The sequence below is a fragment of the Apium graveolens genome, chromosome 8, assembly GCF_009905375.1.
Source record: "Apium graveolens cultivar Ventura chromosome 8, ASM990537v1, whole genome shotgun sequence".
NCBI lineage: Eukaryota > Viridiplantae > Streptophyta > Magnoliopsida > Apiales > Apiaceae > Apium > Apium graveolens.
Genome location: NC_133654.1, coordinates 242,214,424 through 242,286,512, shown reverse-complemented (window position 1 = coordinate 242,286,512; position 72,089 = coordinate 242,214,424). Strand labels below are relative to the sequence as shown.

Genomic DNA, 72,089 nt, shown 5'->3' with positions numbered 1-72,089 from the left:
ACCTGAAGGAGTCTGCAAGTACAATGAAGCTAAGGCAAATGATCTCTATTCATTCTGTGACAAGTTTGACGGCATTCCCTGCAACATGAAAGTGATGAAGAGTTGCTACAAATTGAGAATTGATCTCATAGAATCAAAAGTTGGTTCTATATCTGAAAGGGAAAATGCTCAACAGTCTATGAGTTCCATTTTATCTCAAAATTCTCATTCTACTTCTGCAAAATCAGTTAACAAGAAGAAAGTGCCCAACACAGCTTGGGTAGCTAAACACACTTAATCCTCATTGTATGCAGGACAAAGGGAAGAAGGTCATATAAATCATTGATAGTGGATGTTCCAGGCATATGACAGGTGATAAGGCCCTGCTATCACAATTTGAAGAGATGGATGGCCCTTTGGTGACCTTTGGAGACAACAACAAAGGATTCACAATGGGATATAGCAAGATTATTTCTGGAAATGTTGTCATTGAAGATGTAGCACTAGTTGTTGGATTAGAAGTAAATCTCCTAAGTGTTAGTCAATTTGCAGACAGAGGTTTTCAAGTTGTTTTCAACAAAGAAGATTGTGCTTTTATTAGCAAAAAGCCTGGTGAAATTGCTCTTAAGGGAGCAAGAAAGGGAAGCTTATTTATTGCAGACTTAGACTCAACAAATAAGGAAGGAGTGTGTTGTTTCTACACCAAGGCATCAGAAGAGCAAAGCAAACTGTGGCATAAAAAGCTATCTCACTTGAATTTCAAAGCAAACAACACCTTAGTCAAGAAGGAGCTTGTGAGAGACATGCCCAGTCTGGAATTTACTCAACTGGAAGTTTGTGAAGTTTGTCAGAAAGGAAAGATGAAAAGATCCAGTCACAAGTCAAAATCTGTGAATTCCATAAGTGCACCTCTGCAACTTATTCACATGGACTTGTTTGGGCCAGTAAATGTCTTGTCCATTTCAAGGAACAAATATGCCCTTGTCATGGTTGATGATTTTTCAAGATACACTTGGGTTGAGTTCATGTACTCTAAAGATGAAACTCCAAACATTATACTTGAGCACATCAAGAAAATTGAGAAGCAAGCTGAAGGAAAGGTTAGTGTGAAATGATTGAGAAGTGATAATGGAACAGAATTCAGAAACTCAACATTAAGTGAATTCTGCAAAAGCAAAGGCATTGTTCAAGAATTTTCAGCAGCTAGAACACCTCAACGGAATGGAGTAGTTGAGAGGAAAAATAGAACATTGGTTGAAGCTGCTAGAACTTTACTACAAGATGCTCAGTTGTCAACTAGTTTTTGGGAAGAGGCTGTTAATACTGCATGCTACAGTCAAAACAGATATCTCATCAACAAAGCTCATGGAAAATCACCCTACTCAATCATGTCTAACAAGAAACCTACAGTGAAGCATCTACATGTGTTTGGAAGCAAGTGTTACATTCTAAAAGACAACTCTGAATATGTGGGAAAATTTAACTCTAAAGTTTTTGAAGCAATTTTTCTGGGATATTCATTGGAAAGAACAGCCTATAAAGTTTATGTGATTGATCAAAAGAAAATTATGGAAAGCACAGATGTGACTTTTGATGATGATAAGTGTCCAGGCTTGGAATGCCTTGATGAAAATGATGCTGAAGCCCTTGCATTTGGAAATCTAACCATTGATAGTGATTCTGATGAGGAAGATGAAGTTGTGACACAACAAGTGATAAATGAAGAAACCTCTGAACAAAATCATGGAAATGAGCTCTCTTCAGGCACCTGAATTTGATGGCACAAACTCAGGGGGAGAAGGAGAAAATTGAAATGACAGTCATGGTAATACTGAAGAAAATGATGAAGGCACTAGTCAACCGACACACACCAGAAAGTGGGATAGGAGTCATACAGTAGAAGCTATTATTGGTGATCCCTCAGCTGGTGTGAGAACTAGAAGTGTAACTGCTAATGGATGCCTACATGCATGTTTTCTATCTCAAGTAGAGCCCAAGAAAACTGAAGAAGCCCTAATGGATCCTGACTGGATATGTGCCATGCAGGAGGAGCTGGATCGGTTTGAGAGAAATAAAGTTTGGAAATTAGTTCATGCACCAAAGAACAGAAGCATAATTGGAACTAAGTGGGTGTACAGGAACAAAATGGATGAAAATGGAATTGTTACTAGAAACAAAGCAAGGCTGGTTGCTAAAGGCTACTCACAAGAAGAGGGAATTGACTATGATGAGACTTTTTCTCCTGTTGCAAGACTAGAAGCAATAAGAATTTTTTTGGCAATTGCTACACACTCAAATTTCAAAGTGTATCAAATGGATGTCAAGAGTGCTTTTCTCAATGGTGAACTAGAAGAAGAAGTTTATGTGCAACAGCCACCTGGCTTTGAAGATCCAGAATTTCCTAACTTTGTTTACAAATTATTTAAGGCTCTATATGGATTGAAACAGGCACCAAGAGCCTGGTATGACACACTGTCAGAATTTCTACTCAAACATGGTTTTACCACAGGTACTATTGATAAGACTCTCTTCTACAAGAAGCATGGTGAAGATATGATCCTAGTTCAAATCTATGTGGATGATATCATCTTTGGATCTACAAATGAAAAGGTGAAGATATGATCCTAGTTCAAATCTATGTGGATGATATCATCTTTGGATCTACAAATGAAAAGTTTTGTCAAAGATTCTCTAGGCTAATGCAGAGTGAGTATGAAATGAGCATGATGGGAGAATTGAGTTACTTCCTCGACCTTCAAGTTAGTCAAAGAAGTGATGGTATTTTCATCAGCCAAACCAAATATGTGAATGACTTATTGAAGAAATTTGATATGGTGGATAGCTCACCAGCATCTACACCAATGTCTACTGCAACCAAGTTGGATGAAGACAAGAAAGGCAAGAGTGTGGATATTTCAAGCTATAGAGGGATGATTGGATCATTACTGTATTTGACTGCTAGTAGACTAGACATCATATTTGCTACTTGTCTATGTGCCTGATTTCAAGCCAGTCCAAAGGAATCACATTTGATGGTTGTCAAAAGGATTTTCAGATACTTAAAGGGAACTCCAAACTTGGGATTATGGTATCCTAAGGGAACTGGTTTTGAAGCTGTTGGATACACAGATGCAGATTTTGCTGGATGCAGGGTTGATAGGAAAAGTACTAGTGGAAGCTGTCAATTTCTTGGTCAAAGACTTGTGTCCTGGTATAGTAAGAAACAGCAATATGTGTCAACTTCCACAGCTGAGGCTGAATATATAGCTGCTGGAAGTTGTTGTGCTCAGGTGCTTTGGATTAGAAATCAGCTAATGGACTATGGTCTAGTGTTACACAAAATTCCTATTATGTGTGACAATACTAGTGCCATATCTATAGTAGCTAATCCAGTTAATCATTCTAGAATAAAGCACATTGATGTTAGGTACCATTTTATCAGGGAATATGCTGCAAATGGTACCATTGAGCTCATTTTTGTTCCAACAGAGAAATAATTAGCTGATATTTTTACTAAACCTTTGGATGAAGCAACTTTCACTAGACTTGTGAGTGAAATTGGAATGCTCAATTCTTCATCCTAAGGCAAGAACTCAGCTAATGTTTTGCAGCAGATTAATTTCTAATAAATCAACCTAGTTAGATTTAATTGGAAATTAGCTGAAATATGAATTATAAATATTTCAGAATCTCTGTATATTTATTTTTCTTTAAAAACTCAAAAATTAACTTTGAATATTTTAAATTCTAAGTAAACTGCTTAGTTGTTAATTTACATCTTAAATGTGTAAAAATTAGCACAAGGCAGAAAAATAGTACTCAAAGGTATAGAGAACTGAGTTCTCGATAAGTCAAAATGACTTATCGACAAGTCATTTTGGAGTTCTCGAGTGAGTCCTCGATAACTCTATTTACAGACTTCTAGAATGACTTCTCGATAAGCTCTATTATGACTTATCGATAAGACCATGTAGAGTTCTCTAATAGTGTTAATTCACAGAGTTCTCGACAAGGATATTTTGAGAATTATCAATAACTCAGAACTAAAATAATTTAATTCAATGAATTATTTCAGTCAAATACTTTTGAAAAATTTATTCTGATTTCAATTTGATTCAATTCAAATAAATTAGAAGTATTTCAGTCCTTTTTGGACAAACTGGGCATTTATCAGAGTTCTCGATAAGTCACTTGACTTCTCGAATGTACCTTTTTCATATTTAAAATTACTTCTCGATAAGTTTGATATCAAATGTTTATTTGACTTCTCGATAAGTATTTTACCTTTTTCTATAAATACCCAAACTTCTCCATTAATATTAACTTGGAATTTCTCAAAATTCTAAGTAAACTGAATATTTATTACGTTATATCTTCAGTATGTGAACTTAATAAATAACATATCAAAAGAAGCAAAAAGTATGAAAAACTGAACAAATTTAATTCATAAATTCGGTTTATAAAAATACTTTTGACATACTTAGTCTCTAAATTTCTCTGACTTATTGACACATTTACATGCTTATATGATTTCTTGCTTACGTGGAAATATGTTAGTCCAATGTTAGTAGACTAGTACATTATTTGTGTTGCTTTGCGTATGCTAATAGTGATAATTTTATCTGATTGCTTGCTGATAGGGAGAGTTACTTTTTGTGTAGGGAGTACACGCTTATTTGCATGGGGAATAGTCTCTAGTCATTTCTATTTGTCTAGTAGGCTTATGTGATTATTACTCCTATTATCCGGGCAACTCAAGAGTCTCTTGATTTCTATCTTTACTCCCTCTATAAAATAAAACGATTCACTCTTTATCACTCATCACTCTCCTACTCTCAACAAAAACATCAAATTTTAAACTCACCTTCTGTTCATCTCTCTCTCTCTCATTCAAATGGATGCCCCAGTCTTCTACAGACTTGTTAATGGAGCTTATCAACCGGTCCATCATTTGGATGATGATCTAGTGTACTTTGATCCTTTCGGACTTCGTGTCCGCCTCAAGGGGGTTGTTTACAGCCCCTTTGATATTCCACTTGAGGTCTTTTACGAACTCTCGTGGGATGATCAAATTGACATTCTTTTCTTTGAGATGGAAGCCTCCTTCAAGCAGGAGAGACGTGCAAGGGTGGCTGAGCAGCAATGCCTTGCTGCTTTGGAGTTGCAGGAGAGGATCATCTCTCTTGCACACTCCATGTCCAGAGCTTACCAGCACAGGGCAAGGAGGTTGGAGGCTGAGAAGAAGAAGTCTAAATTAGAGTAGTTAGGATTAGGATTCACTTGATGTAATCTGCATCTTAATGAACTCTGTGTTTAATATTAATGAAATTATCTTCTTCTTTATCAATTTGTTTTTGTTGCTTGATTGTTTATGTCATGATTGTCTTGTATTTACAAATTAATTGATTATTAGTTTTCCTGTCATAATGCTTGCAACTACATGTCTCAATGATTATGCCTAATCAATATGCTTGCAACCGCATGTCTCAATGGTTATGCCTATTCAATACAGATAAAGATGTTCAATGCATTACAGGTTCAACAATCCACTCAGACAATAACAGGAGATTCAAGTTTCAATCAACAGGTATTTGTGTTACATTGCAGCTAAAACATTTCAAAACCAAACTATGGTTTACCCAGGCACAGCAACACAAACTCAAACACAATCCCACTCAGGTAACTCTCAAAAGGAACCTGTTTTACAAAAGGACAAAATTCCCAAAATGTTCTTCGGTTGTTCTGATTGTTTGAGAAAAAGAAACTGGTATCACAAACATGGAAATTTATCAGCTTTTCATGGATATCACTAATGCACCTTCATGTGCAAAACAGTCTTAACAGACTGATAGGTTTGAGGGTGGTACTCCTGAGGGGGAGCTATCTAAATCCTCTCCAATTCAATTGGAGGTTCCTCAAGAAGGAACAACTTCCCTCATAACTCTAGCAGAAGCTGTCTTAGCAGTCAAAGCTAGAAGAACAGTTGCCTATGACAATGTCATAAGAAGGGCAATCTTATCACATTTATGTGACAGTGCTCTGCAAGGTGCACAAAGGTTTGAGGCTGGTGTACATGACAGTAACCCAATCAAATCCTCTCCAATTCCATTGGAGGTTCTCACTACAAGTGGAGGACAACACACTGTCACAACCACAGAGTAATCTGTGAGTCAAACTGTGACCCCAGTCATAGATGCTTATGCACTCATTTTTCTGGTGAAATGAGTATGATTAGCCCTACAAGGTCTTCCTCTGATCATATGATCACAGATTACCTCTTCTCAGCCACCTCTTATTTCTGTAGGTCAAACAACATTTGAGCCTTTCATGTGAGGATAAGAGAAAAGATTGAGTAAAAAAAATAAGAGAGGCAGGATCCTTCCTGGAAAAAGGAGAGGTAGATGAATGTATGGATTTAGAAATCCTTGTGAGGGAACTCTGACTCTCAAAAGTCATGAGACTAGTGCAGTGAGAATTGGTGAGACTACTTATTCAAAAGAACAGAGAGCTTAGGACTTTTATCACTAACAGATTTTTCTGCAGATCTAAGTGAAACTTCTATTGTTTAAAGCTTATCACCATGAATCTCAATGAAGCTTGGAGCTGCAGACAGTGTTCCAAATGGACATTGACAGCAGCTTGAACAATGTGCATTTAGCTGGATCTTTCTTCCTAGAGATAATGTCAAAAAGGGGGAGAATATATCTAAATACCAAAACAGCTAATGGATGTTGAATAAATCTAAATGCAACTCAACAAAAGAAGACCTGATGGGAAGACTGGTTTTGGTTTCTGCATTTAGTTAAAGTTTTGACATCATCAATCAGAACTTGTGCATAATTTCATAATGAACAAGTTGGGGGAGATTGTAATATATAATAGATGATGTCAAAGAATTATACCTCAGAAGAATGTCAAAGATTACTGGAGCTAATAATATCATCAACATCTATGATCTGAGTATATCAGAAGATCAGAAGAGTTGAAGGCAGCAGGCAAGAGCAGAATATCAAAGGATGGAAGATTTCTGAATATAAAAGCTGGCTCTTTGTCAAGTTATAGGATAGGGATGTTAGCTAGATATCCTAAGCCAGATTTGCTGAAACTAATAGAGGCTCTAACTGACACCCCCATCCTAGAAGAATTGGAAATACTTGTGCAAATTAAGAACATAATTGAGAAAGAATCAGACAGCTCAGTCTTTACTTAATTATTGTAAATTGTCAAATATTCATTGTACAAGTGTTGTATCAGCTTTTGTATTATTTTATTTTCATTCTTTAACTTGGTGTTAGTCTTGTTAACATGCATGAATTTGTGATAAGCAATCTTCTCGTAAATTTGGGGAGATTGTTGTGCAAGACATGCCTGTATTATAACAAGACTAAGTCATACTGACAACCCTAAGATTAGTTGTATTGTAACCTTAATCTGTAATTCATACTTGTAACACTTAATGTCTATAAAATGTAAATGGAGCAGACTGGAGCATTTTTTCTCTAAACAGTGTCAAGCCTAAGAATTCTATCTGGAAGAAGATCAAGAAGATCATGCCTCGGAAGAATTATGAAGAAGCTTGGAGTTGAATAAATCTGTTTGGTGTAAAACATTCTAAGTCAAGATCTCTACAAGTCACAGAATTAGTGTTATAGAGAAATCATTCGAGAACTCCAGAATGACTTATCGAGAAGTCATTTAAGCTCCAGAGAGTACCGACGGATGAATAACATCTACCCGACGGATGAGCAATATCTACCCGACGGATGAGCAATGTCTACCCAACAGATGAGCAATATCTACTCGACGGATGAGCAATGTCTACCCGACGGATAAGCAACATTCACCGGGTGTAGAGAACTCAGGAATTGCTATTGGAGATATCGATAAGTCAGATACCCATTCGAGAACTCAGAGATATCGACAAGTATACATTCATTAGAGAACTCTGAGTTATCGATAAGCCAAAGTCCATTAGAGAACTCTGAGTTATCGATAAACCAAAATTCACTAGAGAACTCAGAGTTGTCGATAAGTCAAGTTAACAATGAAGTTTCAGAGATATCGACAAGCCAACATGCCTATCGAGATATCGAGTTCTCTACAGCTTAATTGGAGATCTCGAAGTGAAGAAATTTCTCTAAATACAGAATTGCAGAACAGTTCAATATCCAAGGTTGCAAATCAACAAACAATTCACACAGCTGGATTGACAAGTCTACAAAAAGCAGCTTGAGAGATGTGCAAGTTCAATGACAAAGATTAACTGTCAGACGAGATTAAAATAATCACGGGAAGCTAAAGATATGCTAAGCCAGAAATGGAAGATTTGCTTTTCTATAAATAGAAATGACAAGAGACAGTTTAGAAAAGCTAATATCATGTTTAGGATTGATTTACTTAGTAACTATTCAATACATGACAAACTCAAACTTCTATTTAGGATGAGCAGAGTTACCAAAGATGGGAAATTTCTAAATGTCAAAGCTGGCACATTCTCAAGATTTAGGATTGATTTACTTAGTAACTATTCAATACATGACAAACTCAAACTTGTGGAAGCTTTAAGAGGAACACCAATCATTGAGGAACTGGAAATACTTGTAAATATAAAGGACCTCATTAGAGAAGAAACGGGAGATGAGACATTTGTCTGATGTATGTATCTGTTAAACTCAAGAAATCACCTAATGTATAAATGTTTTATTTGTGTCAATTTATATGTATAAGTCAAATTTTCCATTATAACTTGGGGCTAGTCTTGTTAACAGGCATGAATTTGTGATAAGCAATCTTCTCACAAATTGGGGGAGATTGTTGCGCAAGACATGCCTGTATAATAACAAGACCAAGTCAAATTGACAACCCTAAGTAAGTTGTATGGTAATCTAAGTTTACATTTTTTTATTGTAACACTTAAGTCTGTAAAAATGTAAATAGACTACACTGGAGTATTTTTCTGTAAACAGTCTCAATCCTAAGAATAAGCTCTGGAAGAAGATCATGAAGATCATGTCTCAGAGAAAATGTGAAGAAGCTTATAGTTGAATAAATCTGTTTTGTGAAAAAATATTCTAAGTCAAGAAGCCTACAAGTCACAGATTAAGTGTTATAGAGAAGTCATTCGAGAACTTTAGAATGACTTATCGAGAAGTCAAGGAAAGCTACTAGAGAACTCAGACATATCGACAAGCCAAATTGAAGACATGAAGATTGGAGATATCGACAAGCCATTTCTTCACTAGAGATCTCTGAGACATCGATAAGTTGAAATATCACTCGAGATCTCTGAGATATCGAAAAGTCAAAATATCACTAGAGATCTCCAAGATATCGATAAGTCAATTTGTCACTAGAGAACTCAGAGATATCGATAAGCCATAATGAAGACATGAAGATGAGATATCTCGATAAGCCAAATTCTCTTATAGAGAACTTAGAGACTTCGATAAGTCAAACATTTATAGATTAATTAGAGATCTTGATAAGTCATTATACTTATTGTAATAACCCCAATTTTTGGAAATTTTTGTAATCCTTATAAATAGTGATTTAGCTGATTAAGGAAATTTTTTATGCCACACTATGTGGGAGTTCTTTTATTAATATTCTGAGATTTTATTAGTGCTCCATAGAGTATATGAGTGTATGTAAAGATCGTCAGAATTCAATTTCGAACACTTTGATTTGTCCCGAAAATCCACCATGTACCGAAAGAATTGAGTATAAGGTAACATGATTAAAATTATTTAAATTCAAGAATTATATAAGAGGATCATTAAAGGAATATAAAATATTGAGAAAGGTTTAGGGGAACCCAAGTAATAAGATCCCAGATATGATCCCTCAAACGACGAACGAGAATGAAAGTTAAGCAAACCGTATACACATAAGCGGTCATTAGCCAAGTAATTAAACTATAATTAAAGAGGTTAGTGGATGGTGATGTGATCACACCACAAGGAGGAGACATATGTAAAAAGGATGACATAGGCTTGATGATGCAAGCATGGGTAAAAGATATTTAGCTAAGATTGATTTATGGTCAAGTATCGCAACCTTAGTTAATTAAATCAAGGTTTAATTTAACCAAGCAAATAAAACAACACACAAGTCAACCAAGCAAGGATCAAAGAAGCATTTTCACTTCCTTCTTCCTCCAAAAGCTCTCGGCCCCTTTTGTTCTTTAAGGAAGAAATTTTGCAAGTTTAATTTAACCAAGCAAATAAAACAACACACAAGTCAACCAAGCAAGGATCAAAGAAGCATTTTCACTTCCTTCTTCCTCCAAAAGCTCTCGGCCCCTTTTGTTCTTTAAGGAAGAAATTTTGCAACTCCAAGCTCAACTCCATAAACAAATCCAAGGTAATTATGTAAGCTTCACTATGATTAGATGAGTATATCCTAGGAATTTAAGCTTCTAATTCTTTGTAAATCTCTTCTTATAAATCAAGGAAGGAGATGGTGAATAGTACTTTCTTGAAATTAATCTTGTGTTCTTGATTTCTTTGGAAAGATCAAGCTTGTAGGAGGTTAGATCAAGGCTCCCTAAGGCTTCCTAGCAACTTAACACCCACCAAGGAAGGTATAAACTTCAAACCCTAGCCTTTACTTTATTTTTTAGTAAGTTTAATGGTTAGTTTTGTGAAATGAGAAGCATGGATTGTGATTATTAATAGTTTGGTTTGATTTGGAAGTGTTTTTGTAATTGAATCTTGATTATAGTTCATAGGTCTTAATTGTGGTTGTTTGAGTTGAAAAACTTTGAGAATATGGACTGATGTGGTATGGTTTAGATGAGGTTTTGTTGTATTGATGATTAGGGGTTGTTTGGTGGTTAATTGGAGTAGTATAACAATTGGTAATCGCGTAAACATAGTCATCGTAATGCTCATTTTCATTCAACTATTTGTACTTAGTGTTCGGGACAGAAAGCTCACTGACCAATCTGTAACTTTGCCATATTTATCTAGATTGTGTCGTAAGCTTCATTTTGGTATGTGGTTCGCTTAGATCTGATGTACGGTTTAGGAGAAATGACCGTTTTAAGTAACGATGTTTTGCGAGCGAACCATTACCCCTCGCTTTACTTTGAAACCTTGTTTAAGGCCCTTAAAAGACTAATTGAAACACGAGAGAATTATGTCAAGTGAATAAGGAAGTTAGTAAAGTTCTCGCGATAGAGTCGCCTTAAAATTCGTAACGGTTAATTTATTAGAATTAATGGAGCCGAGGGTACGCGAGCGATTAACGCAAATCGTTAAGCGTATAAGCGACCGTAAGCGACCGTTAGGGTATGAGTGAGTTTTGACTAGTTTTTTAAGTGACAGTGGTCTAATTCTGGCTTATGTTGTTGTTCATAGGTTACCAGACCCACTATAAACTTAAGTCTACCCCGGAACACTCAGGCAAGTTTTCTACCCGTTATATTGTTGTTGTGATGTAAATATATTGATGCATTATCTTGAGATAAGTGCATGGTTATTATTAGCAAAGTCTTGCGATAAATTGGAGCATGTTGATATGATATAATATATATATATATATATACAGTTATAAACGTTGAGACAAGGTTAGATATATGAGATCACCTTGCAACGATATTTTTATACAGTTATAAACTGGAACTCTGTGTATATTATGCATGGAAGAGGATTTCAAAGATTTTCAAGAGTATATAAATATATATACTGAATATTTTGTGACTTGGTCGCGTTAAGATATCAACTTGGTTCATTTCTTCTTGACCAAGACTTTCACGAGTACTATGAGAATGCTAATATATTGTAAATTATTATACATGTTATTTTGGTGGGCTTTTTGCTCACCCTTGCCTTCTTCTTTTATCATACAATAACAGACAGACAAGATGAACATGACCAAGCTCCTAATTCGCGAGCGGATAGGAAACGTTCTGCAGTTTCCTGTAGGCGTTGATGCCGCTGTAGATGAGGAAGGAACTACCAATAGGCTAGGTTTTCAACTGTTGATGTACCAGACTTATGTATATTATGAATTGTAATAATGACAAAGAATATGTAAATTTATTCAGAAACCTTTTTAAGGTGTAATGATTTATAATTGTGGAATAAAATGATTTGTGTTATTTTTGTTATTCATCTCTGAGACTATAACTTGTGGTGTGGGTGAAATTTATTCAGAAACCCTTTTGAGGTGTAATGATTTATAATTGTGGAATAAAATGATTTGTGGTATTTTTGTTATTCATCTCTGAGACTATAACTTGTGGTGTGGGTGTATATTGTGGGGTCACAGTACATAGTAGTTGGTTTTTTATTAAGATTATTAAGAGAAATGGAACTCGTGACAACCCGGATCCCCGACCCCGGATTTGGGGGTGTTACACTTATCGAGATGTCAAGTTGTTTATATGACTAACTGGAGATCTCGATGTAAAGCTCAAGTACAGAATGCAGATCAGTTTAATATCCAAGATTATCAATCAACAAACAAATCAATCACTGATTTGAAAAGTCTACAAAAGCAGCTTGAAGAGTACAATATCAAAGGCCAAGATTAACTGGCAAAGTAAAGTCACAGTCAGGCAAGATTAACAAAGATACACTAAGCCAGAAACAGAAAGATTTGGTTATCCAAAAGTATGATTTAGTACATGATGTTGCATGTTGTGTAAAAACCAGTATTAAATTGTTCTATAAAATAAACACTGGATGCTTTGTTTTAAAAGTAACAAATAGATCTGAAAAATCTTGTAACTCTCAAGAGAGAAGCTGAGTTCTTAACATACTAAGAACCCAGAAATTTGTAGCAAAACACTAGCTTTATTTTAATATAAAATTAAGTGAGTTTTGAAAGATAAGTGTGTTCATGTGCATGTTTTAATTAATTCTGTTAAAGCACATTTTCTCTACAATACAGATTACTTTGTTCACCATTCTTAAAATTTTAAAAAGCCATTAAAATTGTCTAAAACACATTCACCCCCTGTGTTGTATTTATTACCCAAAAATATGATCGAGTGAACTCCTTTCAATAATAATTTTAGGTTAGAAAATTCTACCCCTTTAATAGATCTTACAATCTATAATTTTAATGATTGGTGGTTAGATTCTTGAGCTAATAATCATGTTTGTAATGAATGCTCCTGGTTTTTAAATTATCAGGAATCAAGAGGAGGAGATGTAATTATAGGTAATGATTCGATAGCTAAAATGATGGGAAGAGGAAGAATAAACTTGGAATTCATATTCGAAAAAATCTTAGTTCTCAATAATAGTCTTCATGTACCTACAATTAGGAGAAATCTCATTAGTGGTTCAATTCTTCTTAGTGTATGTTATCGCATTGTAATGGAATCAAATAAAGTTGTAATCTCGAAGAATAATGTATTTATTGGAAAAGGTTATGTAAGTGAAGGATTAATAAAGTTAGTATTTCTACCAATATTTTTAATAAAAAAATCTATCCAACTGTCTTAAATATTAAAAATTCATTTTTGTGGCATGAAAGACTTGGACATGTAAATTATGGTACAATATAAAGAATGATTAATAAAGGGTTTACTCCATAATCATAATATTAAAGAAAGATCTAAATGTGAACTATGTGCACAATGCAAATACACTAAAAAGGTTTTCTTCAATATAACTAGAGACTCATCATTATTAGATTTAACATGTAGCGACGTGTGTGATAATGGTAAGGTTCTTACTAGAGGTGGTACAAGGTATGTCATAACTTTTATAGATGATTACTCTAAGTATTGCTATGTTTACTTTCTTAAAATTAAAAACCAAGTTCTAGGCTATTTTACAACTTATAAAGCCGAGGTTGAAAAATAAATCGGAAAATATATTAAAATTGTTAGATCCGATAGAGGTGGAGAATATATGGAGAATGATTTTACTCAGTTTTGTCAAGAGCATGGAATATTTCATGAAATCACTGCCCATTATACTCCACAATCTAATGGAGTTGTCGAGAGAAAAAATAGAACTTTATTAGATATGATAAATTGTATGCTTTTAAGTTCGGGTGCTCCCGAAAATATTTGGGGTGAGGCATTTCCTACTGCCAGTGTTACAGATTTCGGAAATCGGAACTATTCGGTTGAGGTACCGATTTACAATTTATCGGACGATTTTTGAAAAATCGGATGATTAATCGGCGATTTATCGGAAATTGGTCAAATCGGATAAATATTTTTGACCGATTTTTGAGCAATTTATCGGCGATTTTTAAAAAATCGGCCGATTTCTATAACAGTGCCTACTGCTTGTTATGTGCTAAATAGTATTCCTAATAAGACCACTAAAATTACACCTAATGAATATTAGAAAAATAGAAATCTAAAACTTCATTATTTCAAAGTTTAGGGTTGTTTCGCTAAGGTAGGCATTCCCGTACCAAAGAAAAGAAAACTAGGATCTAAAACTGTAGATGCTTTATTTATTGGGTATATTCAAGGTACAACTAATAGGTTTCTTGTTATTCATTTTGATAATCCTGATGTATTCCTGAATACTTTTATTGAGGCTGAAGATGCTACCTACTTTGAGGATATTTTTCCCTATAAGACTAGGTTGCCAAAATAAATTGCTAGCTCTAGTTTCGATTCTAGATCAAATATTCATGGCACATCAACATCATTAGAAAAAACCTAGAAGAAGTAAAAGAGGTTGGGGATAGAGAAAGATTATGAGGATGACTTTCTTGTTTATTTAGCTGAAGATGAACCTTCTTCTTATGAGGAAGCTATGTTTTTACCAGATGTTCCTTTTCGGAAAGAAGCCATAGATAGTGAAAGAAATCTATTTTAGAGAATAATTATTGGTATTTAAATTACGTAACTAAAGGTTTAAAACAGTATGGTGTATATGGATTTTTAATAAAAAATTGAGACCTGATGGTTCTGTAGATAAATACAAAGTTAGGTTAGTTGTTAAAGGATACACGCAAAATAAATGATTTGATTATCTCGATACTTACTCACCCGTCGCTAGAATTACTACTATTAGGACCCTTCCGACTTTAGCTTCAATTCATAAATTACATATTCACCAGATGGACGTTAAAACTGCTTTCTTAAATGGTGACTAAGAAGAGAAAATTTATATGGACTAACCCGAAGGTTTTATAGTTAAAGGACAAGAAAATAAGGTATGTAGGTTAATAAAAACTATATATGGTTTAAGACAAGCCTCTAAGAATTGGTTTAAAAAACTTCATTGTATTATAACTAAATATGGATTTCTATCGAATGAGTTTGATAGATGTTTATATTATAAAGTGATTGGTGATGATTATGTGATTATTTACATATATGTGGATGATATTTTGATTTTTAGTAGATCCATGTCTTACATTATTAATGTTAAAAACTATCTTTCTAAAAAATTTGATATAAAAGAATTGGGAGAAGCAAATATAATTTTAGAAATAAAAATATTTAATAGTGAAAAGGGAATACACATATATATAAGTCATTCAATTGAGAAAATGATTAGTATATATAATATATAGATTGCAAACATGTGTCTATACCTTATGACCCTAGCATAACTCTTAACAAAAATAAAGGCAACCCTTCACAACATATATACTCTCAAATAATTGGTTCCCTTCTCTACATCTCAAGTAAAACGAGGCCTGATATATCTTACGATGTAGGAAGACTTAATAGATATACGAGTAATCCAAATCAAGAAAATTGGACAGCTTTAGAGAGAGTACTTAAGTATCTAAAAGGCACCATAGATTATTTACTTGTATACAATGGTTATCCTGACTTGTTAGAAGGTTATTCTGATGCAAATTGGGTAACGAACTCACATCAAGTTAAATATACTTTAGTTTTTGTATTCATGTTGGGTGGCGGTGCTATATCTTGGGGTTCTATTAAACAAACTATAATTGCTAGAAGTAATTATGATGTTGAATCAGTTGCTCTTGATACTACATGTTTAAAAGTTGAATGGCTTCGTAATTTGTTACTTGACTTAACATTTTTGTTCAAAATTGTTCCACATGTTCATGTTCATTGTGATTCTAGAGTTGTTCTTGACTTATTGGAACAGGAAAATGTTAATATAAAACTAAACATGCATCTGCAGATATGTTATAAGTCGATCAAGTACTTGATGAAAGATTACGTGACTTTTAATTTTGTGAGGTCATAAGTTATCTTATCCTTTGACAAATAATCTATCAAGGAAAATGATCCTAAATTTATTGAGGGAAATGGGGTTAAGCCCATAGTGTTGCATTATCGGCAGTGGCAACCCTACTTGTCTTATAACTTCCAAGGGTACAAACAAACTGGATAGATGATTACGTGAAAGCCTTAAATATTTGGAGTTATTCTCCTTAGAAGATATACATGGATACATTTTTCTTCACCATACCTATGATGATGAAGTGCTCATATATAGGGAATGGTTAGGTTGAGTGTTTATACTTTTAATAATTCTTAAGGAAGAATTTGCAAGGTACTTTTAAGTTCACTAGTACCTTTGAGGACTTACCTACGTGAGAGGAGTTGTGTGACCGCAACTATGAGGTACGGGCTAATCTATAAAACTCTCATGAGTTGCGCATGAGAATAAAGCACAAGCCCTAACAATTGATCTTCTGTATTATGTGTGATAATGTCAATGTTTGGTTAGAAGATCAAGTTTGAGGCATAGTCCCCTTAGTTTCTTCAAAATGTGACAATTGTCACTAGGTGTGGGTTGCAAGTCGGAAGCTACCCCAACTAAATGCATAATAAACTAAGCTTCAATTTTGTATTTGCCATGCTATCTTAGTAATTCTAAAATTTTATTTTGGGGGAAGGGTTGTTAGATATTTATGAAATATTTATTAAAAAATAAAATTTTAAAGAATTTTTATAACCTTATCTTAATAATCAGATATATGTGTACTGAATAATGCCCCATAAATCAAAGAGTTTATTTTTGTACCCGTTATTTTTCGACCGTTGCTTTCCTACCGTTTAGCTGTTACAAATCCGCCGTTGTTTTCCTACCATTTAGCTGTTACAAATCCAGGTCTTGAATTTTAATTATCTCCGCATTAAGTTTACGTATCAGTTATTAATTTTAACTACTATAAATGAAGGCATGTAAACAACTCAGCAATACACAAGTAAAAACAACAATTACTTACATATATGTTTCTTGTCCAAACTAAAACGACCAAGCTTTGGTCCAAATTAATTAAAAACATCGATTACACAATAGTACATAGAATATCAGATACATATTTACTTATATATACATAAATTTTTGGGTTTTATTTGGAGTGTTCGAAGAATCATTATTATTGTCCTTTGTCATCCATGCACGGTGAAGGAAACATCGATTTGGGTGTTGTACCGCTAAGGAGTTGCCCACTAAATCTTGCAGGAGAAGGGGCACGATTTTTTAAGGCAGTGTTTTCACACGCCTCACCAGAATACTCTCTAAACCCTCACATTTCAATTTTTAGACTTTATATTACTCCCTAGTAATGTGTTTGCTAATTTGCTAGTTGCATTTTGTACTGGTTTTAGTTTCTGTGTTAAAAAAAGAACATTTATCCAGCTTATACAATTTTTTTAGTTTCACTATGTTATTGTGTTAAGTTTGTTTTCTCTGATATATGTTATCAATGATACTTTTCTATTATTTCTTTTAATTTATCCACTTGGACACTAAATTAAGTAATACATCAAGACTAGTTTTTCTATTGATGATCATTTATTCGCACGGTAAAGCAAAGAGGTATGACCCATGTCACTTTTATTTATTCTCCATCCATATTATTTAACTGTATACAAATATGATTTTTATAAATTAAACATGTATGGTTTGCACGTATATGAAATTGCATTGTACCGATAGTAGTTGTCTTATTTTTCAAATCCAACAACTAATTTTTGGATAATTTTATTTCTTACTATGAAGATTATAAACTATAAAAGACTTACAAGTAGAAAAATCTTGTTGTACCACCTTATTAACAATTAAAACAGAGTCTAGACGCTGATGTTCCCTCTCACGAGGACGGTATTGTTTAGTATCAAGCACCGTCATTCTGAACCATAGGCGCACAATCCTGCATCAATTTAAAAATAAGTCCAGATGAAAATTACGAACCAAAAGGACAATGCTACCAATTGATTATAATAAAATAATAGCTCAATAACAGATATAGTATCATTCATAATAACATAAAAAAGATATACAATAGCCAAACAAAATTTCATAATGAAAATAGTGTCATACCTCAATATATATTTATGCAACCGCAAATATTCCAAATAAGCAATTGTTGGCAAAAGATGGATGTAGTCAACATTGACATAGTATTAATATAAATCATATTTCGAGTGTTTCATATTAGTTTTCCACCTTCACAGACTGATAGAACTACTAATTGTGAGTAGGAGAATTCCAAATTAATTCTTGAACTTTATTATATAAAATTGGTATTTTGACCCTTAACCTAAATGATTTCATATGTAAAAATAAAACCATTCTATTTGTTGGATAATATTACTTGGTGAATAATATTTTAAATCCTAATATTGTGTAAATGTTATAGTGTTGATGCGTACATGAAGGTAGTTGGTAAAATAATTTATCTGAGGAACAAAGTAAAAATGTAGGAAACAATTAGCCTTCTAATTACTCAGAAATCAATTAACAAACAAGAGTGGAAAATCCAAGTACAACGTTATCATTTTAATGTCATTAAGAGTGGAATGTGATTGTGGTTTAATTTCTACATTTTTATTTGAAAATTAGACATTCTGATCACAAGTAGTGCAAGTATAACCGTTGTCCCTAGTTTTTAATTTTACAGACAACTTCTATTATTTGTAAATGAAGTAAAATATTGTAGTTTTTTTTAACTATTTAGTTAACTTTATTACACATTTACTATATTAAAAATAATTATAAGGTTTAGTCTAGATTAACCATAACATATTGTTCATGAACTATAACCAAAATATTTTAATCAATTCGGTTCAGATTATCAAAATGTTAGTAACGATTCTGCCACTATTTAAATTAGTTTGAATTTTATGAATTCTAGTTTTATGGTTTGTAATATGGCTATAAATTATTTCATTCATAATTTTTTTGTTAGGTACCTAGTGTATAATTTTAATTTTAACTGACTACTCATATGATCATTATGTAAGAACTCAAAAAATTATTCATACAACAAGATCCAATAAAACCAAGAATTAAGCTTGTAATTAAAGAAAAAGTGGCCAAGACATTAAGTCGAGAATTTTTGTCGAGAAGTTATGTTAAAACTATATCGAGAAATTAACAAGTGTTCATGTTGTAAAGTGAAAATTTCAACATGTGTTAACATTGTGTTGCAAAGTTTACATACTGGGACTGCTCATGGGTTTCCAGTCTGCAATAATTGAGTCAACCTTACCCTTAATTAGGCTGATAAAATCGAGCAGACCAAAATTATGATTTAGTTGGGTTGATTTTCGATTGGGCCGATTATATTGGGTTGTGTTAGAATATAGCCCATCACATTTTGTTGTACATCCCCAGTAAGTAAAAACCCTAATTTGTATTCAACTTTAATTGTATGACATTTCTGTTAAGATGTTAATGAGTACATTATTTGTAGCAGATGTCATTGCTTAATACTTTAAGCCAAATTCATAGATATTTTACGACTCTACTGATGGATATTATATATGGCTTTGTATGTGTCCTTTCTTGGTTTAAATGACCATATATTGTCTAAGGAGTAAAACTCGTACGCAATTTAATATGATTTGTCTTAAAGTCTTACAATGTGTGCTTATACCAATGTTAATATGTAAAATGACAATAGATGTCATTTGTCTTCAATACATATACCCATAAATTGCTTTAGTTATATGTTTTTTTTTAAAATATTATTATGCTATATGGATTTTATTTAACACATTATAATTTTGTAAACTTTATAATAACTTGAAAAATACGTGATATAGTACTACATGTTATCATCATTTTTTATATATATTTTATTGGATCCGTAATTATAATTAAATGATAAGTTAGCGACTTCTATGAAGCAGTTTAAGTACGGGCATAGAGAAAACAATATCTCATAGAGAAAATATTATTCTTTTATAAAATCATACTTGATTAAATTTATGTAATTTATCAATAGTCATCACAAAATTTAACTAATTTATTGGAAGTTGCACTAAATTTTGCAAAGAGAATTAGATGATAAGTTAGATTAAAGTATATTTTTCTAAAAACATAACAAGAGTATTACAATATAATATGATCCCGATACACAACACAAATATACATAGATACAATACTGTTTTGATGGAGATCATGAACTATGTCAATTTTCTTTGGCTTGCTAAGCAGGCCTAATGATATTGTCCGCTTTGGGCCGAGCCCGCACGGGTTTGTTTTTGGGTCACTCCCAAAAGGCCTCATTCTAATGGAGTTAACTGGCAGCTTATATTCTAGCAATCTGCCCCTCCCATAAACGATGTGGGAAAACTCCCAACAATCTCCCCCTTCACATATCGGGCTCGACACTTGCAGAATCTGCCACCTGATTGTGTGATGTGGCTCCCCCTTACCATTACTGGAATCCTTCTGGCTTTCTGACTCCCTTTAGGCCCATACAGAAAGGTCCACCTACCTCCTTTTTAATCCCATCCTGGGTAGCCCATCGTTATAACCCGAAACTCTAATACCACTTGTCGGGCTTGCTAAGTTGGCATAACTCTATATTAGTATGATATTGTCAGCTCTGGGTCGAGCCCGCGCGAGTTTATTTCTGAGTAACTCCCAAAAAGCCTCATTCTAATGGAGTTAACTAGTTGTTTATATTATAGCAATCCGCCCCTCTCATAAACGATGTGGGACAACTTCCAACAAATTTAGGTATTTTTACCACTCAATTGTTAGAAAATTTAAAATCATCCTTTAAGTGAAAAAGTTCATATTTTATTCATAAACATTATATGTATGTTAGATTATGAATTCTGTTTTTTTTTCGATTTATAACAATTGCTAAACGTTAATGTGATATATCTCCAATCCAAACATGTTCTAATTTTATAGACAAATTTGTTTCCGTGTATATCTTCGTCGCTCTCACCATTGCAAATATTAGGTTGATGATGCTAACTATTTTAAGATGTGGCAAAATTTTGTGCATTGATATGTATTTTGTGTATATCTTTACCACCTTTATCATTTTTTCTCCATAATGATGTCAAAATTTATATATTTATCATTCATATCTTTATATCAATAATTTTTTCATGTTGTGGATTAAAATATACAAGTTACTATATAATTTACAAATCATTATGTATTTAAATATTTATAATGTATGTAAGAAAAAACTTACTATAAAGATTAATTGTTAAGTTGAAGTTTCTGTATATTAGTAGATATTTGATAAACAAGTTTTACGAAAAATTATTATTGTTGCTTTTACTGAGCACCAAAATTTAATAATTGACATTAAAATAGAATGTATACATTTTACGTTAAATAACTGTGACAATTTGTGTCAAATCTTGAGGCATTTCAAAAAATCGAGTCAAGTATCGATTCCGATAACCAAATAAGACAAAGTACACTATACCAAATGTAGCCAAATGGGATAATCTACGAGCTCACCACGTGCCCCCAAACGATTATGATTTGTTGGTGCACTCAGTATTAATACTTGGTTTTATAAATCAAACTAAAGTACCAAATCTTCTTGATATGGCACCGAGGTGTTACAAATTTCCCCAATTATACTCCTATCATCCTTGTTAGGTGTGAACGAGCCCATAAGTCCAAGGTCGTACCACTTTAACCATTGTGGAAAAATAACGATTTACTTCGTGTTTCCAATCTAACCCAAAAGTGGTATCCAACTCTCGAATTATCAAGTTTTCGAAAGTTATCCGGGTCAAATTTCGAATTTTTGAAAAAAACTAAGTCATGATTCCGGACCCAAATTAGTCAAAGTACATTATTCCAAAATGCAGCCATGTTTAATTCACAAACATATCATAAGTCCCGAAATATCATTATTTTTTATTTTTTTGTGTACAAAGTACCAAATTTAGTCGACATGGAGGTGAGTTAGAATAACTTTGTTTATTGATATATTTAACTTTTTTTTTACATAAATTGATATATATCCACTAAACATATTTTATTTTCTATAATTAAAAATTGATGTGGTAACGATCATTATAGTAGTTTTCACCTAAATAAAAATTTGCTATCGATTTCAATTAGAATTTCCTGTATAAAATTCTAAAGACATCAATGTTAAAAAAAAGGGATAAAATGACAAATATTAAATTCAATAAGACGACTATAAATCAAATTTTCATATGGAAAAATTAATACATATACAATAACGGATTAACACAATTGATGAGTTATTTTTTTTTTTGAATGAAACAATTGATGGGTTGTTAAGGGGAAGAAACTGGTGTGTGTGACTATGTGTGTTTAATTAATTCAGTTTTTTTTATTTTTTTGATAAATATTATTTATAATCTTACAAAAATTATATGTTTTAAGAAATTTTCTGAATAAATAAAAATCGAATTCAGGACGCGGGATGACAGAGATTAAACTCTTAATTTTTAAAAAAAATTAATACATATATTTGTAAACTATATTAATAAATGAAAAAGGGATAATAATAGATTGATAAGATAAGTAGAGGCGTATATAGATAGGTAATCGAGTGTACATGTATAATACAACAGAAAATACAGACGCGGTGAAATACATAGAGAACAGAGAGAGAGAGAGAGAGAGAGAGAGAGAGAGAGAGAGAGGAGAGAAAGTGACTAGAGGAGACATTGAAAATAACACCCAACGAAATGCTTCCCTACGCCACCTTCTTCCAAACGGAATGAACACATTCTTGTTCCTTCACCCCCCAACACTCCCCTCATCCTCCTAGCCTCCTATACTTGCATCAAATCTGTATCTCTTTCTCATACACCTATATATATTCTCCTTCCCCGATTTCTTCTATAACCCAATCTTTATACTTATAATCTCATTTCTTGAAGACCCATCTTGTTGATTTTGTGAAATTTATAGTAAAAAAGTGAGCTTTTTGATCTTTCAAGATTTGGGGTTTATAAGCAAAGAGATGTGGGATGCTTCAAGGCCTGATGGATCTCTTATCACTTTGTTGGAAACCCTTTAGTGGCAGTAATAATAGTAATAATAATAATAACGGTTATAGAGGTGGTGGTGATAATAATATTGTTAATAATCATTTGGATGGTGAGTTTGATAGAGATAGGTTGTTTTGGTATAAAGATACAGGGAAGTATGCAAGTGGAGACTTTTCAATGGCTGTGGTTCAAGCTAATATGGTTCTTGAAGATCAGTGTCAGATTGAATCTGGTCCTTTTGGGACTTTTGTTGGTGTCTATGATGGTCATGGTGGCCCCGAGGCTGCTCGATATGTTTGTGATCATCTGTTCAGGACTTTTCAAGGTTTGTGGATGTTTTATTTTGTTGGTTTTTGATTTGGATTGTTTGTTTGTTGTTTAAAGTTGTGATTTTTGTTGGTGGATTGTGTTTTCGAGAATTCGGGCTGTTTAGGTGGGTTGATGATTGTGGGTTAGGGGGATTAGATTAGAGAAATGTGGTTGTGGGATTGTGATATTGGGTGGATTCTAGTTGGTGAGGTGGATTGGTTCTAGATGTTGAATGCTTGAATTGATTGTTTTGGCTTTTGATTGTTGGTTTAGGGGATTAGATTAGTGGAGTGTTGTAGATGTAGTTGGATTGCGATTGCGTAGTTGGTGAGCCAGGGTTGCATAGTCTCACATGTTCTGTTGCTAATTCTCTCTTTTTTTGTTGATACTTCCTATGTAGTGAAAAAAGTGCTAAGCTGTGTAGGGGGAATAGAATGTGTTTCCCGTGGCCTCGAAAATGGAGTCCTGCACTATATAAGTTCTGCCCTTTGATTAAAATATGAGCGCTTATTAGGCACTTTAATTTTCTGTTGTGTTACAAGTCTTTGTCTTCCTTGTTCGTTTGCCATTTCCCTTTCCTCTTGCATAAAATGCTCATTGAGATGTATGGTTATTAATTAGCTTCTGTTCTTTTTGAGTAAATGTTTTTATGTTGCTGTATAATTAGGTTTGGTGTTTATGCAGCAATGTCAGCTGATGACAATGGTGTTGTTACACCTGATACAGTCAATAGAGCGTTTTTGGCAACAGAAAGAGGTTTTACTGCTCGTGTGGAAGAAATGTGGCCTACTCAACCCAAACTTGCAACTGTTGGAGCCTGTTGTTTAGTCGGAGTGATATATCAGAAAACTCTGTTTGTGGCAAATCTCGGAGATTCCCGTGTTGTTTTGGGGAAGAAAGTTGGTGACACTGGAGTAATAGCTGCTATACAGTTGTCAACAGAGCATAATGCCAATGTTGTGGAAACAAGACGGGACCTTATAGAACTACATCCTAATGATCCTAATATTGTTGTCCTAAAGCATGGAGTTTGGAGAGTAAAAGGCATCATTCAGGTTTTTTCAGATAACAGTTTGCATTGTTGCTTTAATGATATATTGCCACTTCTATGACAGATGATTTTCATATCTTAAAACATTTTTTATTTGTTAAATATATCTTGCAACTATTATAGCTATGTTAAGAGTTAAATTATGAGTTCAAGTTCATCTCAAGTATAATTAGTCAATTTGACTTTTTAAAGTTTAAATGAGCAGTAATGCAGAGTTTCCGGTATTTCAATATTCAGTAGGAAAACTTTGATTTGATATGATGTGAGGAGAGTATATTGAATTGCATATTAAAATATTACACATATCTGTTTGCCGTATTGCAGTTCGCCATAAGCACCTAGCTACTGAGCTATCTCTTACACTTGATGAAGGTTGCTTTGCAGCTGTGTGGATTAGATACCACAAACAGTAATTGAAATCAGTTGTTTTGTTGGCATAGTTTTAAAATAAATTGCTGAAATATGCATACAATAATAACTTAAAATGGATTTAGTACTCTACTAAGTAGAATATTAGGCAATACTTGTAGTTGGGAAAATCTGTTTTCATAAATATATTCGTTGTATTAGCCTCCACCTAGTTTTCCTATCCTGTAAACGTTGATTATTAGACGGTGTGTTTTCAGATACCTGTGTTCCTTTCTCTGCGAGAGGCTGTTCCGTTGTTTTAATGAAAGTTTTCCCTTCTTTTTGACTAGTTTTATGACTTTTATCTAATCATAAAGAACTGTTCCTGATGCAGGTTTCAAGATCTATAGGTGATGTGTATATGAAATACGCACATTTTAACAGGGAACCGATTGCTGAAAAATTCCGGCTTCCTGAACCAATGAACATGCCCATCATGAGTGCAACTCCATCTATACTTACTCATCCTATTCAGCCTAATGACTCTTTCCTTATATTTGCTTCTGATGGTTTATGGGAGCACTTGAGTAATGAAAAAGCTGTGGAGATCGTCCACAGTAATCCTCATGCAGTAAGATCTTGTCTTTATTATCTTTATTGTATTCAGTTATTATATATGCTAATGGCTTTATATGTCAAGGGGAAATTGCTTTACATTTCTTAGAATCCCAAGAAATTTCCAATCTTTACCCTGGAGTTTGAAATTGCTATGTTCCTTAAACTTGTGAATTGAATTTGACAAGCTTATTCCTTATATAATCAATCCGTCTAGTACATTAGTGAAACCCTTCTTTGCGTTTAATTATAAAAGGCCCGATGGTAATGTCCTGACACTGCATAGTTGTGATTATAGCATTGGTGGTTTCTCCTCGGTCATAGTGTTTTGTGAGTGTTGTTTGTTGATGATAATATATCTGTCATGCATCTTGACTGCTTCTCTGCTCAAACTGTCTTGATTCTGATACAGGGAAGTGCCAAGATGCTAGTCAAGGCTGCCCTCCATGAAGCAGCTAGAAAACGAGAGATGCGATATTCTGATCTTAGGAAGATTGAGAAGAGGGTTCGGCGTCATTTCCATGATGATATAACTGTCATCGTTTTGTTCTTTAATCATGACCTAATATCTAGAGGAATGGGACTAAATAGTAGACTCTCAGTAAGAAGCCATCTAGAGCACTGATTGCGTTTTTTGTGTCCGGGCAGATTACTTCTGCATCTAATTTCGTCCAGATACTACTTCAACATATGTACGGCTAGCCAGCGGCATTCAGAAACAATGTTACTCGGTATACTGATAGAGGTTTCAATACTAAAGCTCAAGATATTTAGAATGCTCGAAAATATCTATGGTCCTTGTTAACCAATTGTCCTCGGTTGTTTTGTTGTAATGCTTATTAATGTGCTGTAGTCGTTGATGGATAGTTTTTGTACAACTTTTTTGGTTTTCCGGTCATACTACTTGTATCTTCCATTATGTACTACTAGAGATTTTGCTTTAGAGTTTAGACCTTTACTGTAGTTTCATCCTGGGGAATAGAATAAAAAGAGAATGAGCAAATTATTTTGTTATTTTTATCTGCCTGCGTGCATATTCTTGCATAAATGAAATGTTTGAAAAACAAGTTACGTCGAATTTTGTTGATGTCCTGGAAAACCAAGCTTTTGCTTCTTTCACAGACACCGATTAAGGATTCTTCGGCGGACTTGTAATGATTTCGATGTATAGGCTTGAATTTAGCTCCTATAACTCCGTGCCTAATTATTTTCTGGTATCGAGATTATGGCATTGTGGCTAAATGCCTAAACCATAATCCTCTATCAGTCGTCTTAATGGCTTCAGGGCCTCGGGACTTAGAAAATCTGCTCTATGCAAGTTGTGAAGTACTGTTTCATAATACGCATCACCATTTGGGTTTCCATGCCCCTTTTTCCTCCAAAGGTGACAACGGTTTGAGAGGATAGATGATGAACCTCATCAATTTACTGTTATATAACAAACTTCTTGCTAGGACCTGCCTTGCCTTCTTATATTTTGGCACGGTTCTTAAATTTGGAACATTGTTATTTATGTGAACAGCTGAGACGTTATTTCAGTTTTCGAGTCATGCTACTAAAAAGCAACATCCGGTGTAAATGATGATGACTAGCACCAATTTCTAAACACATGGAAGTTATATTTATTAGTGATCTCTCTTAGAGGAGTGCTACGAGTCCCCAATCCGTTCTCAAAATTTTTTTCATATAATGTGGCGTGATATTTGTCAAGTTTTAATTTATGAGCACATAAGTATGCACACATATACATCTCACATGTAAAAATTTGAAAACGGTTTTGAAAACTCTAGCATTTTTCTTTTAGAATTTCCGAGACTTAACCAACACTGTTTTTTATTAAATTATTAGAGGAGCTATATCATAGCCTTTTTCCCCAAATTAATAAAATATCAACCCAATTTATGTAAAAAAAACAATCCAAAACAAGTATATCTTAATATATTTCACACGTAAAAACTCCATCCGTAGATGAATGTACTAAGAAATTATTTTTCCAATTGAAGGATGAATTGTTTTTACATCAGTATAGTGCAACTTCATATTGGGCCACCAATAACTGGACCAACTCTACATAGCCCTATATAGCATAGTGGCCTAACTCTACATATCTCTGACCAAAACGAAAAACACACAGTCCACGAGCCCACCTAGATACTATATATACACACACTTTCTAAACTGCACAGCCACAAATCACATTTCAGATCTGCTAAATTTCAATTTTCCCGCCAAAAATTAAAAAAATGAGAGATCATACTCGCACTCCACAGCAGCTTCATAAGCTCCCGAATCGCAAGTTGAAATTGAGCTCCGAAGAATCTAGATCGCCTAAAAAAGTACATTTAGTTTTATGTATATTAATATCATGATTGCTTATTTTGTATTGTTTTGGATTAGTTCTAGCTGTTTGATCTGTTGCTTGAATTTGATTTTGTAGATTGTTAAGCAAAATTTGGATTCGGTTATCGCTTCTGTATCGGATGATGTTTCGATCAATTTAGCAAAGGATTTCGATGACATTCAAGTGGATGAATCATTGGAGGTAATTTTATATCTGATTGTCACTTGCAATGTGTCTTCATCCATTTGATTATATCGAAAGGATTTGATACTGATTTCTTTCGTTGTTGTTATTTATCGATACTAACCTGTGGAATCGGTAGAGGTAATTTATGCTTCGGATACTGATGTAGTGTACTTGTTTATCGAATCTAATTATTAGGAAGTATTTTGAACTATTGATGATTGTTTTTTTATAATAATATACTTGCAGAATTGGTAGAGGTAATTTATGTTTCGGATTGTTATTTCACTGTATATATTGATTGATTTGATTTATACTGAGAGCATGTGAAACTATCGATTTCAGATGTATGTTAATACGCAGTTTTAGAATCAGTAGACGTGGTTTATGCTTCAAATTGTAATAAACTATATCCGTAGATTGATTTAGTTGTTTAAAAAGCATTTGAAATTGTTGTTTTCGTAGTTATATCAAACTTGTAGAATAATGATATCATGTCTGATCTGCTGGTGCCTCTAATTATAGTAACATGTGTAAGATCATATGATAAGATGTTGCATTTTGTTTGATTTGCAGTGAGTGTTTTTTGTCTTTAGTGAAGTAAATTTGCATTAAGAATATGTACTATGAGATCTTTCGCGGAATAAATATCTTCTAGAATATTTGGTCTTTAATTTGTTACTTGACTGTTGCCTATCAATTATCCAGATTTCTCTTCTGTCCTTCTCTGTTTTAAGTTGAATGGCTTTGCATTTGGTGCAGAATTTCATAAATTCATCAAGTACAGCTGTTTCGCCATCGATTGCATCAGCAGATTTTGATCTCTCTCCATTGTGCTCCACACTCACTTCCGATGGCTCTCCAATTTCATCTGATCTCCCTCCATTGTGCTCCACACCCACGGGCGATGCATCTCCAGTTTCCTCTAATCTCTCTGAGTTGTCCACATTGACTTCCGACAAGGTCGAGACTAATAATGTCAAAGTCAACCGCCGAACTACAGATTCAAGTGAGCTTGTGACTGGAGACTCCCGGAAGATAGAGCTTTTTGCTAAAAAGTTTAGACAGGTTGGAACCCAAAGGAAGAATTCAGACTATATGATACTTCTTTCAAAGAGTGTGCTCGAGGAGTTATTGAAGATTGCAACTGAGGAATTACATAATCTACCTGAGAAGAGAGACTGGTTCAATGAAATAGCTGAGAAGAAAGTCATGAATGTCCTCAGGAAGGTTTTCCTTGTCACCTTAATGCTGTTCATGCTGTTGATCATTTGCGTGGGAGTTTTCATCTTCAGTTCAGATGACGGAAGCTCTTACAATGGACTTGTGCCAACATGATAATTCCACTTCAAAACTGATTGAAGCCTAAAAGGTAACTTCTTCACTAATGTTTGCTTACTTTCCACAAGCTGTGGCACTGAAAACTGTATCATATGGTTTACTCGTACCTATGTTTAGTACTGATGATGAAAGTCTAAAGTCTCAGTCACAATTGTTGATAAGATGGATTTAATATCACAGTACTCTTGCTTGGATGGATTTCTATACATACTTTTCGATTTCCATTGAATTGAAGGATTGTTCATGCTACTTTCCCCATGTGTAATATATTCACTAGCCTATAAACAAGGACACAAGCCCTGCATATCAACCAAATATCGTTAAAGTTCCACTACATTCAGATAAAATTTTGCTTAAGTAAACAATACTCTCAGTTATGCTTCAGGTCTACATCAGTTTTTCTAGGACACAATCTAGTCTCAGTTGGTGTATGCTACATTTCCGCTCTTGGAATGAACTGGTTTGTATATATGTCTTATTTGTGCATTTAAATTATTCATGGAAGTTCACTGGTTCAGAAGTATACTTGTATTGTTAGAATCAGTTTATCACAATTTGAGTCCAGTTGCTTATTTATACTGTTCTGAGAATTAAAGAAGGTTGATTATTTAAACTGAATTAACTTTAGGAGATAACTCCACACTTTAAAAAGATGTAAAATGCCACTATAGTTGGCTGTAAGTAGTCATCATCTAATTAATGTTGTACAACATATAAAATCAGCTGTTTCGCACTCTAGTAGAGTTAGTTTAACACACATGTAACCGTGATAGCTTATTGAGTATTTCAGTTTAGTTGATTTTGCTATCCCTGGCTTTTAGTTCTAGTTGGAAAATGTAAGCCTGATCATAGCTGCCAACTATTAGGTATAATCTTATAACCTAGCTACAACAAAGCTCTGATATGTCCTAATATGTTACGGTTGTAACCTTGAGACTAGATTTATGAACGTTCAAAAACTACAACCTGTAGGTTGCCGGATGCAATGGGCATTTTCTGTCCTTGTGGCCTAATGGTTCGTCTTCTTAAGTCACTGACCTATTTGGATACCTCTTAAATGTATTGATCACATGCATCAACTTCGTAGAAAATTTAATATTAAGCTCTGTGTTATAAGTCACATACTAGTCAAATGAATTTCTGGTATTGAGGGACATTCTTATTATTTATCTGGTTTATATAACTACCTGGGTTGTGCTCCACTTCCTTGATTACTTACAGTTAAGTCAATGGGTTGTTAACATGCTCATTGATTAGGAAACAGGGTCCTTGTCATATTTTGGAAAGACCAGGAAACTTAGCCATCTTAGTCCTCTGTATACTTGGTTGGAAACCTCTCTTTGGATAATATATTAATAGCATTGAGAAGCTCTAAACAATGACTATGTATGAGCTATTATTATATGAAGAGTACATACCAGGATTTATTCAAGTACAGATGCATCTTTGTATATGTTAATACTCTAAAACAGAAAGCATAATTAAGACTTTGTACTACGGCGATTCTCATTTTTCCCAACTAAACTTTAGTAAATTACTGTGTAATATTGTAACTGCAGGTAAGTTAACTAATCATTTATGGGTTTCTCATAAGTAATAACCATTTGTCCGATCTGTGACTCAGAATAAATTTAGAGGTTAGGCCAATCAGGTATATTGTATGGTGCACATGTTCTTGGCTCATAGGTGATTCGGAGTATGTTATGTTTTATGTACCTCCGCAGCTGTGAACAGAATAGATAAGTACAGTAGAAACTTGATAAAATAATTTTTTGCGAATGCCAACATAATTAAATAGTATATTTGGAGCCCGATAACTTAAGAATCTGGATGATCTAAATTAAAATACCAGTCCGGTATCTATTTATTTATAAAGGTTTTACAGTATGTGTGTGTTTTGTGTCATTGGTCCGATAAGATGTCTTGAATCACTAGATATCTAGATTTCTCTTATATCATTTTAAGTAATATGAGGACGTGACCCATACCAGATTACCATGAAGACAGAATGTTGAAAATAGGAAGAGAACCCCCCCCCCCCACCTGCCAAGAGGTATTTAGCAGCCACATCAGTGCATTGTGCAGACATGAAGGTTCAGAGACCAATCTAAAATCAAAATAGATGTATGTTGTTGGTTGAGCCCACATTTTAATTTAAGAGCTATACTAATAAAACTTGGGAGCAAACTATTGTATGCTAAAAACAACTTTTTGGTGGTGTGTTCTAGTGCCAATGTAAGATTCAAGGAAACAATGAGATAATGGATTCTTATGAATAATTGCAATGAAACAAAGTCTTGTGACTGCCACTTTTGAATTGGTTATTAGAGGAAACTGACAATATCTGATTGATATATGGGATCTTAGTGTTGGTCATTGAGACAATTAGCTAGGTGTTGAGTCGGTCTAACTAATAAACTAAACACAAGTATAATTTATTAATTTATTGTCACTTGTTGCGTAAGGACCCATTATTTTGATTATCGTTAACCTAATGCATAATCCAGCTGTAATAGAAGGGATTGGATATGCAAATGCCAAACACTAGACTATAAGCGTAAAACTATTTGTGGAACAAGTCACAATGGAACCCTCTGATATGGTAGTATCTCTAGAAGTTTATAGTTTACAAGTATATTTTGTCCTTGGCCAACTAGAGTGCTCTACATTTAATTTAATTAGGTGAAGTCTTTTTTAAATTTTTTAGTTCGGCTCAGGACCTAATGTACAGAATGACTCCAAGTTGCTTGAAATTGACATTGGTTTTTCTTTTACTGAAAGCCTATACTTGTCCGTGCCTTATCTTTTACAGTGTACTGTACCGGTTATGGATGGTTTCGTTTTTATAATTAACTATGAAAAGAAAGAGTTTGCTTATAGACTAATCCATGATTACTTAGGAGTATCACTAAGGTTATCTCCAAAACTTCCTTTTCAAGATTGAGATCCTTCTTGCTGTTTATACAAGTCTGTGTAACAAAGTCTACGGTTTGTTGAAGTATTTGGACTTACATTGTCTAGCTAATCTTTTTCAGACAACCTTCACTATAGCAATGGCTAATCAAGAAAACTTTAATAATTCAAAAGACCCAAAAAGGTTGAATAGTTTTTACTTACCAGCTGTATGACCTACTTAGACCATTTTGTCTGGTCAAAATTAAACAGAGTTTATATTTTGTATATCTTTTTCTCTTATGGTAAAACACTTTTCTAATTATTACCATTAACTGTGGACTAAACAGTGGTTCTGAAACTTTTGTTTTGGGAATGTTTTTAATCCTCTATTAGTCTATCTTTAAGTACGATTAGTTTTAGTACCCCTACTTATTACTTGAAGAGTAAATGACCCAGTTTTTCAACATTGAACTTTCGATAATATAATATATCGCTAGCCCATATGCAATAAAATGACCATATCTTCTCCTTTTGTTTAATAAAAATTGATTACTGTTAGATGGTGTCTCACGGTAGGGGGCAATCACTCTGGCACATGAATATGCTCTGTTAGTGTTTTCTGGTTTTGAATTTTTATTAGGCAATTGTGTAAGGTGTTGAAGAGATACACATGGAACCATGATTTTGATGAGAATGTGGATTAGGCTCATGATTATGCAAAATATAATATGAAATGTTGGAACCGCAATCATTAAGCATGTCCAGTTGTCATTTCCCATGTTCTATCATTCTCTTGTTCCAGGAAGCAGCCAAATTTAGACTATTTCTTGATCGTAGACTAAAATGCTAATCCTGATTAATTTAAAATGTGCTAACATGATCTCCCTTTTTAGACAACTCACAGTAGAAAACACACTCACGTTACAAGAGTGGAATTTGCGTTGTTAATTGCTTTTTTGAGCTGTTTCAGAAATGACATGATAGTCTATTAACCCAATTTCCTTGGAGTCTTTCTTATAGAGCATACACTAACAATAGGACTTGGGAGGTGAGATTTACTGTAATATCTAGATCAATTATGTAGTGCATGTTGTGCAGTGATCTAGACATGGTACTTGCAACACTCGGTCCTCAGAACTCATTTCCCAAGTTATATAATTACCCAAACTTGTGTTTCATATTACTAATATAATTATATTCTGAATATTACAGTTCCCCGTAGAAATACTGATCAGAACTATCAGAACTGCTCAGGGTTGATCCTTTAATAAGGAGGAAAGTACACACATGAATGAATGAGTAAAACTTTCACTCTTTTTCGAGTTTCAACTAGGGAGAAAATTAAGTATAAAAGGAAAAAATTACCTTCACTTTCACGGTTTCACTCCAAAGATAAAATGAAGAGGGGAGTGAAGCAAATGAAAGCCTTTAAAAATTATATTATTGTTTTTGAATGATATCCTTTGTTCTTGTTATAAGTCTTTTTTCCTTCACATTTCTTTTACTTTGCCTTGCTGTTATGAAAATTTGAGAGCACACATATGAATGTTATTTCACTTTGCTTTCCTTCAATTCCGTTCCTAACAAAACTCGGGAACAACACGTTAGTAGGAAAGCCGGGGAGGTAGAGAGGTTTGTAAATACTGCAGATAATTGAAGGGAATTGTACATTATAATGCAGGCGTGGAGCTTAAATGGCCAGACCACGCTATAGCATAAGATTCCAAAACCCCCCTAGCAAAATAGACAAAACAAAGCATGAGATAAAAAGGATCCAGATAAACAAAGCACATGCATCTCTTCTGCATATCCTTTTCTTTTGTGCATGATCGCCCCTCAATGATCATTTCATGGAATGAGAAGCAAAAAAAACTTATGGGCCCAAAAACCTGCCAATTAGTGGATTCCAACACCTCATGTCTGTCCAATTCTTTTATTTATTTTTAAAAAAAAAGTATTACAGAAACACAAACTCGGAGGTTAAAATCTTAAAAATAAAAGTATGTCATATATCATAGTCTGTGCATAGTACTGCACTCTGCACTCAATCATAAATAGATTAGTACAATGCTGTAAAAATAGTATGTATACTTCATATGATTTGCTCAATTTTGGGATGCATTTTAACCTAATGACCTGTAGATAAGTATAGTTTGTCATTGTTAGAAAAAAATATCTCTCTTTTTTTTATTAGCGTATTCGAATTATTTGACAAAAGCCCAAGTCAAATAAGAAAATATGTATGATTCACATGTAATTATATCTCTCTTACTAGGAAGGTGAAAGAGATGGTGCCCAAATAATGGGCACATGTTAAAATATTATTAGTCCAACATACTGATCATGTTGAGAGGTCTGTCTTTATGAGAATCCTCAGATTCAGAGTATCTATAATGAAGCCACGACTCTTACTGGGGCTGCATTGTTGTAAATATGTACATATCTGTGTATGTGTATGTGAGGTAGTTGGTTTTGGAGACTTGTACATGATCATATCTTAGTCTCTTTCTACTTGTAATATCCTAACAATTTAATTCTGTTTTCACAAGAGTGACTAGTTATTTGTTAGCGTAGGCATGACAACAAATGAAACAGGCTTGGAAACAAGCTACTAGATCTCAAGAATGCCATTTTAGAGCAACTGTTGGCCTTGGGTTTTGAATGGTAAGAAAGTTTGTGAATAGCTATCCTTGTAAAGAATGTAGACAGATTTGTGACGCATTCAAAAACAGTTGCATATTTTTCATTAGATTCCAACCAATCAATGTTCTGATTTGCTCTAACCAAGCCTGACACTAGTACATTTTGGTCTCTTGTTATGAATACTTCATCAACTTTAACCACTCCATCTCTGAAAACTATGCATTTATTTTATTATCTTGCGAGATTGATAAGATGGCATATATATCTCACCAAAATTTGATCTAACCAACTCAAATGTATTCGAGTATTTTTCCATTACATCAAAATTTAACGATGGTAAGCTATACAGTTAAACACCCAATTTCTCGTGTACATGCACAAAATGGGGTAGTCGAAAACTTCAACTTATTGCAAGATTGTCGTTATTAAAAGCAAAATTATATTTAATGAGGGTAAGTTATACGTAGAGATTAACATATTTATTAGCTATAGAAAATTTGTTTCCGTAGTTTGAGAAACTGAGGAAATGATTATGCAAACCAAGTGCGTAATACAATAGTCACAACTCAAAAACAGTTTTGACCTTACTTTGAAGCTAAGCATTCTTAGGATCAAACAGTAGTTTGTTTGCCATGTGCTAATTTTCTTGCTTTATCTTTTCTAATTCTTTGAACTACTAGACAGCTTTTTTATGTTTTCCTCAAGTAAAACCAAACATGAGTGTATGTATTTTTATATATATCGGAGTTGGATGGAGTAGGGCCTTCTAATTTTCTTTCTTCAACCCTTAGGTCTGTAATGGAATTTGTAGGATGTGGACGTTATTTGTCATCTTAGCAGTAATTATATAAGAGTTTGATGTTCCTAAGTACGTACTCAAATAATTTAATTTTATTCTATTATTAAAATACACTACGTACTATTGTAACTCCTCTAAGTATGTACTTAAGGGCATTTTTCTGAATTTATAAAATACTTCATAATAGCATTATCGTATATAGTATATGAGATATCAGTTTTCGTCATTAAGTTAGACGTGGTGGACGACAAGATAAACAGGGGAGAAGAGGAAAGGAAGTGGTGAGATGTAGGCATGTTACATGTAGCAGGAGGCGCCAAATAAATAAAGAACGCATTAACAGTAGGTGGACATTATAATCAAACAATAATTATCAAAATAAATATAGAAGATAAAGAAAGAGCCATTCATTCAAAGGCCAAAGGCAATTAAGCAAACTCTGTTTGTTATGCCAAAAGCATTTCTTTTAAAGCCTCCCCCACCAACACTGCCCACCTTCCTCTTCCTAAACTTCTTACGACCACTTCTCTCTGTATCAAACTATTTATAAACACCGTACTATTGATACCGGAGTCTGCTACGTGCATCAGATAGATCATTTTCGGTTCTGGAAGGTAATATATATATATATTTTTCTCTAATAATTTATGTGATCATGTGTGTGTTTAATTTTCTTTAATGATTTATGTGATCGCGTTCGGTTAAAAACCGTATTACTTCTCACTTCTCATTTTAATTTTGGTTTCACGGACTTGTACATAAATTTATCATGTACTAATAATTCTTGATCGTTTTTAGATTCTGTTCTGAACATATTCAAATCATTTGCTATGCCTATGTATATCCTCTCTCATTTTTCGATTCTTGTTATTCGTACCTAAATTATTCTCATATGATTGATTTTATAGCTAATTTGATTCGATCCTGTTTCAAAAAGCTTCGGAATCAATGGCATCAACTGTGATTTCGAATCCAGCAACGACCTCATCATCGCGAAAAAAGAAAAAGAAGAGAAGCCTACTCAAAAATCAGTCTCAAATCCCTGAAAACAATCAAATTTCATGGAAATCCGAAACTCAGCAGCAACTTTACTCTTCTAAGCTCATCCAGGCTCTCCGTCAGGTTCGTCTCGACTCGTCTCCTAATTCTATACCAAGCCGTAGTAGAGCTGTTCGCGATACAGCTTACCGAGTCCTGGCTACTACGGCTAAAGGAAAAACCAGGTGGAGCCGAGCAATTCTCACCAACAGGCTGAAGCTCAAGTTTATGAAAAAGTCTAGAAAACATAAAGTGGTAACTGCTGATCGCAGATCAGTAAGAAAGCCGAAAGTTAGTGTGTTGAAGCTGAAATCGAAGAATTTGCCAGCTGTCCAGAGAAAAGCTAAGGTTCTCGGGCGGTTAGTTCCTGGTTGTAGGAAAGAACCGTTCCCGGTTGTTTTAGAAGAAACAGCTGATTACATTGTTGCTTTGGAGATGCAAATACGCGCGATGGCTGCATTAGCTGATCTTCTTTCAGGCGGTGGCTCGAGTTCTGGAGCTGGTTCCAGTACGACGCCTCAGCTTGATCAAGACATGCCTGATTCAAGTTCTTGATGTTATGTTCCTATTCTTACCCTTTTTATTTTTATTTTTTATTTATCTGCTATTATTATCTGAAATTAAAACATTTTACTGTTTACCACACTCTTCTACCTTATCCTTTTTCTGATATCTTGCTTTTTTCTGTGAAATGTGGTACTTATGTGATAAGAAGGGTAATATGTATGAATAGCTTGAGGCTAACTACGATACTTTTATCAGTTAGTGTTAAGAATCTTTAGTTATTTTGGGGATCCCAAGAACAATCCCATGTGTATATGGAAAATTGGTGACCGACTACATTGGAAAGGAGTCTGAATCTGAGTCAATCTATTCTACGCCTTCTCGATTTACGGTGGAAGGGGTTTATTTCCCGCAAGATTTTTATGACGTTAAATCTTTTGTAGGGCAAGGGGTTTATTTCCCGCAATATTTTTTGAGTTAGCGTAAGGTAAGTGTAGGCGTTCCTAATCTCAACCATTTTATTTCACTCCCAAAACCAGAATCTTAACGGCATTGAAATTTTAAGCCTTTTCCAAGACTATCTTCACATGGAAGGTAGTTAGGACTTTAGTGGCGCGTGGGAATTTTGATTATAGAACCCCAAAAAGGAAAATATATATGTTCCTAGTTGTCTATTTCATTTGTTTTGAAGTTCATGTGAGATCAATCAATTTCTTCTTTATATCTGTGAGCAACCATTTGTTAAACAGTGTCTGCTGTGAATTTGGCCTGGTATTGTAAGGCTATATTTTTGGTGCCACCTTGCTTTTGTTAGATAAATGTAAATCACATAGCTGCATGTATTCAATATGTTGATAGTAGTAGTAGAATAGTATGATGTTTACTTTCAGTTTTAACTGAGAAAGTAAGCACTTTATGGCCAATAAACTGTGACAGTGAAGATGACATATCCTGTGGTGGTGGAGAAAAGGTGAGAGTGTATTCAGGGTGTCATTGGTTACAAAGATGGGTTTTCATTAGATTTTTGTCCTGAGTTACAATGGTGGTACCGGGAATCTCATGAATAGCTAGCTAGCTTAATAATGCAACAGAGCTATATTGTATATGTACTATTGCTTGCTCCTATCTAAACTAGAGTTTGTCCAAAACAATTGAATGGACAATGTGCTGTAAATTATGTAAGCTCTGTTTTGGTGTCCCCACATCTATATAAGACCTCTCCTCTCCACATGCATTGGCCTTAGTGTCACACTAAGGTTTTTAGATAACACGAATCTCGGTTTAGGAATAGACTCAGATTCGAGTTATCACGTCCCCGTCCCATTAATTTAATATAAATTTTGTATTGATATTGATATTAAGATTTTAAAGCAATTTATTACTTAACATATGCCTCACTTTTTTTGTGGATGATTATTGCAACATATTCTATCATTTTTATTATCTCAATAACACTTACTTTTCCCCATTCGCATATCGCGTCATGATATTAACAATCGTTTGTTAAAGACATGAATTGTTTGTAGGTATGTGTTTGGGATTATGCATATATGATGCAGCTGTCATTATTAACAACTGAATAATTATTAGTAATATGAATGCCTGGTTGAATGTGGGTGGCATCATGGCATGTGAAATGAAAGTGGGGAAAAATAGTAAACATAGGTGTGCAAATGAGATAAGTTTTTTCTAAATAAGGGAATGTAAGGACAAACCCATCCTTTAAAGTAGCCTCACTCTTACTGACAAAGTGTGAGACCTGTTTGTTTCTCTGTGTTGTACTAATTGTGTTCCCACAAGCATTCAAGAGTTGGTAGCAGGCTAGCAGCTACCTTACTTGTTCACTGTTAAAAAGTAGTACTGGTAGTAATTATTTGAAATCTATGTAGTAAAACTAGAGAGTTGGGGTTGCAGAAATCTATGTAACTATAGAATGGGATTCTGTTTGATAAACGGACGTACTCTCTTATCCCGCTTAAAGCAGAGTCTCGGGGTCTGAACAGGATAAGATGTACTCGGTCTTATTTCAACAAAAGAGAGAGGCTGTCCAAACATATAAGATAAATTAACTTCTTGAGATATTGTTTGATCAAATGGTTAAAAATTTGGATGAGTATTCTTTGCCTGAAAGGTATAGTTAGGAAGACTATGATTGAAGTGGAAGGAATAAGGACCATTTAAATTGGTGCACGTATGTATTTATGAGAAAATGAAGGATTGGGTTTTAAAAAGTTAGCAGAGTGACAACAATGTTTGCATTCGTAGTACTTATCATGCTTGCTATCTTACCAATACCAATAATTCAATCAAGCTTTGTGGATTATTACGATCCTTAAGATTTCACAGTTCACACTCTGTTCTTCAATTAAAATACATTTTTATCTCACTTCGATGTGTTTGTCTAGTTTACATGATACTAGTATTATTTTATCGGATTTTTATCTTTTATTTTCCTTTGTATAATACAATAACAAGTGTCAAGTGATACATTCAATCGACACATACGTGCGAAAATATTTTAGTTTTTTATTAATTTAGAGTAATTTGCGTTGTAGTGCCATAAAAATTATTTTTTTCACTTTATTGATGCTTGTTACAAATTTTATATTTTTGATTACTGCAATTTGTAATATTTAAACAGATAAATGACTTCCGTCAAATTAGACTTAACGGGATTAACAATATCAAATGAAGTTGGGAGGTTGAGGGTGATAAAAGAAGTCAAGTACAGGCCATAGAAAATTAGCAACTCATATTCCGACCGGCGAATTTAAGAACTCCGGCCAATTCCGATATCCCCATAACGCCCTCAAATCATCTCGATTTTCAAGATTTTCGAGCCAAACATGACTGTTAGGTAATGAATACAACACAAAGGGGGTGAATGTATTTTGAATTATTTTAAGCTTTTTGAACTGTTATGGAAGTGGTGAACAAAGTAATCTAACTTGAAGAGAAAGAATGCTTTAACAGAAATAATAAAACATGCACATGAACACACTATCTTCAAAAGTCACTTAATTTTATCTCAATTCCCCCGTCATACGTTTGACGCCCTCAATCTCGGGGTTAGGAAATGAGGATCTACACAACATTAAACCAACAATAAATAAGCATAAATCCCTATTAACTACTAACAGGATCTAACAAGATTAAATTTGAGACAAGATTACAACTATCAACCATAATATATAAATTACAACTACCAACCATAATATATAAATTACACAATCGATTCCGACTTGGAACAGACAGATAACCCAATGTATCATTACAACCATCCACTAAACACTTGCTCACAAACACACCATGTACTATCTGTTCTGGCATCTGGAAGCCTACAACACGGTAGACACCACCAGGTTCGCTCTTACGAGCAGTGCGTCTAAGTCTGGCCATCCTCTTACTTAACTGTCATGGTTAGAACAAAGTAAAATATATGAGTATAAAACTCAGCAAGTAACTATATGACAGTTATACGATACAATAACAATAATATACCATTACTGCTTTTAAGGCATTCTACTTTACTTCTCTAGGTGGCAGGTTTCGGTTTTTTTTTTTGCAAAGGAAAGGTTAAGAAGAAAGGCTTTGGGCTTTCAGGAATCAAAGTTCAAGACTGGGTGAAAGCCGACATTCATCACAAATCAACATTTGGATCTCAAAGGATCTCTCACCAGGAAAGCAAGAATATATTCAACTCTGGAGATCAGTTATATGATTGATAACAATATCAGAATAGAATCAGGGTTCTCAAAGCTGTATACTAAATAATATCTCAATCAACTCATCACAAATCATTTTAAACCATTTCATTTTCAAAGAAGCAATTGTTGAATAAAGGTATTCAATTTCTCTTTATTAAATGATAGGGAACCCTTGATTGGTCTACTTTTACTTTCATAAATAATACGGGTGATCAGCCCGTACCGACCTCCATCTGGTCTTTAAGGTACATATGGCATAATTTCATCCTTAAATTGGACTAGCCCCGCTAGCCTCTTATATGACTGGACTAGTCCCACTAGTCTCTTACGTCTCAATCCAATTCATCAGGAATTCATTTGGAAAACCTTGTGTTGGAAAAGAAAGGTTTTACTAAGTTCATTTTATCATTACCAAGAATATGAAATCATTCGGACTCTTTCAAGTCAAAAATCATTCTTAAGTTCAATTCACGAATTCAAAGAAAGTGATTGTATCAAAGGTAAGCAAATATCAATACCAAGGACCTTGATCAAAAGATAAACGAGGTATACAAGATAGGGAATCAAAACAGTCCTAAGGATCATTACAGAATAAGGTATACAAAAGAAAGATTAACCAACAATACGCATGGGATTTGATAAAGGTTCTTATAAGGATCACGAGCATTCAGGATATCCAAAGGAATCAGTAGGTAATTAGAATATGAATCAACAGGGTTACTACAAGGGTTTGGACAATAAGCATATCAATTCGTTACGAGAATAATAACAGGGTGTTTCAAAGAACCAATAACAGGTATGGTACAAGAATTCAATACCAAGGTTCAAGAATCAATAATAGGTTTACAAGTGCTATAAAAGTTCAATACTCTATCATGGCATGAATAATATCCTCTCTATAAATAATTTATACAAATAAGCAGAGTTACTTGCCTGAATTCGATTTCCTGTTTTACAAGGGTTGAAATACTGCCACCAAGTACACATTTCCCTTTCCTAGCCTGAATGCCTTCACGCTCCAAATCTACAATCCAACAATCAAACCCTAATTAGATTCTCACTCGACGTTCCCAGAACGTTTAATAATTTCTCATTATCGTAATACCCTAAGAGCATATATATTCGGTCATATTCACAAAGCACGATTATACCATATACTCATATACCTTAACCAAACAGGCATCGAATCACAGCCTGCGACACAATTACAACACATAGCATATAGTCCTTATATCCAAACTCTACACTTTAGTTATAACCACAGTTATATAATCTTATATCAAGATGACTCAATCATTCTTTTTACTTCACATAATTCGAATCAAAACCAAGTAGACCAAATAATACTTTATAACTTTACATGCATCCCTCTAGTGAAATCCTAGGATCAATTCAATTACTTTTACAACCTTAACCCATTCGGCTCTAGCATAAAACACAATAGATCAAATAAATTAACATGCAAACACCTCTCTTTATCTAATCAATCAATTCACTTGAATTAATTCCTTTTAAAAACCATGAACCATTCGGCCTTTTCAAAAAAACACAATCTAAGAATCAAATAATAACATGCAAATACAAGAACCATTCACACACTTTAGTTCAAGCCAAAACTCATTCCTTTAAATCATTTTCAAAGAAAACCGAAATAAAAAATAATCCTCAAGCCAAAATCTTTTGTAAAATTAAATGAAAATCAAGACCCCCTTTTTAAATTACAAAAATTCGAACCCAAAAACCCTAATAGAACAACCAAATTCACATGCAACCACTTAATGATATATTCATGCTATGACACATCAAAAATCATTTTTTCCTACATACTTTTTTTAAAAAGAGAATTTGATTCTTAGCAATTGATTATAACCAAATGAACTCAAATTAATGACATGCAATTCATATTATAACAAGATCATACTAAAACACTTAGCGAATCACATTTTTACGATCCACCAGCTCTCATTTGATCACGGACGGTGGTGGTCGAACCTAAGAGTGCCCATAACGGGTCTCCTCTTTGAGTTTTAAACCATAAAATCACTTTAGACTCTCTTAAGATCATATATCAAGAAATTACATTTTCTTGAACACAACCAAAGAGATGGAACTATGAAACTTACTCAAACACTTACATGCAAATGGTGTATGAGTAGAAGATCGAAAATGAGGGCTATAGATGATAAGATCTTTGAATTTGGACTAGTTTTTGTCGTTGCATGTAAGAGAGAGAAAGGAAGAGTGTGTGAGAGAGAGAGAGCCGGGAGGGAGAGCTCGGGAGAGAAGAGAGAAAAGAGAGGTGAGAGAAAAGAGAGAAAGAGAAAGGGAAGAGATAGAATAAAAATGGAAATGACCAAACTTCTCACCTTTTATACTTACAAGTTAGTGGAAAAGAGAAATTACCATTGTACCCTTCTCTCATTATTAGCACAAAATGCATGCAAGGATAATATGGTCATTTGGTTAAGTTGAATGGAGATAGTGGGGTAGGAAATGACACATCTAACCTTCTGTCACGTTGTGAGTGGAAATGCATGCAAGGGCAAGTTGGTAATTTTAAAACAAACCTAAATTCTTAATTTCCTTTTATCCTTAATCAAAAACGTACTTGATTAATATATTTTTAAATAAAAAAGATAAACATGTCACGAATATCACTTTTAGAATATAGATCTTGAAATTATCTTTTCAGCCATATTTTTAAAATAATTTTTGAGCGAACGGTTGATTTATTACGGATTTTACAAGATTGTGCTCAAAATAGGATTATAGCTTAATAAAATCATTTTAAAATACACCGATCACCAAATAAATTGATTTATCATTTTTGTAAAGTCTCTGGGACTATTTTGAAGATAATAAAACAAACTTCACGTCTCGACCATACTCAAATAATTTTATAAAAATGAATAAAGGTTCAATATACCTTAATTAAATCAAATCAATTCCATAAAATCATTCAAAATCATCCAGATCATGTAGTCATGCATACAGACAGGCAAACTCATATATTCACACATCACAAAATTTCCCTTTTATTATTATTTCCCTTTTTCGCGTATGAGTCGCGTCTTGTCTAACGGCCTGACGCTGAGCATTTTCTGCCACGCTTCCACAATCAATCATTTATATCAATTGACATGCCACTTGAAATATATAATATTCTATTAAAATTTTCTACTAAACACAATAACACATAATTCACATAATCACACTTTATAATTACAACACATAATATTCTTTATTCACTTAATCACGTCGCGAATTTCTCAGTCGCTACAATACTCATTTCATATTCACTCTGCATAAGCTTGGAAAATCTTTGACACAACTTTTCATTAATAGAACCAAGGATAATATCATCCATATAAATATGAACTAGGATCATATCATCACCATGCTTCTTTTAGAAGAGAGTCTTGTCTATTGTTCCTCTAGTAAATCCATGTTTGATTAAAAATTCTGACAGTGTATCATACCAAACTCTAAGTGCTTGTTTTAGTCCATAAAGAGCCTTGAGTAACTTGTATACAAAATTTGGAAATTCTGAATCTTCAAAACCAGGTGGTTGTTGTACTTAAACTTTTTCTTCCAACTCACCACTCAGAAATGCACTCTTCACATCCATTTGATACACCTTGAAGTTGGAGTGTGCAACAAATGTAAGAAAGATCCTTATTACTTCAAGTCTTGCAACTGGAGTAAAGTTCTCATCATAATCAATTCCTTCCTCCTGTGAGTAGCCTTTTGCATCCAACCTTACTTTGTTTCTGCTAATAATTCTATTTTCATCCATTTTGTTCCTGAACACCCACTTTGTTCCAATTATACTCATGTTCTTTGGTGCAGGAACCAATTTCCAAACTTTTTTCTTTTCAAACTGATTTAGCTCTTCTTGCATAGCAGATATCCAATCAGGATCAAGTAGAGCTTTTTCAGTTTTCTTTGGATCAACTTGTGAAAGAAAACATGCATGAAGGCATTCATTTATAGTTGCACTTCTAGTCCTCACTCCAGCATTGGGATCACCAATAATTACATCTGCATTGTGACTTTTATCCCATTTCCTTGTGTGAGTTTGTTGACTTGTATTTTCTACTTCTTCTTCATTATTGGTATGACTTCTAGAGTTTTCTTCTCTTTCTCCCCCTGAGTTTGTGCTATCAAATTCAGGTGTTTGAGATGAGCTTCCATTCTCATATTCACTTGATCAGTAGACTCTTCATCAATTTTATGGTTTGTGTTGACTTCAGCTTGATCATCAGAATCACTATCAATGTTGAGATTTTCAAATTTTAGGGCTTCAGCTTCATTTTTACTAAGGCATTCCAAGCCTGGACATTTGTCATCATCAGAAGTAACATCTGTGCTTTCCATAATCTTCTTATGTTCAATCACATAGACTTTGTATGTAGTTCTCTCCAATGAATATCCCAGAAATATTGCCTCAAAAACTTTAGAGTTCAATTTTCCCACATATTCAGAGTTGTCCTTCAAAACATAGCACTTGCTTCCAAACACATGAAGATGCTTCACAGTAGGCTTTCTTTTAGACATGATTGAGTAGGGTGACTTGCCAAGATTCTTGTTAATGAGATATTTGTTTTGAATGTATCATGCAGTGTTCATAGCTTCTTCCCAAAACTTGTTGGCAATTTTGAATCTTGAAGCATTGTTCTAGCAGCTTCTACTAGTGTTTTGTTCTTTCTCTCAACTACCCCATTTTGCTGAGGTGTTCTAGCAGCTGAGAATTATTGAACAATGCCCTTGTCTTTATAGAATTCAGTTAAGGTTGCATTCCTGAATTCTGTTCCATTATCACTCCTCAATCTTTTCACACAATTATGATCTCTAGCCTGCTTCTCAATCTTCTTGATGTGCTCAATTATGATGTGTGGGGTTTCATCTTTGGAGTGCATAAATTCTACCCATGTGTATCTTGGGTAGTCATCCACATCACAAGTGTATATCTCTTTCTTGAAATTGACAGGACACTAACTGGTCCAAATAAGTCCATGTGAATAAGTTACAAAGGTACACTTATAGAATTCATAGCTTTACTCTTGTGACTTGATCTTTTCATTTTTCCCTTTTGAAAAGTATCACAGACTTCATCTTGAGCAAACGCTAGATAAGGCATGTCTCTCACTAACTCCTTTTTTACTAGAGTATTGATTGCCTTGAAATTCAAGTGAGATAGTTTCTTATGTCATATCTTACTTTGCTCTATAGATGCCTTGGTGTAGAAGCAACACATTTCATCCTCATTTGTTGAGTCCAAGTGTGCAACAAATAAGATTCTTTTCCTTGCTCCTTTCAGAACAACTTCCCAAGTCTTTTTGCTGATAAAAATGCATTCTTCTTTATCAAATGAGACCTTGAATCCTTTGTCTGTAAATTGACTAACACTAAGGAGATTCACTTCAAGACTAGCTATCAGTGTTACATCTTCAATGACAACATTTCTATAAATCAATTTGCCATATCCCATTGTAAAACCTTTGCTGTTGTCTCCAAAAGTCACTAATGGGCCAGCCTTATCCTCAAACTGTGATAACAGGGCCATATCACCTGTCATATGTCTTGAACATCCATTATCTATGATCCAAATTACTTTCTTATCTTTTCCATGCACACAATGAGGATTAAATGTGTTTAGTAACCCAAGTAGTGGTGGGTACTTTCTTCCTGTTAACAGAATGAGCAGAACTAAAATGAGTTGTTTCAGAAAGAATAGTGTTCGTTGACTATTGTGCATTTTCCCTTTTTGAGGTAGACCCAATTTTTACTTCCTCGAGGTCTACTCTCAGCTTGTGGCAACTTTTCATCACTTTCAAGTTGCAAGGGATGCAATCAAACTTGTCATTTAATGATTATGGATCATTTGAATTTGCTTCATTGTACTTGCATGCTCCTTCTACTGGCTTGCTAACAACCTTTTTACAAAGGTGGGTTAGATGATTTACTGAGCCACATTTTTACACTGTTTCCTTGGAGCATCTGTAACAAATACAAAGTTATTGCTTTTGTTTATCCCAAGTTTCCCATTTATATTCTTCTTCTTTTTCTTTCTTGCATCTTCAGTCTTCACTTCCTTGACAGGTGTCTTGGAATCTTGGTTGACCATGGGCTTGTTTTCAACTTTGGAAGTTGGAGTTATTTCTACATTTTTCTTTTCATTGTCTTCATCAAGAATTTCTTGCTTTATGATCAACTCTTCTTCACTGAAATCTACTTTACATTCTTTGAACATAGGTGAACCAACCTTTCTCAGTATAGCTGGGACATCTTCATTTTTAGTTATTTTTCATTTTCCACCTACAGCTTTCTTGTTGTTATTCAAAGCATCATAATCAAGACCGATAGCTATGTTAGCACATGGCTTGTTTTTCTCATGGTACTGACCAACCAGTTCAGATGCATTCCTGAAAGACTTCAACTTTATTTCATTCTTTTTCAGCTTCTCCCTCAACACAGCTTCAGTTTCAGCAGTACACTTTAGCTCGTTTTTCAGATATTCATTTTCTTTCTTGACTGACTCAAGCTCCACAATCAATAGATCTAGCTTTTGCTTCTCACTCTCAAGTTTCTCATTGGTTTTTGTTAGCCTACTGACTTCCTCAGTGGCTGCTACCAAGCTAGTGTGTATATGAAATATCTCCACACTCATCTTTTCCACAGTCTCGTTATATTGACTAACATTTAAATCAATAGTGGTTAGAGTTGTTATCTTTGATTTTGAAGTGGATTCTTATACATGCTCAAAGGCCATTAGTGCATGGTTTCCAACTTCTTCATCCTCATCATCATTATCAGTGTCATCCCACTTTTCCTTCTGCAATATAGGCTTTTCTAGACTTCTTCTTCAAGAGAGCTTCATACTTTGCTTACAGTTCCAAGTAAGCTTTATCCTTCTTCACCTATTTGGCTATCTGCATTCAGTAGCAAAGTGACCCAACTCATCACAATTGAAGCACCTTACCTTTGATCTGTCCACATATCTAGTTTTGTAGCCACCTTTGCTAGCTGAATTGTACTGAGCTTTTGGTTTCCAATTGTTGCTGTTGGAAGATTGTCCCTTGCTTTAAAAAAAAACTTGGCTTCTTGACTCTTAGTTGGAAAATTTCCTAGCCAAGTAAGCCATGAATTGATCCATTTCATCTAGCTCATCCAGGGTGTAATATTCATCTTCCTCCAGTTTCAATACAACTTGCTTCTGAGGTCCTTTGTTCTTTTGTTCCATAGCTTGAATAGTTGGAACTTGATCTTCTTGCTCATCTTCACTTTCTTCTCTATCATTTACAATCAAAGCACCGGGACCATCAAAAACATGTCCATGATGTGCTTTCAATGACTTTCTTTACAATATCTCAAGTTCATAAATTTTTAAGATTCCATATAGAACTTCCAAAGTCATTCTGCTTAAATCTCTTCCTTCTCTAATAGCTGATATTTTCTGTTCAAGATGGTTAGGAAGAGCTAGCAGGGACTTTAGGTTAACCTCCTCAGTTTCATAATATTTATCATGTAGCTGCAAGTCATTTATTAATTTGTTGAACCTCTCAAAAACTTTGGTAATTCCTTCTTTTGGTTTACCATAAACCCCTCATATTGAGAAACCGGAATCCTCCTTTGGTTTGACCTAACTTCCTCTATTCCTTCACATAGAATCTCTATCTTTTCCCAGATCTGTTTGGCTGTGTCACAGTTGACAATGTTATTATACATTACATTATCAAGTGACTCTATTAAGATCAACTGCAAGCCATTGTCCAGAGATACTTTTTCCTTTTCAGTTTCAGTGTATTCTGAAGGATCTTTAGGAGCATAATGTTATGGAATAACCATGTCTCCATCTGTAGATTCCTCAACTTTTACCATGGGGGTAAAAAGCCCATTCTTGAGGATCTGAATATATAGTGGATTGGCCATCCTTATGAACAACATCATTTTCTTTTTCCATAATGTGTAGTTAGATCTATCAAAGGTAGAGATTTTGATACTGCTGAGCTTCTGTGTATTCATTCTTCCAATATCTTTAATCTGTTTGCTTTCAGATTTTTCTATGATACCACTTATTAGGTAATGAATACAACACAGAGGGGGGTGAATGTGTTTTGGATTATTTTAAGCTTTTTGAATTGTTATGGAAGTGGTGAACAAAGTAATCTAACTTGTAGAGATAGAATATTTTAACAAAAATAATAAAATATGCACATGAACACACTATATTCAAAACTCATTTAATTTTATATTAAAATCAAGTATGTCTTGCTACAAATTTCTGGGTTCCTTGTGAATAAAGAACTCAACTTTTTTGTTTACAGAGTTATAAGATTTTTAGATCTATTTTGTTGCTTCTAAAATAAAGCATCCAGTATTTACTTTATAGAACAGTAAATACAGGTTTTACACAACATACAATAGCATGTACTAAACCATACTTTAAGTTAACTAAAACTTTCTATTTATGGCTTAGTGTATCTTTGCAAATCGTGCATGTCTGTGACATTACTTTGTCAGTTAATCTTGGCCTTTAATCTTGTACTCTTCAAGCTGCTTTTTGTAGACTTTTTAAATTAGTGATTGATTTGTTTGTTGATTGATAATCTTGGATCTTTTACTAGTCTGCATTTTGTACTTTAAGTTATACATCTAGATCTCCAGTTTGAACTATAGAGAACTGACATCTCGATACGTATAATGACTTATCGAGATCTCTTAGTTCTCTACAAGTATTTTGACTTATCGAGGTCTCTAAGTTCTCGAATGTGAACTTGACTTGTCGAGATCTCTGAGTTCTCGAATGAGCTTGACTTGTCGAGATCTCTGAGTTCTCGAATGAGCTTGGCTTTCGAGGTCTCCAAGTCTTTGCATGTAGAGATAACTTGTCGATATCTCTGGTCTTCATATCTTAATTTTGACTTGTCGATATCTCTGAGTTCTCTAATGCAGAAATGACTTGTCGATATCTCCAATCTTCATATATTCATTTTGGCTTGTCGATATCTCTGAGACTTCTCTATAAGCTATTTTTTACTTGTCGATAAGTTATTCTGGAGTTCTCGAATGACTTCTCTATATGACTTGATCCGTGACTTGTATATTTCTTGACTTATAATATTTTTCTCAAAACAGATTTATTCAACTCCAAGCTTTTTCACACTTTCTCTGAGGCATGATCTTCTTCCAGAGTATATTCTTAGGCTTGAGACTGTTTACAGAAAAATACTACAGTCTAATCTATTTACACTTTTACAGACTCGAGTAATATAATATAAAATGCAAACATAGAGTATCATACAACTTACTTAGGGCTGACAATTTGACTTAGTCTTGTTATAGTACATGCATGTCTTGCACAACAATGACCAAATCGACTTCATACTCGTAATAACAAAAACAACAACCAAGCACAGCCGTCACCAAACTCCAATAATTCCGAGAACTACGGGTCGAAAATGTTTTCGGTGGTCGAACTCCCTCCTTTTCCTTTTCTCCATCTCCTCTCTTCTCTCCCTGAATCTATCCATCCTTCGCCGCTATTTCTCCCCCCCGATCGTCATCTCTCTCTATCTTTCTCTCTATTTGCAATCAAAACGATCGTCTCTTCAAACCAATCATTTCCCTTCCTTTTTTTCTCCCCCTTTCTCGTGTTTCATTCCTCCACCTTGAACCTGCCATCCGAAAATGAGCTAAGCGGTCTTCCGACTTCCGGTCGAGTTCCAAACACCAAACCACCTTCAACACATTTGTTACTCCCCCCTTAATCTATTCTCAACATCATTTTCATTTTTCAGATGTTGCTGAAAAGATCAATAAACAGACCTTGTACTTGTAAATAAGTGCCAGCTTCAAACATGATTGCTCCTAAAGTTGAAACAAGAAAAATTCATATGAAAATTAATAATTGCATCTCCGATAGCCAGCTTTCGAACAGTTATTTGAAGGGTCGTCGGGAAGTGTGAGTTTCAGGTGAGTTTGATTGACTTATTTGTGGATTTGGTGAAAAGTATAAATAAAATACATGTAAATGAAAAGAATTTTACTCTTGTATTTAAAAACTATTCAATAACGGTAATATTATTTAACTAATGAAAGTTGAAAAATCTTTTAATTTTTTGAAAAATTAAACTGAATCCATTATATTGTAAAATTTGCAATATCGGCCAACAAGGTGTAAAAAAATTATTTATGGGCCGCTAACATGCAATTTACTCATGAATTACTTTATCATGTCACACAGTACTACTATCAGCCCGCGAAGTGGCCGCCTGATGCATAACAAGAAATTAATTCATATTTATTTTATGTTATTAATTAAAAATAGATTTAATCATGATTTATTACGTATTAGATAAATAGATTATTACGAATATTATAGATGATAGTAGTAGAATAAGTAAAGAATTTGTTTACTTTATTATAAGATTTTTACTTGTTCCCTAAGTTTAGGGATTTAACCATATGTGGCTTTGTAATCTTTTACTATAAGCAGAGTTGATTCTTATGAATTAAATTTGTGAATTTGTGTGTTGTTGATTCTATTCAGAGATAGGCTTTTACCCCCCTTTTTACCCTAACCTAACCATTGTCCTGCATCAAATGGTATCAAGAACCACCGTTCCTTCACATAAACCCTTTATCAAACACCTTCATTTAAAAAAAACGCCTAACAACCCCCACCAGCAGCCTCCTGCAACCACCAGCAGCTGTATCCAGCCTCCATTGGCTACAAGAAGTCGTGAACAGTCACGAACAGCCGGCAGCAGCCCCCGTTAGCCTCTGTACGCATTTTTAGAATAGTTTGAGGGCTTCCAAAATTCTATAATTATTCAAAATCCAAAAATCATGTCTAATACAGATCCACAAGTACTATATGTTCAAGTTTCACAACTTGATGGATTAATTCGTGGAATCGAAGACATCCTTGAACAATCAAATCAACATGATTTTTTACTATTAGGAAGTCGTTGATAGCTACGAAGAACTACTGATCGTACATGAAGAATTGTATAACGAGTACAAATTTTTTTTGAGGAATCAAACGAAGCTCTTTGAAAAATTATGCATCAAGTTGACAAAGCCTATAAAACCTTGTATTATGGAGCAGCCAAATGTGACAATTTCAGATATTACCATAGGCGAGAACATTTTTGGCATGATTCAGATGAGCAAGATGTACAAGTTAACAATGCAGAACTTGTTCGTCATCAAATTGATGTTCCAATTCAAGAGATTGATGTTGATGATGTGAAGATCATAAACAAGAATATCAATGATAAGTCAATCCTAAAATATGTCAAAGAAAGTTTTCAGACATATTGACTTTATTTTTTTCTCATTGGTATTACGAAGTCAAATATGTAAATGATATTTCTGAGTGGCTCCCAAAGATTCCTGTACTTCAACACGTATGGAGTCCTGTACAAGGATTGTGGATTTTTTTTCGCTATAAACTCGTGGTCGAGTTTTTTTCAAAGAAGAGAAAAATGATAAAGAACAAGGAATTAAAATGTTAATTCTTATTTATTTTATGTTATTAAATAAAATAAATTTGATTATGATTTATTAGGTATTAGAGATAAATGGATTATAAGAATATTCTAGATGATAGTGGAAGAATAAGAAAAAAAATGTTTCCTTTATTAGAAGATTTTTACTTGGTCCATAAGCTTAGGTATTTGCCATACATGGCTAAATAAGATGATATAATCTTTTATTATAAGCATAATTGAATATTATGAATTAAATTTGCGAATTTGTGTGTTTCTTGCCGATTCTCTGCGAAGATAGACCTTTATCCCCCTTGTTTACCTATCCTAACCCTTGTCCTGCATCAAGTGGTATCAAAAGCCACCATTACCGCACCTAAACATTTTATCAAACACCTTTATTTTAAAATAAAGAAAAGAAAACCTCTCAGCAACCACCAACAACTGTATCCAGCATCCATTAGCCACCAGCAGCCGTGAACAGTCACGAACAGCCGACAACAGCTCTCGTCAGCCTCTGTACGCACTTTTCAGAATAGTTTGAGGGCTTCCAAAATTCTATAATTGTTCAAAATCCAAAAATTATGTCTAATACAGATCTGCAAGTACTATATGTTCAAGTTTCACAACTTGATGGATTATTTCGTGGAATCGAAGACATTCTTGAACAATCAAATCAATGTGATTCTAATTATTGGGTAGTGGTTAACAGGTACGAAGAACTAAGGATCGAACGTGAAGAATTGTATGACGAGTACGAAGAGTCTTTGAGGAATCAAACGAAACTCTTTGAAGAATTATGCATCAAGTTGACAAAACCTAGAAAACCTCGTATTGTGAATCAACCGATGTGACAACTTCAGGTATTACCACAAGTGAGAAAACTTTTGACAATGTTTTACATGTGCAAGATGTACAAGTTAACGATGAAGAACTTGTTCGTCATCAAATTGATGTTCAAATTTATGAGAGGATGTTGATGATGTGAAGAACATAAACAAGGATATCAATGATAAGCGGTCCTAAAAGATGTCGAAGAATATATTCGAACAAATCATATTTACTTCATTATTCATCATTTGGTTTACGAAGTCAAACATGTAAATGATATTTCTGAATGACTCCCAAAGATTCCCGATCTTCAACACGCATGGAGTACTTTTCGAGGATTGTGGATTCTGCTTCACTACAAAATTCGTGGTCGAGTTTTTTCAAAGGAAAAGAGAATGATGCGGAGAAAGAAATTAAAATGTTAATTCGAATTTATTTTATGTTATTGGTAAAAAAATAGATTTGATTATGATTTATTAGGTATTAAATTAATAGATTATTAAGAATATTCTAGATGATAGTTGTAAAATAAAAAAAGGTTTTATTTCCTCTATTAAAAGATTTTTATGTGATCTTGGGATTTATCCACACGTGAATATATAAGCTGATATAATATTTTATTATAAGTAGAATTGATTATTATAAATTAAATATGCGAACTTTTATGTTTCTTGCTAATTTCCCGCAGAGATACGTGTTTATCCTCTTGTTTAACTTATCCCCACTCATGTCCCGCATTACCGCCTTGATGCCGCGACTCTGCCGGTGCAAAGTTTACAGAAGTACCTAAACAACCATCACTTCTAGTTGAATAACAAATATAGTCATTTATGCAGCTTTTATCAAATGCTACATGTTAGGATTGAGAATAGACCGTATCTTTTTTTCCAGTCCAGGCATTAAAGTATCATTACATAAAAATATTAATTTCATAATTAATATATTCTTCCCGCAAATGTTGACATTTCAAAATTTAAGATGAGCATCTTTATCTTTGATTATCTCGGAGGAAGAAGAACTGATATATCCGACGACTAACTCGATAGTTTAATTTTTCTGGAGTTGTACTATCGTGAAACTATCTATATTGTATTATTTTTTATAATGTCAATTCTCATGTATTTTGAAATTTTATGTATTTTAAAGTGTTATTTTATAATTTATCGTTAATTTTAATTATATTTTAAACTTAATTAATTTAAATTTAATAATATTAATAAAACATCAAATTATAAAAATAACAATATAATAACATTAAAAATTTATGAATTGAAAAATTTGGATCAAACGATGATCAAGAGACATTATTTGAATTTTTAGATCAGCTGGAGTTGGGCTGAGGTCCTGTGACCCGGGGGTAGCGATATTTGATGCATGTTTGATGCACCCGCAACAACTTAACGACTAATATTTGTAGACTCAATTTATAAGTCGAATTTATAATTTATAAATTGATAAGTTGAATGTCAAGTAATGACGTATTTTTTCTCAACTTATTTTAAATTTTTTATTTTTTAATTAACTTTAGTGCTAAAATACATGTTTTATAAGTAAAATTATTCAAACACTTAAATAACTTATAAAAATTCATTTACTTATCACTAATATATCACTTATTCACTTTCAAGTCATAAGTTACGATAACAAAGACAAATATACACACCTCACTTGTCAATAAACTATTTCATCTGAAATCATCAAAATACAAAAAAAAAAAGCAATGCAATTTTATTTGGGTTCCTTAATGCATTGGGGAATGAAAGTCATTAAGCTTGTAATGCTATTAGGAGGAAACAACTAACAAGTGAAAATCCATTGCATAGAACAAGAAATTTAGCAAATGGGAAAATGCTGTGCAGAGCTGGAAGTCTCTTGCACTAGCAGAACTCCTCTAAGCATACACATGCAAAATAATACAATTATCCAGAACAACATTACTATTTATACTATTTTAAAGAATATTGGTATAGCTGAGAGATGAGTTATAACTGCTTCAGAAACTCTTCAGCTCCTCTGGAGGCTTAGTTAAATTGACTTCAATCTTTTTATACTGTTATCTTCTAATCTTGGTCTATGTAGAATCTAATTTTTAAGGAAATAGGGTATAAGGATGAATGTTAAAGCGACGAAAGAAACCAAAAAATATACAGAAGCAAGGTATGTGGATAAAAGAAACCAAGCTTGCCCAGAATATCTTAATAGATCTATAGGAACATGGAACAAGGACAACAAAACCAAGCTTTCCCACAATTATCTGAACTAATAAACAGGAAAAGGATCCAAGGAGGAACAAATCAAGCTTGCCAAGAATATTCTACTCAGGAAGTAGAGTCAGCAAGGTAGAGCAGTGAACTGTTAACGGTTTACGTAGAAAAGGGAGGCCATTGTAGCCATTATCAGTTTGGCACAAGTGGCAATTTGCAGCACATAGTTTTACTTACGCTGATGTAAATCCCACACATCATATATCCAGTGAACCACACAAAATAAAAAGGGATAAAATAAGAAGCAAAAACCAGTTGGTATGCCGGAAGAACACTAAGCTCTTGTCATGCTTAGTGATGTCCCTGGCCGCAATACTTGCAACAGTCTCCACCAATATTTAGGTCTACTCAACCTTTAGATTCATTTCAGGTTTCGGCAGGGCAAACATAGAGGACTTGTTCGCTTGTGCTCTCATCGGAGCTAGTGGGCAAAAGGTGGAGGGTTGCTCTCATCAGAGCTAGTGCCTAGTGGGCAAAAGGTGGAGGGGCCACTAGGACTGCCGGATGCTTTATTTATGTTCACCATATTTGAACAAAGAATCCTCATGGAGAGTAATTTACTTGTGGACTTGTATTCCGGCAGTCCTCTATTGTGTACTAGTATATTTCCTTGTTAAGGAATCCCCTAGGTGGCTTTTCGTTCAAGGACATAAGGAAGAATTTGTCAGAACCCTAAAAAGTATGGCTCCTACAAACAAGGTCAACAATATTGGCTAGCATTTCAAACATGTCATTCAAACAAAAATTAGAGGCGAAAGACCTCTACTCAGCCTTAAAAAAAGTTTTCCAAGAGAAAATGGGCAACACGTCGACTAATATCAGTTATGATAATTGGCTTTAGTGTAGTCCTGATATATTTTGGAATGCGATTAGGGGTTGGAAATTAGAACTTTGACATCTACTTGAGCACTGCACTTAAAGAACTGCAGTACTAGGGTTGTATATGTTATGTACGATTTCCAGTTTGATGTGTGCACTAATCAGTTCATGTAGATGAAAAGGAGTCCAAGTCGTGATGAAGCCAATGTCATTCTTTAGTGTATGTACAGCGTTCGATGTGCTACTAATATATACACTAGCATTGTTTCCAACTTGTATCAGAAACTCAGCTGTAACTTTGTGAGACAAACTATGATTTATGATTTTTGGGGGCGCAATTAGTCCATTGTTGGTTTCCATTGGAAAAGATAGGGTGCAATATCATACTTAGTGTTTGAAATGACAATAGGGATTTGTGGGTCTCTGCGGGGTGCCTACCACAGACCAAAGGCGAGACACTTTGTGATACAATGGATGAAGAGGAAAGAAAGGAAACTAGGAGAACACCTACATCACTTAATACTGAAGGTCTCTAGGATTCGATAACAGCCTTCCTGGTTCGGTCGTTGGTGCTCCCTATCTCGTTTCTAACCCTCTACTTATGTTTGTTTTTACATATTTCACAAATTTACTATACCTATACTATATATAATATTGTGCAAGTGGAGTCAAAATACATACACATATATATATATATATATATATATATATATATATATATATCACAGAGCAAGATCTCGTCGCATCCAATACAAAGAGTTGTCTCAATCATGCTGAAGTATAGGCACATAACATAAATATGCGCTTCAACATTTAACAGTAGTGTCCACATTTCCAAATTTTGCAGGGTATAATTAAGATGGAAACAAGGGGTGGTATCCAGCAACCATGTAGTTGGAAAAAGCCAAGTATTAGTGATATCCTCTCATTGCCATGACAGGTCCATCTTCGACTACAAGCTTGGGGAATTATGTTGGAATAATCTTAAATTTAGTTATTAATTATTTGTTTATTTAATTATTAGATATTTAGCAATAGATTAATTATTAGAGAAAAATATTATTTTAGAATTGTTTAGTAGTGGGCTAGTGGAGTTATGGAGTAAATTATGGACATGTAATTTACCCATTAATTAGTAGTGGTTAGTTTTAATAGTAGTTAGTTTTAATATGTTTGTAAAGCCTATATAATGACTAGTTTACCTTGAGTTTTACAAGAGAAAAGAAATAACAAGAAATATAGCAGTACAAGTTCTCTGCAAAAAAATGTAGGTGTCTTCTTTTTTTTCTAAGTTTTTTTCCAACATGGTATCAGAGCTATATGTTCTAAGGCTTGTGAGACTCTGAGAAATACATACATTTATATATATATATATATTAAGTATTTATCTGAGATTTCAAATGGCATTAAAAATTTCTCCATATATATTTAGTGAAATATCAAGATGAAATGGTACGTGGAAAAGGAAAAGAGAAGCAAGAATAAAAATGAAGGAGGAACATGAGCGGGAGAAATAATGAGAAAGATATCATGGCTCAAGAGGCCATGAAAGAAATTTTATTTTAGAGTTGTGGAGAGAATGTGCTCCAAAGTGTTTTTGGAGAGAAAGTACTCCAAAGTGTTTTTGATGAGATAGTGCATCAAAATTGATGGTGGTGAGAAGTGCATCACAGGCGAAGAGAAAGTGCTTCGTAAATTTAAGATTATGGGGGTGAATGTTGGAATAATCTTAAATTTAGTTATTAATTATTTGTTTATTTAATTATTAGATATTTAGCAATAGATTAATTATTAGAGAAAAATATTATTTTAGAATTGTTTAGTAGTGGGCTAGTGGAGTTATGGAGTAAATTATGGACATGTAATTTACCCATTAATTAGTAGTGGTTAGTTTTAGTAGTAGTTAGTTTTAATATGTTTGTAAAGCCTATATAATGGCTAGTTTACCTTGAGTTTTACAAGAGAAAAGAAATAACAAGAAATATAGCAGTACAAGTTCTCTGCAAAAAAATGTAGGTGTCTTCTTTTTTTTCTAAGTTTTTTTCCAACAAATTAGGCGTTCAAAGCAATAAAACTAAGATGGCTGGATGAGTAGCAACCACATTATTCTCGGAGTGTTAATTTATTAAGGAAAAAAAATTACCCATCAGGTTTTTTTTCGTATCACTAATCTGTCTATCTTAAGGTTTGGCATGTGAAGAAACACTCCTAATACAAAATTGTTCAGACTCTGGCTTAGAATTACTTTCAATAACCCTTCGCAATACACAGTTCATTTCTTTTTTGTAGGGCAACACGAATCCTCCACGATGACTTATTGGGAAGATAATTACAAATATTACTCCAGCAATGAGACAGAAACTTACTTTCAAGCGGTTTTTCAGGCATGACTATGAAACAGTACCCGGAATGCTGGAACCGTGGATTTATTATCCAATAAGAATCTAGCTGAAGCAATACAGGCTTAAGATGATTAGATGCAGCTATAGAGCTCAACTTTGGCATCCGAACAGAATATGATACTTAAAAGCTCCCTTGGTTAAATTCTTGTAGAAATACTGATTAATTTGCGGTTAGCAAATTTTTATAGCATATCAACCAATAAAAACAAGCTAGCAAAGTGTTTTCCTAATATACAGTCAGCAGTTCATACTAAAGGAGGTAAAATTTCTAAGGACCATTTCAGGTAAAATGTCTAATACAGATAATCAACTAACACAATTGTGTTGTGTCAGAACTCTGATGTCTTAATAGACCAACAGGCAGAAATGAAAACAACGCAAGATCGATAAAATTTATAATAAAGCATAAGTAAACTGGCCATTTAGTAAAATGATATGGATGCTTTTATTGGGCGGCGTTATGAAAGAAGAAGAAACAAATCTGCATATTGCAGGAAGGAAAGGAAATCAGGAAAATTGTATTTGATATTCTGAATTATCTGATTTATATGCTTTCCACTATTGCTATTATTTCACTAGTTATGATCCTAAAATATTGCCTGTAATTTAGGATCTGGTCAGAGTCTATTATATGTAGCTTTTATATAAAGCATGGAACAGGGAATAAGAAAAAGTAATTTTTTCTGGATTCAAAGTTTGTGTAAGAGGGCTCTGTCAAGGACGAGTCTTGCTTAAACTAGTTCACTATAGATTTATCTAAACGAACCTTTGTGTCAAGGCCTGTGACTAGATCCTACGCCAAGGAACATAACATCTTGGTATCAGAGCTTGGCGTCATGGGTGACACAACGAATCTGATAACCAAACTTGAGGCCTTCATGGAACAGATGGCTATACGACAACGAGCGCTAGAAGAACAGATGACAGAGTTGTCAAATTCAGTCAGAGAGAAAAGTAAAGTGGGCGGAGGCGACAAGGACAACATTGAAGGACAAAACAGTAAGATCAATGACGACCAAGGAAGTTTAGGAGTGAAAAGCAGATCTGAATCGCAGATGGGAGGAACTATGGTACCTCGGTATTCTAAAATGGAATTCCCTACTTATGATGGCACTGATGACCCTTTAAGATGGTTAAAAAGATGCGAGAAGTTCTTCATCAACCAAAAGATTGCGGAAGGAGATAAGATAGGACTACTTGCTTTTCATTTATTAGGAGAGGCACAATTGTGGTTTGATCAGATAGAACAGGAAGAGCCAGAACTGAACTGGGAACAGTTTAAGGAATTTTGTCATGTGCAATTTGGGCCACCCATGAGTAATAACCCTTTGGGGGAGTTAGTCAATTTTAAACAGGCCAGATCTGTCGAAGATTATCAACGCCAATTTCAATAATTATTGGCCAGGTGCTCAGATCTTACCCCACGTCAGCAAGTGAATCTTTTTACTGTTGGATTGAAAGAAGAACTTAGGATTGATATTGAGTTGCAGCAACCAGGGAACCTTGGAATTGCGATGAATATGGCACGTGCCTTGGAATGGAAGCAAATAGTTTCACAAGGAATCTTAACATCACGAGCTAATTTAAGTTGGCCTGTTCCCAAATCCAACAACAACGAATCTGTTGCTACTTCTAACAAGAATATAGGTACCAAAGGCGGGGGACAATCTGGAAAACCAAGTGGAGGCAGTAACAAGGTGAGCACTTCTACACAGTTTATTAAAAGGTTAATGCGAGCAAAAATGGCTGAACGCAGGGCTAAGGGACTTTGTTATAACTGCGATGAATCCTATAAACAAGGACATAAATGCAAGCGATTATTTTGGATCGAGGTTCCTGATGATGATGCTGAATCAGAAGAAGACCTAACGGCATACCTCAGAATTTCTTTAAATGCCATCAGTGGAACTCGCAATTCTCCTACCATGCAGGTATTAGCCGAAGTATCTGGTGTTACTGTTTCCGTATTGGTAGACTCCGGCAGCACACATAACTTCTTGCGAGAGGGGTTAATTCCCAGTTTGGGACTGAAAGTGTGGAAAAGACCAGGACTACAAGTATGTGTGGCAAATGGAGAACGTGTACCAAGCATGGGAATATGTAAGTCAGTTTTCCTTCAAGTTGCAAACGATAATTTTCAAGCAGATTTTTATACTATTCCACTGGAGGGGTTTGATGTGGTCTTAGGAGTAAAATGGTTATGCACCCTCGAACCGATTTTGTGGGATTTCAGTTCTTTGACTATGCAATTTGTTCTAAACGGACATAAAGTTTTATGGCGAGGGCAACCTCTTATAACAGAACCACGACTTAGTTTGATGCAGACACATAATTCAGCTACAGTAATATTGGATAATTTGTTGTCCGAATTTGCAGATTTATTTATGGAGGCTTCAGGTTTGCCTCCTAGCCGTGAAAGTGATCATCATATACATCTTTTACCTGGAAAAGGGCCTGTTGTAGTGCGACCTTATCGGTACCCGCATTTTCAGAAAGATGAAATTGAAAAACAATGCGAACAAATGTTACATCAAGGGATCATCCGGCCAAGTAAATCTCCCTTCCCTTCTCCGGTCCTTTTAGTGAAGAAACAAGATGGCACATGGCGTTTTTGTGTGGATTATCGTGAGCTTAATTCTAGCACTGTTAAGGATAAATTCCCCATACCAACAGTGGATGAGTTATTATATGAACTCCATGGAGCGCAGTACTTCACAAAGTTGGATTTACGAGCAGGTTTTTATCAAATCAGGGTGGCCTCGGAAGATATAGCGAAGACAGCTTTTAGAACTCATCACGGTCATTTTGAGTTTCTAGTCATGCCCTTTGGCCTTACAAATGGCCCTTCCACCTTTCAGAGTTTGATGAATGAAGTTTTCAAGTCCCATTTACGTAAGTTTGTATTGGTCTTCTTTGACGATATATTGATTTATAGTAAACCGTGGGTTGAACATATGCAACATATAAGAATAGTCTTTGAACTCTTACGCTCTAACTTGTTGTTTCTTAAGAAGTCTAAATGTAGTTTCGGCCAGTCAAAAGTAATTTATCTTGGACATGTCATCCATGGGGCTGGTGTTGAGGTTCATAATACAAAAATTAAGGCAATTACTAATTGGCCTACTCCTAAATCTACCAAGGCTTTACGAGGTTTTCTTGGTTTGACCGGATACTACCGGAAATTTATTAAGGATTATGGACATGTGGCTGCGCCATTAACTAGTTTGTTGAAGAGAAATTCGTTCAAGTGGAGCCCAGAAGCTGACAATGCATTCAATAGCTTAAAGAACTCTCTCTCAACAGCCCCCGTCTTGAAGCTGCCCAATTTTGAAGAGGAGTTTGTAGTTGAATGTGATGCTTCTGGCATCGGGTTTAGGGCTGTGCTACAGCAAACTGGTCATCCTATTGCTTTTTTCAGCCGTAAAATTGCTGATCGTCATATTAAACTTGCTGCATATGAGCAAGAATTGATAGGTTTGGCAAAGGCGATTTCTCATTGGCGACCGTATCTATGGGGCAGGCACTTCCTTGTCAGAACTGATCATTTTAGCTTTAAATATTTGCTGGAGCAGCAGATCACTACATCCCCACAACAGCACTGGATCAGCAAACTAATGGGTTTTGATTTTCGCGTTGAGTTTAAGGCAGGAAGGTTGAATAAAGCTGCAGATGCGTTGTCTGGATGCGATGAAAACTCCATGCAACTTATGGCAATCTCTTTTCCACAAGTTGAAATCCTTGATGCAATTCGAAACGAAATATCCACCTCTCAAGAATTACTACAATTGCAACAACGTATTGAACAGGGGGAGTTAGGGGCAGCTTGGTATGTAAGGGACAAGCTAATATTTTATAAAGGAAATGTATATCTTCTACCTACATCACCGCTTATTTCTACCATTATTTCAGCCATCCATGATATGGCTCATGAAGGTGGGCAAAAAACTATTCAACGCATTCATCATGATTTTTATTGGAAGGGAATGAAAGGTGTTGTATTGGAATTTGTGCAAAATTGTTTGGTTTGCCAACGCCACAAATGGCAAAATCTCCAACCAGCGGGCTTGCTTCAGCCCCTTACCGTTCCACAACAAGTTTGGGCTGACATCTCTATGGACTTTGTTGAAGGGTTACCTAAGGTTCGGGGTAAATCAGTTTTAATGGCGGTGGTTGACCGACTTTCCAAGTATGCTCATTTTATTCCATTGGCTCATCCATATACTGCTATCCCTGTTGCCACTACCTTCTTTACCGGTGTTTCGTCTTCATGGACTGCCTGAATCAATAGTGTCTGACAGAGACAAGGTATTTCTTAGTTTGTTTTGGAAAGAGTTATTTCGCCTTAGTGGATCTAAGCTTACCTTTTCCTCGGCTTATCATCCCCAATCTGACGGTCAAACTGAAGTTAATCGCACTATTGAAATGTATCTACGATGTCTCACCGGAGATCGACCGCAACAATGGGTTACTTGGCTGCCTTGGGCCGAATACTGTTACAACACATGTTTTCACACTTCTCTTGGCACTACCCCGTTTCATTTGGTTTATGGAAGAGAGCCTCCTCAACTTCTTTCTTATACACCTGGTTCTACATGGGTCGAAGAAGTGGATAAAGCTCTACAAGAACGAGACACAATACTCAAGATTGCTCGTGACAAACTTTTACAGGCTCAACAACGGATGAAAAACGCATATGATTCTGGTCATCGCGAATTAACTTTTTCAGTTGGAGAATGGGTATGGCTGCGCCTTCAGCCCTATCGTCAATTGACAATAGCTCGACAGAAGTACCATAAACTACTTCCAAAATATTTTGGGCCTTATACAATCCTGGCTAACATAGGAGCTGTTGCATATAAGCTGGAACTTCCTGAAGATAGTAGAATACATGATGTTTTTCACGTGTCTCTGCTCAAAGAATATAAAGGACCTCCGCCAGGTAATGTGAGCAATCTGCCACCTTTATTTGAGGGAAAAGCTTTACCAATCCCTCAGTCTATTGTCCGCAGTAGGCTCAATAGAGGCCAGCGTGAGCTGTTAGTACTATGGGAAGGAAACTCTCATGAGAATGCAACTTGGGAACCTTTAGAACACTTTCAAGCTGTTTATCCAGAATTTAAGCTTGAGGACAAGCTAAAAGGCGAGGTGGGGAGTGATGATATGGATGCTTTTATTGGGCGGCGTTATGAAAGAAGAAGAAACAAATCTGCATAATGCAGGAAGGAAAGGAAATCAGGAAGATTGTACTTGATATTCTGAATTATCTGATTTATATGCTTTCCACTATTGCTATTATTTCACTAGTTATGATCCTAAAATATTGCCTGTAAATTAGGATCTGGTCAGAGTCTATTATATGTAGCTTTTATATAAAGCATGGAACAGGGAATAAGAAAAGTATTTTTTTATGGATTCAAAGTTTGTGTAAGAGGGCTCTGTCAAGGACGAGTCTTGCTTAAACTAGTTCACTATAGATTTATCTAAACGAACCTTTGTGTCAAGGCCTGTGACTAGATCCTACGCCAAGGAACATAACATAAAACTTGCAAAGCTGCTAGGACTCTTGATAATATATAAGGATATGTAAATCACTTAGGTTAAAAATACATACATATGCATGTTAAGAAATTCCCTAATTGAAGTTATCGCTAAATGATATTGGCCGAGTAATTATCACTTATCAACAAACTTGTATCATACACATCAAAACATCTATTGAACAAAACATGCTTGTAACTTATGGCGAATATAGCACAATAATGATCTCTGTACCTAGCAGCTCATTTACCTCAGATCTGACTAGTAAAATTCCAACAAAAAGGATGAGCACAATTCATTCGGATTATTAGATAAGCTTATTTGTACTGCTACGAAACCTCCCATACAGCTTATCCATGAACTGACATTTTTTATCAAATCCCCAACCTGGATTGCTCAACAAAACATTTTGAATTCGTGAAGGAAAGCTGAAACAAGATGTGACAGTAGCAACGAAAAAGCAGCGGCTTCTAATAGTACTAATGCAAAGCAAGAGAAATATGGATGAATGAAATTTTTTACAGAGATTATCCTTATGCTCTAGTTATGTTGTACTTCTCAAAAGATCTTAATGGGTTTATACAGGAATGAATTTCCATTTGCACCCAAGAGTGGATCTGATAATACGTCTAATACAATAAGTTGAATAATTATTCGATTCCTACTCGAGTGAAGCCCCACTGTTTTTTTATAACTGCTCTAATAAATACTGAAGTAAATATTGTTAGTACAACATATTTGCACTGTTACACATTGTTTTACAATGTTGAACGTTAACAATCACATTGTTCTAAATTGTGATGTTTAACTATGTCCTCATTTATTTAGTAAATCAGTATCCTTTCGATTCAACAACAGATACTCTCCCCTCACATTATCTACTTATCTATTTTATTGTGTCTGAGGTGCTTTGTTAGAAGGGGAGGGAAAGAAAAACAAAAAGAAACAAACAATCTAATTTAGGATGTAGCATAATATTTCTATCCTAGTGCAAGCCCATCTATCTTAAATGAACATGGGATCCCATTAAGCGTTGCCCACTAATTTCTATGTTTTGAATTTGCACCTTTCCATTTTATAGTTGTGCTTCTCCTGTTTACAGACAAAAATTTTACTCAAAGAACATCACTTTTGTTGTAGAAGTCACTTGGTGCATAAGATGAATAAAATCACATTGATACGTCACAGAACAAATAAGCTACCTTCAAAACTTTTTATCTTTTTGTTATTACTTTATATTGATTAAAATTTCAGGAATAATGCATTGCAAAAAGAAAATGATTTGCAAGCAGGCCAACCTGAAGAGACAGAAAAACACGATTTGTAAACCGCTTAACAGAATCTGGTGCACTCTTCGGAAGAGTTTTTGCAACTCTTTCCAGCTCTTTCATCTGTTTCTTGGCAGTTTCCTTGGCAGTTTCCTTGGCAGTTTTCCAGCTCTTTCAGGCCAACCTGAATAGACAGAACAGCACGATTTGTAAACCGCTTAAGAGAATCTGGTGCACTCTTAGGAAGAGTTTTTGCAACTCTTTCCAGCTCTCTCATCAGTTTCCCGGCAGTTTTCTTGGCAGGTTTCCAGTCCGGTCCACTATAGTAATTGACAATCTGTATCATAAGGGGGACTTGCTTCATTGCATCTTCCACGGCTTCCTGGATTAGTAAAAAGAACAATATTACAAATGAAAAGAAACAAACAGGGGGGAATTTAAATATGATTGACTTTCTATATATAAATATGGGAAAGAAAGTTGGGAACCAAAAATATGGCTAACAGTTCGCTAATCAATGAAAAGAAATCTTATATGTAATAGCTCCTCCGGAGTAATCATCTTTTTAATATCTAAGAGACATAAGGTTCAATTTCTATCAGAAACTATAAGTAGGAAAGAAAAAGGACTTGACATCCACATCAAGTTTTATTTTGCCATGACAACAAAGTTGAGGTGGGCAGAGATCATGGAGGTCGAGCGCAACACTGAAAAAGACTGATAGGTGGTTGCAGAAGATTTACAAATTTGACAGAACTTGTGTCTACACGCCATTGTTATCACGAAGACGACTAGTCGACGACTAGTCAGCGACTAGTCGACACGAAGGTACTCAGGCGTCAAGAGTCTTCAAGCCCGACTTGTCGTCGACTAGTTGACGTGAAGGTCACCCAAGAGTCTCGTAGCCCGACTTGGGGGCTTCATAACCATAATTGTGATGTACCATGCTTATTTTGAACTAATTATTCTATTACTTTTGATCTAAATTATAAAATTAACGTGTTCAAATATATTATATATTAAATCTAGTAATTATACGTATAATGAACACTTTGTCGACTTTTTACGACTAGTCGGACGACTTGTCGACTAGTCTTCACGAAGGTACTCAGGCTTCGAGGGTCGACTTGGCGCCGTGATAACCTTGCTACACGCCTTAGTAACAACAGGAATGCATTAATAACGGAAGTTAAGTGTAAAAAGAGATGAGGTGTACTACATTTAGACTTATACTGAAGGTCATAATAATGTTCTCAGAAAACTTTTGGCAAATTTTCCATACAAGTGAAAAAAGAAAATTTAGAGTGCATAAGATATATTCTATGATAACCTAGACAGATCACAGTCAGCTCTTTCTCATTTATTAAGTAAGTCTAATATTAATTTATTCAATAAACAAAATGCTTTCGATAAAAACTTCAATATTTATAGCAAGAAACTACCTTCTACGTTTTATGCCAGTTTCTAAAGGAAACTGTAGAATTGTATACCAAGTTTCTAAACAAACTGCATGGTATTGCTACTATTGTTGCATCGTCAAATCAGGGAGTTATTCATAACCAATTCAATCTAATTCTCTACCCCGAGAAATCCTTTCTAAGAGCAATATACACTAGTATACTTGGTTAGGTTTACAAATCTATATAACAAGTACGTACTTCATTGTTGTATTCCAATCCATTATCTTGTCTTTTTACATCTATTATATATCTAATACAACATGGGGGTTTGTTGAAACATTTTATTCCAGATCAGCAGCCACGTCAGCTTCCAAGTCTGCTAAAAACACATGGTATACGTATATGCATATAAGCAACTGTCCAATTCTTCTATTCTCTAGCAACTGTCCATATGCTCTTCCCTATAGCACCGATGCCTCCATTAATCAAATGTTGAATAGACGAGAGAAGAAAGAACGGGGATGTCTAGGAGTTGATGCCGCTTCTGTTTTTAATACCATCGACGTGCACCAATTTACCGTGGAGACAGATATCTAGAAGTATCAATCATGGAATGACACAAGATGTTTGTTAAAATGTTGAAATGAACTGAAGATGCTGGTGCTGTGATTTTTATTATTAATTATGTTCTCGATAGTTATTTCGAATGATAAAAAGAATACAACCAGCACCAACATAAACAATATTAGTGATGCTGCTGTCCCTCCCAATAGGAAGGAATGCTCATTGACAGTTGCGTGACACCAAGCAATGAAGGTTGCCCCCTGAGACAGAAAACAAGCAATCTCATGGTGCAGGTGAATTCTCTTTCTTAATTGATCATCTTTAAAAACTACGAGAGAAGAGTTTAATGTATGCTCAATGCACACAAGAATTGAGGAAGTTCGTGAATGCAAAAAGGCTGAGATGCCTCTATATATCTTCTCCCGGTGAAAACTATATAGTGGTTCCCTGAATTTAGGTACGCAAAGTGTTTTGTTTTGTACTAACGAAATTTTCACTTAGCAGCAATGCATATCAAAGCCAATACATGTTCAATTTTATGTTGCTGGAAGGTAGTCTTCATTATTTTCTCATCTGACTTTAACCTATAATCTGTAGTCATGATGCATTAACTTAAACTTACAAAAGTCAATAGCACTCAACCAATTATCAGTAAAATGTCTGAGACTTGTACCTATTCCTTGACAGAAAAACACGTTCTAAACTTGTGCACCGATTCTCATCACGGTTTAGGCAATGAAACAAAAGGAAATTTCCCGTGTTCAGGACCATGATGTAAATATTTGCATATAGCTATAATATAAACAAGGCCTGTAAGTTCCTCCATCTGCATAACATTAAGGAAGCTCATGATAATATTTGTGGATTGCCATGTGTTGGCTGCAAGGCAATGTTAATGTGCATGCCTTGAATTACTAACTAATGCATATTTTTACAGTTGCTCACTATTTAGAGGCCTGCAAATGGTTATCAAAGTTGTCTTAGTTTCTAGCATCAGCATGATTGTTTAATATCACATAGTGGTTTTAAATTAAAATATACTCGTAACTCAGGCATATGAACATTATTTCAAGAGGAATAGCACATTGCAAATTTTACTAGCAAGGCCGGCCTATTGTTTAGTACTAAATAACTTTTAATATCTATGTTAAATATATGATCCTATTGGGGCCTTCCTCTAACACCTTAAGGTTTTAGATGAGCTGGTTACTCAACATGGTATCAAGATCAGAGCTTAGGCTGGCGGGAGGACTAAGGTTCGATTCCCAGCCACCCCCAACATTCTCACAATTTATTGTGGACACTAAAGACAATTAATGCCCCAAAGATGAGCGTCGGTTTTCCACTCTTCGACCTATAAATGAGCTTTCGAGTGAGGGGGTGTTAAATATATAATCGTATTGGGGCCTTCCTCTAACACCTTAAGGTTTTAGATGAGCTGGTTACTCAACAATCTACAATATCACTGCCAAAATAATAGCCAACCAATCGAAAATTAGGTTAGGGAAACTGACAAAATTATAAATACCAAGCTCAGAAAGTGGTTTTTCTTAGGACGCCATACCAGTTAAGCCGACAAGTGACAAACTAATCCACCCGTGGCTATAGTAAATGTCAGAGCTACACTAAATTTTCTTATCTAAAATTTTACTTGCAACCCTAAATGTGACTATGACTGGTAATAATACCAGCACTGAATCATATAATACTCTTGAGGAGGTGTAAGTAATAAACAGATAATTACTTATAGTAGCAGAACACAAACTACCTCTTCATATGCAACACTGACATAAATCCTTATTTCTATTTTAGACTCCCCACCTAAAATGCTAAATCAGCATCCAGCACCCTATATATAGACACTCTGTAAACAATTACCATTACAAATTCTACATAGCTAATCACAATAAAAATATCTAAATTAATATATAGAGTAAATGTATGCAGTATATGGTGTTGGGAAGAATCAAATATACTCGAGGAAGCAATTGAAAGACCTGGGTTATATTTTATGAAACCACAGATAGAAGGCGAAGATATGTTCTCTTATATATTTTGTTCTTTTGCACGACATAATTCAGCTACCTATAAAAAATCTGATTATGTCTTGAGCTATTATTCCACTTCAAAACACAATATCTACCTAGACAATGGGAGGGAAGCCCTACCAAGATTACAGAAAGGACTAATGAAAATACCGCTTATGTCCTTATTCATAGTATTTTTCCGGTTACTCCAGCAATTAAGAACAATTAAGATGCAGGAGGATAGTTTTCATATAGATAGTGCAGTAGTAATTCTTTGTACGCTCTTCCTTTCCCACTTGTATACAGAAAACTTTCAGTTTTAATTCGTGAAAAAACAATTATTCTTACATGTTCTAATGCTGTAGTTGATCTCAGCTATGCGCAAGTCCAAGAGCCTATATATATATATAGGTTTACTTATAGATAGAAAAGTTATATATTTACACAAGTCGGTCATGTAAAATATGGGTGTATTTATTTATGTAAAGAGAAGATCATATCTAGAATACACAATCATGAGGGAAGATCATATCTAGAATACACAATCATGAGGGAGTGAGCGTTGAGTGAGAAAATAATACAAGAACTTTTAATTTGTTAAGTTCTTTAATTCAATTGCTTGATGTACTCTACAAGAGGCATTTACATTTTGAGAAGTCAATGTTTATGGGAGTCATTTTGTGCGAGTTGTGTGAAATGTATCTATGTGTTATAAGGTAGTAGAAAGGACACGTGTAATGAGTGCGACCAATGAGGTCATTTCAGTGATTGTGGGAAAAACTTTTAATTAGAGTAGAGAAACCATAGGCTTAATTCTAAGAAATAGAGAATTTTAGAAGACCAACTAATATATTCAAAAAATACTTGGGAAGAGATAATACAACATAAATTTAAAACCAAACTTAATAATTTGATTGATCTGTCGTACCAAATAAAATTGTTCCCGACCTTTTTAAGAGAGTTGTAAAGTTCTATATTAGAAAAACTTGATCTTAGAGAGCACCAACCTTCAAATGTTGAATATTTATTAGACCAGCAAACCAAGACTTAGGTTATAGCATTTTCTTAATTTACCATTCTATGATCCATAAGATTGTGCTTGGTTCGAGCAGAAATTGCCCCTCATGCCTCACTTAGGGCCGATATTCGATTGTAAATAATTTATTGATTGATTTCTTATTAAGCACTGACACCTGAAAGCAGTGGCGGACTCAGAAAATAATTTTAGGGGGATCCGGAAAAATTAATGAAAAAATCGATCAACTTTTAAGGATTAAAAAGGTATTTATGTATTAAATTTCTGAGGAAGTTGAAAAATAAACATGTTTTGACGTACACAAACAGAGGCAAACTACCTAACATACTCAACTATAAGATGTATATACTGCCAAAGGTGAGAAACAAAGGAAAAGAGTAAAAAAACACAAGGGAAGGGGAAAAGGGAAAGAGCACAAATGGAGGAGTCGAACCCTGGTTTTCAATAAAGAAACAATCCAAACAATCAACTGACCTGCAGAGACATTGAGTCCCAAATACATACTACCTCTTATTTATTCAAAAATCAGGGGGGCCAAGGACCCCTCTGGAATCCCCCCGAATCCGCCTCTTCCTGGAAGGCTAGATATAACATTGACAGACAATTATGATTGTTAGGTAACGAAAGTATATGTTTTTTTTTTGCCAAGTAAAAGTATATGTTTTTACTTTTTTAACAATTTACTTGGATTGGGGTGCAAAATTTCAGCACTAAATTTGAGTTTGTGTAAGCTGATGATGATGTGATGCTTGGTAAGTGAAAAAACAAATTCGTATATTTATTATTATATAGTTTAAATTATATACCTATGAACTTATAGCATTTATATAATTAGATTACTTTTTGAACTGCAGATAAATAAATAATAACTTTTTTTATGTTCGTCTCCCTTAGCAATTTTTATCTGAGAGCTCAGTTCCAAATTCATCACTATGTACACTTGAAAACTGTTATTTCATTTTAAAAGCTAACTTCGATTATATTTTTTAGAAATGCAGAAAACGAGACTAGTTATATCTGAAGAGAAAAATAGCCATTGGTATTTTCTGCAAGAGGAAAAGAAAGCAGGATAGGCAAGAGAAAATATGCTATAGATCAGGTGAAAAGTAAAATTATCTGGAAGCACAATGTAGAGGGGAATAAAATGCAGGAGCAACTCTCATTCCAGATTAAAAGGCTGAGAAGCGAAGATAAGGAGGTTACGGTAATAATTGAAGCAAAAAAAGAGTATTGGTATTTCTGCAATATGAATAAAAAGCAGGAATCGCAAGAGGGAACTAAGCTATATTTCGGGTGTAGAGACAAATCATCTCGAAGCAAATAAGTTGCACGGAGTAGTTCATACTGCAAAGAAAAAATCCGTTTTCAAATTTGAGGCAGGTTAAAGGCCAATGGAAATAATAACTGTCTAAAATAGTTGCAAGTTGCAACTAATATTATTAATTTTTATACTAAAGTGATGAAATGATTTAAACTAGATGCCCGTGCCTTGCACGGGCTTTAGAGCTAGTCATTAGAGTTAATTTATAAA

General features: G+C 34.4%; 4 protein-coding genes and 1 long non-coding RNA gene across 7 annotated transcripts in view; 4 read left to right on the top strand and 1 right to left on the bottom strand.

Annotated features, from left to right (window-relative positions):
- Positions 1–22,748: 22,748 nt before the first annotated feature.
- On the top strand, positions 22,749–26,483 carry LOC141677584 (putative protein phosphatase 2C 42). Of its 2 annotated transcripts, none has more exons than XM_074483584.1 (4): positions 22,749–23,465; positions 24,134–24,504; positions 25,243–25,479; positions 25,876–26,483. In XM_074483584.1, exons 1-4 carry the CDS (start codon positions 23,120–23,122, stop codon positions 26,086–26,088), a joined length of 1,167 nt encoding a protein of 388 aa, XP_074339685.1. In that variant the 5' UTR covers positions 22,749–23,119; the 3' UTR covers positions 26,089–26,483. The 2 variants fall into 2 exon arrangements, with proteins under 2 accessions (XP_074339685.1, XP_074339686.1); XM_074483585.1 differs by having other exon boundaries at positions 23,340–23,465; positions 24,117–24,504.
- A 1,177-nt stretch (positions 26,484–27,660) lies between these two features.
- Positions 27,661–29,659, top strand: LOC141678732 (uncharacterized). Its single transcript, XM_074485103.1, has 3 exons — positions 27,661–27,799; positions 27,901–28,005; positions 28,750–29,659. Exons 1-3 carry the CDS (start codon positions 27,707–27,709, stop codon positions 29,323–29,325), a joined length of 774 nt encoding a protein of 257 aa, XP_074341204.1. The 5' UTR covers positions 27,661–27,706; the 3' UTR covers positions 29,326–29,659.
- A 6,285-nt stretch (positions 29,660–35,944) lies between these two features.
- Positions 35,945–37,361, top strand: LOC141678756 (transcription factor bHLH148-like). 2 transcript variants are annotated; one of them, XM_074485133.1, is made up of 2 exons: positions 35,945–36,279; positions 36,603–37,361. In XM_074485133.1, the coding sequence occupies exon 2, from the start codon at positions 36,614–36,616 to the stop codon at positions 37,256–37,258; it is 645 nt and encodes a 214-aa protein (XP_074341234.1). In that variant the 5' UTR covers positions 35,945–36,279; positions 36,603–36,613; the 3' UTR covers positions 37,259–37,361. The 2 variants fall into 2 exon arrangements, with proteins under 2 accessions (XP_074341234.1, XP_074341233.1); XM_074485132.1 differs by having other exon boundaries at positions 35,950–36,279; positions 36,574–37,361.
- A 19,701-nt stretch (positions 37,362–57,062) lies between these two features.
- LOC141678769 (uncharacterized) lies at positions 57,063–58,926 on the top strand. The gene is made up of 3 exons (XR_012557908.1): positions 57,063–57,295; positions 58,380–58,473; positions 58,613–58,926. It is a non-coding gene; the product is annotated as an uncharacterized LOC141678769 (long non-coding RNA).
- A 6,517-nt stretch (positions 58,927–65,443) lies between these two features.
- LOC141677956 (uncharacterized) overlaps positions 65,444–72,089 on the bottom strand; it is an 8,011-nt gene continuing 1,365 nt past the window's right edge. The window contains exon 3 of the mRNA XM_074484110.1: positions 65,444–65,913. Within this exon, the coding sequence (XP_074340211.1) occupies positions 65,596–65,913 (318 nt within the window). The 3' untranslated portion in view covers positions 65,444–65,595. The remainder of the gene's footprint in view (positions 65,914–72,089) is intronic.

Bases quoted from the DNA above. Each gene is read 5' to 3' on its own strand.
- LOC141678756 (XM_074485133.1), top strand. From the start codon at position 36,614: ATGGCATCAACTGTGATTTCGAATCCAGCAACGACCTCATCATCGCGA.
- LOC141677584 (XM_074483584.1), top strand. From the start codon at position 23,120: ATGCTTCAAGGCCTGATGGATCTCTTATCACTTTGTTGGAAACCCTTT. The intron at 23,466-24,133 runs GTTTGTGGATGT...GTGTTTATGCAG, and splicing joins TCTGTTCAGGACTTTTCAAG to CAATGTCAGCTGATGACAAT. The intron at 25,480-25,875 runs GTAAGATCTTGT...ATTCTGATACAG, and splicing joins TCCACAGTAATCCTCATGCA to GGAAGTGCCAAGATGCTAGT.
- LOC141678732 (XM_074485103.1), top strand. From the start codon at position 27,707: ATGAGAGATCATACTCGCACTCCACAGCAGCTTCATAAGCTCCCGAAT. The intron at 27,800-27,900 runs GTACATTTAGTT...TTGATTTTGTAG, and splicing joins AATCTAGATCGCCTAAAAAA to ATTGTTAAGCAAAATTTGGA. The intron at 28,006-28,749 runs GTAATTTTATAT...CATTTGGTGCAG, and splicing joins AAGTGGATGAATCATTGGAG to AATTTCATAAATTCATCAAG.